The sequence below is a fragment of the Neolamprologus brichardi genome, chromosome 3 (genome assembly GCF_056152115.1).
Source record: "Neolamprologus brichardi isolate AB-2024 chromosome 3, ASM5615211v1, whole genome shotgun sequence".
Classification (NCBI taxonomy): domain Eukaryota; kingdom Metazoa; phylum Chordata; class Actinopteri; order Cichliformes; family Cichlidae; genus Neolamprologus; species Neolamprologus brichardi.
Window position 1 is genome coordinate 53,491,877 of NC_142106.1, and position 60,948 is coordinate 53,552,824.

The 60,948-nt window shown below is 44.7% G+C and overlaps 4 protein-coding genes and 3 pseudogenes across 5 annotated transcripts in view; 1 reads left to right on the forward strand and 6 right to left on the reverse strand.

The window, feature by feature from the left end:
* The window catches only part of LOC148105825 (uncharacterized), a 4,589-nt gene extending 1,873 nt beyond the window's left edge, over positions 1-2,716 (forward strand). The window contains exons 3-5 of the mRNA XM_087838400.1: positions 1-226; positions 317-578; positions 2,588-2,716. The exon at positions 1-226 is cut by the window's left edge and continues 735 nt beyond it. Of these exons, the coding sequence (XP_087694526.1) occupies positions 1-226; positions 317-578; positions 2,588-2,716 (617 nt within the window). The remainder of the gene's footprint in view (positions 227-316; positions 579-2,587) is intronic.
* A 7,542-nt stretch (positions 2,717-10,258) lies between these two features.
* Positions 10,259-14,241, reverse strand: LOC148105826 (NACHT, LRR and PYD domains-containing protein 1b allele 2-like). The gene is made up of 10 exons (XM_087839009.1): positions 14,230-14,241; positions 13,999-14,039; positions 13,749-13,817; positions 13,565-13,644; positions 12,738-12,793; positions 12,391-12,605; positions 11,929-12,188; positions 11,368-11,487; positions 11,129-11,270; positions 10,259-10,982 (listed from the first exon to the last, which is right to left on the reverse strand). Coding segments are annotated over exons 2-10 (1,263 nt in total). The 5' UTR covers positions 14,000-14,039; positions 14,230-14,241; the 3' UTR covers positions 10,259-10,662.
* A 13,206-nt stretch (positions 14,242-27,447) lies between these two features.
* LOC148105827 (phosphoglycerate kinase 1 pseudogene) lies at positions 27,448-28,178 on the reverse strand (annotated as a pseudogene).
* Positions 28,179-39,592: 11,414 nt separating this feature from the next.
* On the reverse strand, positions 39,593-40,334 carry LOC148105828 (phosphoglycerate kinase 1 pseudogene; annotated as a pseudogene).
* A 1,397-nt stretch (positions 40,335-41,731) lies between these two features.
* Positions 41,732-58,027, reverse strand: LOC148105829 (protein NLRC3-like). 2 transcript variants are annotated; one of them, XM_087838972.1, is made up of 6 exons: positions 57,968-58,027; positions 54,279-54,514; positions 52,269-54,162; positions 50,576-50,752; positions 48,773-48,949; positions 41,732-41,927 (listed from the first exon to the last, which is right to left on the reverse strand). In XM_087838972.1, exons 3-6 carry the CDS (start codon positions 53,960-53,962, stop codon positions 41,732-41,734), a joined length of 2,244 nt encoding a protein of 747 aa, XP_087695098.1. In that variant the 5' UTR covers positions 53,963-54,162; positions 54,279-54,514; positions 57,968-58,027. The 2 variants fall into 2 exon arrangements, with proteins under 2 accessions (XP_087695098.1, XP_087695097.1); XM_087838971.1 differs by lacking the exons at positions 41,732-41,927; positions 48,773-48,949; positions 57,968-58,027 and having other exon boundaries at positions 50,572-50,752; positions 54,279-54,546.
* On the reverse strand, positions 43,065-45,940 carry LOC148105830 (uncharacterized). The gene is made up of 6 exons (XM_087830773.1): positions 45,242-45,940; positions 44,612-45,169; positions 44,456-44,554; positions 44,248-44,389; positions 43,193-44,082; positions 43,065-43,115 (listed from the first exon to the last, which is right to left on the reverse strand). Exons 1-6 carry the CDS (start codon positions 45,938-45,940, stop codon positions 43,065-43,067), a joined length of 2,439 nt encoding a protein of 812 aa, XP_087686899.1.
* On the reverse strand, positions 46,626-47,356 carry LOC148105831 (phosphoglycerate kinase 1 pseudogene; annotated as a pseudogene).
* Positions 58,028-60,948: the final 2,921 nt, after the last annotated feature.

The window sequence follows — 60,948 nt, forward strand, 5'->3', positions numbered from 1 at the left end:
CCTCTGCTTCCGCTTCGTCTGGTCCAGCCTCTGCTTCCGCTTCGTCTGGTCCAGCCTCTGCCTCCGCTTCGTCTGGTCCAGCCTCTGCCTCCGCTTCGTCTGGTCCAGCTTCTGCCTCAGCTTCGCCCGCTTCGCCTGGTCCAGCTTCTGCCTCAGCTTCGCCCGCTTCGCCTGGTCCAGCTGCACTATCGCCCGCTTCGCCTGGTCCAGCCTCAGCTCCTGCCTCGTCTGGTCCAGCGAAGGCCACGCAGCCTTCAGGTTCCCAACTGCCGCCTCAACATCGTCGGTCATCTGCCGGGCCGCATGTTGGGCATCTTCGCCACCGCGGCCGGCCTCCGGAACTGTTTTCTCGCCGCCGCCGTCCGCACGGTCGGCCCCCTGAACTGTTTTCTCGCCGCCGCCGCCGTCCGCACGGTCGGCCCCCTGAACTGTTTCCCCGTCGTTGCCACTGCCTTACGCACGGTCGGCCCCCTGAACTGTTTCCCCGTCGTTGCCACTGCCTTACGCACGGTCGGCCCCCGGAACTGCACTGTTTTGGCCTCCGGCGCTGTCGGCCTCCGGGTCGGCCCCCTGACCTTGTCTGTCTGGGCCTTTTTTTTTTGGACTCTGTCCCTCCGTCCTGGACCCCCGCCACCCGCCCTGGTCGGGTCGTTTTCCGTTTTTTGGGTTTTGGGGGGGGGGGTTTTGTGTTTCTGTTGGGCTGTCTGGAGCCAGCCCTTGAGGGGGGGGTACTGTCATGGTCCTGGGTCGGTGACCCAGCGCTTTAAGTTGATGATTATCATTTTTCTAGTTTGTTCTGATCTTGTATTGGTTGTTGGTGTTTGGTTGTGTTTATCTTCCCTACCTGCGTCTCCCTCGGTGCTCTGTTCATGTCCCCATGTTGTTATGTAAAACAGTCTGTGTGTTTCCTGTTTTACTTTGTAGGGTTGTGTCTCATTATGTCCATTGGTTCCAGCTGTGTCCCCGCCTGTCTGCCATTACCAGTTTACCGTGTGTGTGTGTATATATAGTGGGTGTCGGTCTGTGTTCATTGTCGGCTCGTCTGTGTTTCATGGTGTCTGTTCCGCGTCTGTGTCTCTCTGCCTCCCACCCCATTTGTATGATCCGGTTTGTTATTTAGCTCACCCAGTTTAGGTTTATGTTCTGTCCTGCCCTCAGTTCTGTTATTTGTACACTGTAAATAAAACCCTCACTCATATCATCATTTCGGCTGTCTGCATTTTGGGTCCTCCTTTTCCTCCACACCACACGGCTCACGCCGCCAGCCGTGACACTTATAATATATTGAATATATGCTTAGTTCTTGTTTTGCCATTATTATTGTCTTCTGTGGTAATTGTCATGTCTACATCTCTCAGTTTTTTCTTGGTTTATTTTGAAAGCGTCTTGTTTCTTTGTTCATTGTGTTTGGCATCATTATGTTCATTTCAGTCAGCTGTTCCCCTGTGTGTTTCCACTTCCCCTGATCACCTCCTGTCTGTATTTAAGTCCTCTGTCTTTCTTTATTCAGTGTCAGGTCATCTGCGTTGCCTCCCTTCAGGTCTTATCATAGTTGATTCAAAGTTATCACAGTTTTGTCACAGTCAGTTAGTTTTCCTAGTTTAGGTGGCAGTTTAGTTTTCGCCACTGCTCATGCTGCTTTCATTTTGTATTCATGTTTATAGCCTAAATAAATGGCTTGCCTTCTTTTTCAAAATGTAGTTCTGCCTCCTTCCCTGTCTGCACTTGGGTCCATTTCATCATCACACCGGTGTACCCCACCATGACAGTTATGTCCAAGTTTTCCATGTTCCCAGTGTTTAGTTTCTCCACTTTAGTCTTGGTTAGTTTTCCTTTAGTTTACTCCTGCCTTTTGTTTTGTTCTCACCAGCCTTGAATAAACGATTCGCTTTTGGTTAAAGTTAACTTTTGTTTCCACGCATCTGCTTCTGGGTCCACACTTCAACCTCCACGTAGTCCACAGCCCACACTGTGGCTGGGGTCAGGTCACAAAGTTTTGGACTTTAACTGGCATTTTATGCAAGGTGTCATTTTTTTCCTGGAATTTACTTCCCATGTTTTGCTGGCTGTGTGTTATGACTCTGGAAATTATTGTAAAAAATATTAATTTGTGATTGTTTCATGACCAGATCCTACAGACTCTTTACAGTCATTATGGGATGGTTTTACAGGAGGAGGACACTGATATTTTTCCTCCTCATACCAGTGTCACTACTGGAATGAGAAGAGACCAGGACCCTGTACATGTATCTGACAAAACAATCAGAAACAGATTTTATAAGGGTGGCCTGAGGGCCTTATGTCCTCTAGCAGGCCCTGTACTCACTGTCTGGAACCATGCATGATTGACATTTGCCATAGAATACCAGAATTATCAGGCCACCACTGGCAGACTGTGTTTTTCACTCTGAACACATATGACAGATATGAAAGTTGTAACATCGTTTTGCGTTTTTGACCCAAGAGGCATATCAATGGAGGGAGGCACAGACATCTATGGGCTGGCAGCATCACCCTGACTGCAATTAGGCATTAGGATGAAGTTTCTGGACATCTGGACTGATTGTCAAACTCTACGCTGGTGCAGTGGTTGCTCCTCCTGCTGCAGGACAATGACACCAAACACACCTCCAGGCTGTGTGAGGGCTGTTTGACTAGGAAGGAGCGTGATGGAGTGCTGACCAGATGGTCTGGCCTCCACAGTCACCTGACCTAAACCCCGTGGAGATGGTTTGGGATGAGATGGAGCTCAGAGTGAAGGCAAAGGACCAACAAGTGCTCAGCATCTCTGGGAACTCCTTCAAGACTGTTGGAAACCATTTCAGGAGACGACCTCATGAAGCTCATGGAGAGAACGCCAAGAGTGAGCAAAGCAGGAATCAAAGCAAACATATTTAATTTTAGTAAGCTCTTTAGGATCCACTAAGGTTTGCAGAGGTAGACTGCATTCTTAAGAGCTTGATTTTACACACCTATGGCAATCGAGCTGAAAACACCTGAATTCAAAGAGTAAGAATGGTGACAAAATGAAAATGAGTTTCTCTGGTCCAGATGGTGAGTGTTTTTCTTTTTGGGTTGTAATACTTGTTTACTGTGTTAAGACAGGAAGAGACAAGGGATTGTATACAGGGAGAAAATCACTGATGCATCTGTATCTATGCTTAAAAAGAAAAGTTTACTGATGAAGTTGAGCAACCTTTGAACAATTGTACTGTGAACATTGTTACGGATTCAAATATTGGGGATGGATACAAGAGGAAAACCAAAAATAACCACACTGGTCCGGCCGGGTCAAGTCAAACGATGATTTAATGAACACACGCGTGGGAGATGGACACCATACAGCAGACAGCATCAAATCTCGCTTCAGACACCACACAACCATTGTTTTATGAAAATCAGGGTATTAGAACGCCCCCTCATGCGTACAGGTGGTACAATACAGTCAATATTGACATCTTTAGACACAGCAAAGGAACATTCTCTTCGTCTCGAGGACAGACACTGGCTCCCACTCATCTCCTTAGAGCCAACTGTCCCTTACGGAGACACAACATTACAGCTGCAAGGTTTTGCAAATTATCAAGTTGACCTGTATATAATACACTGAATCAGGCATGCAATATTAAATGAATGTTGGTTTAATTAACTACCACTACTTAAAAACTTAATGAAAAGATATAACTAGATAAAAAATCACAAAGAATCACATGATATCAGTGTTATGTAAGCGCGTGCAACCTCCTGGGCCCAAAGTAATCCCACACCATGGATCAGCCGATTGTAGAGGAATTTCTTTTACCTAGGTATTTAATCGCATTATGTTATTGTATTAACATGTCTGACACTCATACTTAAGACAAATGGTAGGGGGTGTAGTCAGGATGTTGGGGGGAAAACAGGAACTCCAGAGGACCAGTCTTTTGTCTCTTGAGGACTCTGGGAAGTAGCAAGGGAGTGTGACCCTTAAGGTGTGAAACAGCTGTGTACTGCCTTTTGTTCCTGGAGAAGGTATTTAACTGAGAGGTTGACTTTGGCTCAGTGAGACTCTGCTGACCGTCGGTCCCGCGGCCATGGGGGCTCCACAAGCTTGTTTGTATGTTGTGTGCATGAATTAAAAGAATGTTAGCTACCGCTCACCGCTCGTCTGCAGGCTTTATTTAAGTGGAAAACTTCCACAACAAAATGGCGCTGTGAGCAGGGTGGTCCGTGTGGTCGCTGAACAACGGTTCTGTGGACGGGCTGATCACCCCTGAGGGAAAAGGTACCTTTGTCCTACCAGCTGTTGAAGCAAAGGAGATGGAGGAGTCACGGAGCCGTGTGTTTCAGTCACCACCGAGATCATCGATTTTGAGGGGACTTCTGCAGATGGGTGAGTTGTAGCTAACTTTGTATACAGTTATGAGGAGTTTTTTGTCTGGCCGAGTGGTGAAGTGCTTGCTGCTCCGGAGTTCGAGTCTCCGGAGGGAAAATCCTGGGGTTAGAGTCCCCAGGCTTGTGTTCGGTTCCGGTGTTGTGCAAAAGAAAAGCAGTCGTCTGCAAGAGTAATTGCAAAAACACCGGTCCATCACAGGGAACGGTGGTTCGAGTCCACCGTTGATAATCACGTCTGCACAATACAGTGTGTGGAGTGACGGTATTTTAGCACTTTTCTGCCGGTAAGGGAAGAAGGCCATTGCAGAGGACGCTCTGAATGTAAATATGGGATCTAGATCCAGTAGCAGCGGACGTTCCACCAGGCGGCCAGAGACAAAACTCAATATGTGACTGTATGGTAAGAATTGAGTAAATGTGTAGTGTGTAAGAATGCAGAGAATGGTTGTGTGGGAAACGTTGATGTGTGTGTAAAAACAGTGAGAAACGGGGTTTCAAAATGTTGAAAATGGGGAACAAAGAAAAAAAAAGAAAAAGAAAAAAAGAGAGGAGTGTAGAAATGTGTGTAAAAGTTGTTTCCAACTAGTGGGAGAAGGTGGTACTGCAGGCCACCAGCTCCCCTAGGGTGGACACACACAAAATTAGCAGAATTGTTGATGAAAATGAGCAATAAAATTAGGGCAAGGGTTTTGTGTTTAATGATCAAAATGTCTCAGTGTGTCACTTGCAGGTGAAGAGCAGACCTGGATCAATTTTCCACGTGCAGCAGTCGGAAGAAAATTATAGGTTAACACGATTAGAAACACTCAAGCCAAGTTTTGGCTAAATTGTTTTACAGCTTAACTTCCATGTGTTTGTCACCCTGAGAACACAAGCTCCAAGAATCTCTCCTTGAAGACAAGAAATGCAGTTTCAGAACAACGAGATGGATCTCGAGAGCTCAAAGCAGCATCCTGAGTAGTGAAGAAAGGTCCAGCAGCAACAGCTGTGCAAGACAGCGACAGCAAGGAGAAAAATGGCATCATCATGACTGGATGGATGGATGTGCATTTCCAACGAGCTGCACCTTCACTGTGTGTGAATGGACTTTTGAAAAGACTGCTTGAGTTGGACATTTGCCACTTTCAGCGCAAAAATGGCAAAATGAGACAGTGGAAAACACAGGACAAAGCTGAAAGACAACTGACTCTCACTGGACTGCTGCAAGGGGGGGGGGGGGGGGGGGGGGGGGTGAGATGAGACCACAGTCGAAGGAGAAGGGGACAACATGGAGGAATGATGTTGTAGTGTGGGAATGAAATTTGGGTTTAGGAAACTGGGAAGGAAAAGACGACTGCCTTGTGTGGAGAATTGAAAAGTGTCTGGAGCACCGCAAAGAGGAGAGGTACACAAAAATTACACAAACAGAAAAATGCATTAATCCTACTAACACAAACACACATGCAATGAAGCTCATGAAGACCAAATAGCATTTTAAGCATTTCTGTTACCATCATCTTGTCCGGTTAGCTTAGTAGGTTAAGAAGTGATACATAGACGAGTGAACTAGTGTTATTTTTGGGGAAGGATGATTGAATCAGGGGTGAACAGAATGCTGCGGGAGGGTCAGATGAGTGGGGACTAATAGATTATTGAGTTTCTGGTTTCTGATGTGTGAGGGAGGTCTTATCATGACACACATCTGGGTACATGGGGAAAACAAAAACTCATTTTCTAATAGAATATTGCTGTTGTGTGAGGTGTGTGACTGGTGGATGAAAGTTTTGGGGATTTACTGATGCATTTTCTTTTGGTACCATTTTGAACCTGCCAATTAGTTTTGTTTTTTCATCATTCTAAGAGAGTATGCTTAGACAACTTCTAAGACTAGGCTTTCATATTTTTTTTGATTTTTAACAGTGCACTGAGATTTTTGTTTGGCAGTTTTTCTCTTTTTCAAGCAGGCTGCAAGATCGGAATCGAAAGCGCTACACAACATGTTGATCAATCGCAAGTGAGCTTCTCCAAAATTAAAATGGGCTCGGGAGAAAGCCACTTATTTGGGACAATCAGAAAACAAGTCCCTGGCAAAAAGGATTCAGCGAGGTAATCCAGTCTAAATTCTTTTTTTTCCTTTTTGAAATGACGTCATTGCTGGCAGTAGAAACTTATTGCGACACAAGAGGTTCTGCTATCAGCAATAAACACGGGGATTGACTGGACTGACAAAAACTTGACTGACTTGACACCAATATGCAAGATTGCACCTCCATCCAGAGAGACAAAAGGGTGGATGTATGTATGTTTCTTTTACAGGAGCAGAAAGGTGACAGCAACGGGTTGCATGGGCTTTTGAGCCGTGCTGACTTAACCTTTTAAATGCCACTTTCTGTGTCTTTGTGAATTTACCAGCGGTGTGTTATTCATGACCTTGTATTGTTTACGGTGCAGAGGTCACTGTGAGAAAGTGTGCATACAGACGCGCTGCGCTAACATCTATATCACTTTTTCCACAGCAGAGGGCATAATCATATGATCTAATCACATGATTTACAGCAGGACACACCACTGGCTAATGTTTTTTCTTACAACAGGGCCTGAAGTGAAGCTACTTCAGGGGAGAAGCCCTGAGAATTTTTAAGAGACAATGCACCACTTCATTGTGCATGTCTAATTGTGCTAAGCTAACATAGGGCAAAAGAGGGTTTTCCGGGGAAGTTTTCATTTTTAAATTGCAGGAACCGTGACATGAGGGATATGGAAGGATTGACTGAGGCGCAGATGCAAACTGTGACTAGGAGAGAACGCTTCAAGAGAACCACTGAGAAGCAGGGACCATCTGCAGGACAACAGACAAACGACAGTGGGCTTCCAAAGGATTGTCACGAGGAGATTTTGAACAGCAAAATCTTAAAATAAAATGAAAGAGTTTCGTCATTGACGCTGAGGAAGACAACTAAGGTGTACGACGTGCTCTGCCTTAAATCTACAGCCGCGTTGGAACAGAAATCGAGGGATGGAGAGAGCGTGCTAAGCTCCAAAAGTGACAGCGCAAGGAAGATCAGCGTTGGAATTATGACTCTGTAAATGGCACAGACACCAGGAGCCATGACTGTGACAGAGAATGACCACCTAATGCTGTTTCACTTTGCCATGCAAAGTACTTTGACACTCTGGAGAAGACCTTTCCTCTGTATCATTGTTGTTTCCATTTGCATGTGAGAGCTTAGATTGTGGGGAAGATTAAAGATGAACAAAGGGTGGTGGGAGAACAGTGAAGTGAGGATACACAGTGTGAAACTCCATTAAGTGTACAATAATGTTGATGTGATATACAGAATGTCAGGAAAGAAATTCTGGTTTTAATGTGATTCTTGATTTTAGAATCAAAGGGTGGGATTGTAGAGGAATTTCTTTTACCTAGGTATTTAATCGCATTATGTTATTGTATTAACATGTCTGACACTCATACTTAAGACAAATGGTAGGGGGTGTAGTCAGGATGTTGGGGGGAAAACAGGAACTCCAGAGGACCAGTCTTTTGTCTCTTGAGGACTCTGGGAAGTAGCAAGGGAGTGTGAACCTTAAGGTGTGAAACAGCTGTGTACTGCCTTTTGTTCCTGGAGAAGGTATTTAACTGAGAGGTTGACTTTGGCTCAGTGAGACTCTGCTGACCGTCGGTCCCGCGGCCATGGGGGCTCCACAAGCTTGTTTGTATGTTGTGTGCATGAAATAAAAGAATGTTAGCTACCGCTCACCGCTCGTCTGCAGGCTTTATTTAAGTGGAAAACTTCCACAACACAGTCATAACGCCGACTGAAGTTTTTAACCTTTATTAACTCGGGCACAACTCTATAATGAGCAACAAACTGCAATGTGTATAAGGTGATCATGTTTACACCTGCAATGAGAGATAACATGATTATTCTGACACCTGTAAGATTAACACCAGCTTATAGCAATCACTGTAATACAAATGTTAAGATAATGTCAATAGCTTCAATCAATGTTTAATGCAATGCTTATTAAATGATTCTGATATAATATTGATGCTGATGCTAAAATAAAAGTAAAACACCCCCTTCTCACCCAACAGCAGCTAACTAGCCAATTAGCTGACCGAGACGACTGCACCACTTCGTCGTCGGATGCCATGATGTGCTTCCTTTTCAGATGCTTGTGCATCGCTGTCATACTGTCATGGAAGGCAAGTTCCATTTTGCAGAGTTTGCATTGGACTTTCTTTTCTTTTGTTTTCTCAAAATGCTCCCAGACTTTTGAGTTCCGTTGCCGAGTAGCCATGATAACGGAGACAGCTTCTGTACACCGTTGTAATCGTGCCACAAAACCAACCAATCACAGACTTGGATGCAAAAATTCTGATTGGCTGTTTTGGTCTCCAATCAGCTTGCTAGCTACTGTAGCTAAGCCCAGGCAAATATCCCAGAATGCATTTCATCCACAACTCAAATTGAGGCAGTGGTAGAGGAACGCAGAGTTTGAAATATACATATTTCTTTCTGGGTCACAAAAAACCCCCAGATATTTTCAGGATAGATTGTTGCTGTCAGGACATCACATATTTGCAAAAGTGCTCTAACATTTTCAAAGATGCCTGTTACCCTGACCTCACAGCTGGACTGACCATTGAGCATACTGGGCATTTGACACAAAGCTGGAGTTATTCTGTCTTTGCTGCACAGCTGCCTCTTCTCTCCTCCTCTCCCCCTCCCTCTCCTGTTGCCACTTCAATCATGAAACTGATCAATGATCAGCTGATCGGCTTTTTTGTCACAAGTCCTGTCGGTCTTGTTTGTTTATCACCCACTTTGCGCCAAAAAGAGGAAACAAGCAGATGTCACGATGAACAACAGCAGCGTTTAAGCTTGATCAGCTGTTGTTAGAATTTATTTAATATATTTCAGTATCCACTGATGTTTGTTGGAGCCACAGCTATAAAAGCTGCTGGTCATGATATCGGGTTGGATATGTGGTGAGAGGGAAACATGAAGATGAAACCAGGAGATGTCCTTAAGTGGTCACCTGGTGTAAACTGTATAGAAATCATACATATATACCAACGAGAAAGTGTACATCACTGTCACAACAGTGTTTGTGAAGCAGTATGTTTAAGATACATTGACAGTCTCATGACGACATGAGATGCAAATCAAGTCAATCAGACGAATGTAACATATGTGTTAAATACTTTTAAATTTCACCCAAAACACCCTTTTTTTTAAAAATTAAATATGTCATTTTGCATCTCACTCTCCTACCTGTGTGATCTGAGTTTGTGTGCGTTCGTGTGTGTGTGCGCGCTGCGTGGTGACGTAGGCGCGTGCATGTGTGCCCCCGGTCACAGCTCCTTTCAGCATTGCCTGTCACTGCCACGTTGCTCTCTGCGAATTAAAGTTTGTTCAGACCCCAAGCTGCAATGTGAATACAGCCGAACCGCCGCGTTTTTGTTTGTCGTTAAGAGACTCGTTCGGGATAAGTTTTGTGGAGGACAGAGTTTGCTAATATACGTTTTTAATGAGTTTTAGCCGAGAACGCAGCTAAAATGCTAGCATGCTAAGTTAGCCTGATCGCTAGAGGCTCGTGAGCGTATTCGCTGCAGTTTTTTTAACAGTGTGCACTCTTTTTTTCCTTTGTCAGGAGAGGTGTACTGGCAGGCGCGTGACACACACAGATCAGACCCTTATTTCTGTGTTGCAGATGTGCAGTAAAGAGCCAAAGACCCAAGTGCTGTCTCCTGCCTCTTGCTTTCATGCCAGAACACAACGCAATGACGGGCGTAACACATGAATGGGTTACACGAACAGGAAGCTCAAACTGTTTAAAAACATGAATTCAAACTCCAGCATAAGAAAGGAAACAGCAAAACTTTATTTATACAGGCAGAAACACAAAATGCTCCTCAAAGCAGAAGCTAGCACAGACGAGAACCTCAGTAATCAGATTGTAAACACTGATCATGTGATTCAATATGTTATTCCAGCATTAAAGGTAAAAACAGCTTCAGTTATATTGTTGGAAACAGATGCCTCACAGATAACTTGAGGTGTTGCTCTTCAACCTGTAGATGTGGTTCAGCAGCTACAGGTTGGAGCTTCACATATTTCCTGGTTTGTGCACTAATAATGAGCAGCCCAGAGACTCTGCTTCAGTCCATCCAATGTCCTGCTCAGCTTCTAGTCAGAGTCCAGGTTTTAATAAGAACTAAAGTCCAGTTTCCAACACACACATGAAGATCACAATAATGACACTGTCAGTGGTCTTTGAGATTTATTAGAAATCTGAGTTCATTCACATTAAGTTCAGCTCTGTTAAAAGGCATGGATCCTCCTCACAGAGAGCATCGATCAGAAGTGAGCTGGCGCCACTTCCTTTTCGTCGCACTGTGTCAATAACGTCTCGTGCTTTATCTGCTCTGCTCTGCTGTGATCTGACTGATTCCATCTCCTGATCATTGATAACATGCTGCTCCAGGAGTTTATCCAGAAGTTTGTCTAAAACAGGTTCAGACACTCTGTCAATAAACTGTGAGCGAACTGTGAGCAGCCTCTCGTCTGCCGGGACTCCGGACTCAGCTGGGACATTTCTCATTAAGGTTTCTGTTCTTGGTGCTGAAGGAACAAAGAAAGATAGACATTTAACAGCACTCTGAACTGAGGATGAAAAGAGAAGTATGATTTCAGTTGAATTTTTATAAAATAACTTTGTTGCAGAAGTTTGTAGGGTAATTTCTGCTGGTATTTGGCAGGAATCTTACCTGGCAGGCAAACAGATGATTTCCAGATTTCATTCCCCTCTTGGTCTTTGACTATCAGAGTCACAAACCCTGAATTTGTACTCAGGAAAACTTGAAATGTTGGATGGTAATTTGGGCCAAACTTTGAGCGAAACTGTGTTTGCTAAACAACAACAGAAAGGTGACATTTTCATGACGAGTGGGTTATCCAGGACTTTCATTTCATTTCAGTAGCATATAGTTTCTAACTGCTGACTCACCTTCGGCTGTATTATCCTGCTCTCAGGGTCACAGTGGACACTGTACCTTTGACTGAAGCTGAAAAGACAGTCAGCAGGGGTCTGGATGTATTTAGCATCATCGTGTTGTTGGGCAGCCACCTGCAGTGACAGGACAGTTTATTATGCTGGTAACGTTAATAAGTCTATTCACCTGTAGAGCTCATTTAAACATATCAGGTGTAGAATATCACGTGTCAGTATGAATCAAAAACAATCATTGTTGAGATAGAATAGCTTTGCACAGAGAAAAAAAAAGCTCCATGATTTTATTTTTGTCAGTGAAGTGTCAGATCTGACATTATGGGTCACAAACATCAAATGTTCACAGCTTAGGGTCATTACTGGGAGTGAATAAAGAAGAGCAGTGATTGGTCAACAATGTGGGTAAGAAAAGTTAAATGGAGCCTGACTCTTTGTCTCAGGTAATCAGAGAGGAGTGACCAGTAAACCTGTACATAACTTTAGTTTATTATCAGAAAGCTGCTGAGAATCATTTGGATTCTGAGAGGACCACAGAGTGAAGATGATGAAACTATTTACCTCTGACAATGGGATATTTTCCTGGAGTAGAAACATGTTGATTTGTGCAGGTTCTGTCTCTGAAGGTCGGAAGAACAGCAGAACTTGGCCATTTACTGTTATGTTCAGGAGCCGCTTAACATCATCCCAGATGACGCCCCACCCAGAGAGGTGAGGAACCTTCACAACCACATGGGTGGCAGTGATCTCCAGCGGCTCCAAGATGCTCATCCCATCATCAGAGATGTGGGCAACAGACAGCAGGCCATCAACACACAGCGCTGTGAAAGGAAAGAGCTTTTCATTGTGAGAGTTCAGATTTACTTCTCACCTTATCTGAGGATTACATCTCCTGCAAACAAGTTCACCTCCATCCTTTTTTGTTATAAATAAACTGCATTGTGGTTATTTGTATGATAAAGAACAGTTCATATTAGCTGAGCACCACACAGTAACACAGATGTTTCACAGCACAGTGCTCACCCTCCTTTGTTTCACAGTGTGGCAGGTGGAGCTCCCAGACTGCATCCTCAGAGCATGTGATGTTAAACAGCGGCCCTGCAGCTGTTTTTCCAGCTGATTGAAGGAGGCTCTCATCCCATTGGACAGTCCTGTACAACAGCTCCGCCTCCTGAGCCATAACAAACACTAGTCTGGTCAGAGTACACTGGAACACACCTGGACCAGGACACCTGAACCTGTAGGACACAGAAGGGCTGAAGCACTCCAACCAGCCTGTATGAGCTGATGTCTGATCACCTCCAGCTGTATCACGCGTCTTGTCACATCATTACATACATGTTATCAACCTAATGTGAAATTAGAAGCACCTGTAGGAGATGTGTGTGGATTCAGTTTGTACTTGAGGGGTGAAGCTTGATGGAGGCTGGAATTCAGAGAGGAAATACATCAGCTGTTTAAAGCAGCAATAAACAAGTAAACAGTGAACAAACTATACAGAGTACACCCATCCATCCATCATCCATCCATCTTCTTCCGCTTTCTCCGGGGCCGCAGGGGCAGCAGCCTAAGCAGAGAAGCCCAGACCTCCCTCTCCCCAGCCACCTCCTCTAGCTTGTCCGGGGGAACACCAAGGTGTTCCCAGGCCAGCCGAGAGATATAATCTCTCCAGCGTGTCCTGGGTCTGTCCCAGGGCCTCCTCCCGGTGGGACATGCCCAAACACCTCACCCAGGATGCGCCCAGGAGGCATCCTTGTCAGACACCCAAACCACCTCTGCTGGCTCCATTCGATGTGGAGGAACAGGGACTCTACTCTGAGCCCCTCCCGGATGGCCGAACCTCTCACCCTATCTCTAAGGGAGAGGCCAGCCACCCTTCGGAGGAAGCTCATTTCCGCCGCTTGTATTCGCAACCTCGTTCTTTCAGTCACTACCCACAGTTTGTGGCCATAGGTGAGGGTAGAAACATAGATGGACCACACAGCTTGTGGCGTGTGCCCCTAGGCACACAGAGTACACATCAGGTGTTATCTGTACACACTTTAAAAACTGCGAGTAACATACTGACAATGACACAGAATCTTAAACCTGACTGGCTGTCTGCCCTGTGCTTTAACACACCTGACACAATTTCTGTGCTGAAGGCCTCTTTTTTGTGTCACAAGACAATAATCAGATCCACATGCTTTTCTCTCACCTTAATGAGCTTTATGTCATCCTTAGACAAATCAAGCTGTGTGTCTAATGAGTCTGGATTCAGTCTGACCTCAGAGTCACCTGATGAGAGACAAACATCGAATAATTCAGGATTCCCTGGAACTGTAACTGGTGCTGTTTACAATCATATTAGTTTTTTAGTGGTTTTCTGATCAAATACAAACTGTCTGTGAGGGATTTCTCTTTATTCCTTAAAGACCCACCATCTTCTTCAGCTGCAGCCTTCTCACTCACTAAAAAGATTTTAAAAAGTATTAAAATATTTTGACCAAAACCAGTACCTAAAAACATATCCTTAAACACGCATCCCATAATTTATAGATTTTTGCAGAATGAAATAAGCACAAACGAGCTTTCATGTGATATGCTGTTGATGAAATAGTGATGAATGTGACACAGAGTCTCAGTACTCACTGGTTTTGTCTATGGAAGATTTAAAAGTCTTGTCATAAACCCTGCAGAGAGCAACGTTAAAACACAACTGATTAATGGTGTACTAAGCCTAGCCAGAGAAGAAGAAGACAGACTTTACCATGAAAATCCTCAGTGTGGATCAGTATAATATCAGCCTGATGTCTGCAGTTTAGTGTCAGCACAACTTTCACATCATATTCATCTCAGCACAACTAAAACATGCTGACTGACCCCAGAGTTTCAAGTCCACATCCTGGACTCTCCAGAAAACCACACAGATGCTTCACTCCTGAATCCTGCAGCTTGTTGTTTCCTCTCAGGTCCAGCTCTCTCAGATGGAAGGGGTTGGACTTCAGCACTGCTGCCAGATAATCACAGCTGATCTTTGACAAACCACACTTCACCAATCTGTATAAAGAATGAAAGATGTATGTTTATTAGACAAAGTGTGAGCTTGAAATCATTCAGTGTTTCATCATCTGTTCAGAGCTGAAGAAGGTTCAGAATGTAGAAGTTTAGAAAATGGAAACTCCAAACAGCTGAAGCCAACAGGAAGCAGCTTCAAACAGGAAACTATGCAGAGTTTCAGACTATATGTCCTGATGCAGCCAGTTGGATTTTGGAGATTTGAATCTTTGTTCTGTGACTAAGTCCTTGAATCATTTCTTCCAGTTTGTCCAATAAATATTTTTAACAGGAAGTTCCCAGCATATGGAAACAAAGGTTAAGTGTCCTATGGCACTCAGTGATGATGGTGCTGTGGCCCCACCACCTCCACCTCTTTGTAAAGGAACCAACTGTAATCTGAAGCTTCAAATGGAACTAAGACTTTCTCCACTAGGTGGCAGTGTCTGATGAGAAAGTGTTAGTGGAGCTGGCCTGGAGTCAGAAACAGGAAGATGCAGGATTTGGGCTGAAATGGTGAAAAGTGGTTAGCACTAGTGCCTTAAAGCAAGAAGGTTGTAGGCTGAAGCTTGTTGACCTTTCTGTGGAGGTTGGATGTTCTCCCACAGTCCAATGAAATGCTGCTTAGGTTAGAGAGATAGATAGTAGGGGTGCAACGATACACAAAATTCACGGTTCGGTTCGATACTTTGGTGTCACGGTTCGATATTTTTTCGATACAAAAAATTTTTTCATGCCTTTTTATTAATTTGTCATTTATTAAATTTTCACGGCACATTCTGCACCACATCTCTGTGCGTTCATCATTTGTTTGAAGCCAGCTCACCTCCTGCAACCACTTTTCCGAGAATACGCGCTTCTTTTGTGGTTCAGACTCCATTTCTTTGGAGGTGGAGGAACACCACAGTAATTGCTTAAAGGAGCTTCTTTGACATCTTTAAGAGTTCTAAACAAATGTCTGTCCTCCTTCAGAAAATCTTATGTATGCAAACACGCGTTGCAACCTCTTATCTTGTGCGCGTTTTTTATTTTGACAGCGAATGCGCACCTGCGGACCACTTATGTGCAGCCCTGGTTATTTAGCTTCTCATATTGCAGCCACAGAAATTCTTTTGTCCATGAAACCATAAAGCTGCACTTTCTTTTTGCCTTATAGTCTTATTTGTCATAACGTTTCCGTTTTGTGCTAAGCTTTTCTTTGGCTGTCACTTCTTCACCCTGACCTGTCTTATTTGGCTCAGCAGAACTAAAACATATATCCTGCTGCTTTTACACACGCACTCACATAACGCTCAGCGATTCTCTGCGCGATCAACCTCTCACATGTTTAAGCTTGCTGCGGGAGATTTCACTTGACATGTTTGCATAGTAAGCTAACGATTGATAAGACGATGTCAGAGGAATTGGTGTGTAAATTATCATCACTCACCAATCAGTGCTGTCGCTCTCTATACACAGTTCGCGCAATTGCAAAGTGAAAGCAAAAAACAAGCGCAAATTCAAACGCGATTTCAATATGTCACATATTGACAGTGGCTCACCGATGCCAATGACATAATTACCCAGCTACATTTCCGAATGCAAAAGCATTGACATATATTTTTCCTTCCTACGATAGGCCGACAAGCAGAGCAGGGCAGCCCGACTTGAAAAATCGCTAGCCCCAGGACGTCGGGCTAGCGATTTTGCGAGCCCTGTATCTGATTGAGGAATCACTCATCTTTGGAAAAGAGAGTTTATTACAGAGAAATGTCTCTTTCCAAAATAAAAGCTATACTATACGCTTCTTCTGGGCTATATTCTCAGCAGCTTATTAAACATATCAGGTCCCCATAAGGAGAATCATGTGCTAACGGCTGTCTAAATTACTCGGGTAAAGTTTGTAGCATGCATGCTTGTTGTTTTTGTCTGCTTCCACTTGTCTTTGCACTAGGATGATGTCGGCATAAATGTGCAGTCATATTCGTTGTGTTCCCACTAGTGCTGTCAGCGTTAATCTGAAATGACGTTAACGCCACAACACGGCAAATCTCTGTTAACGAGCTACCGAACACGTTTATGAGCTAACTGTGCCAACACACTAGTTCCCACCCATGTAATTGAGCATTGCTGGCACATCCAACATACTGTTTTACTTTAGTCCATGACGCGCTTACCTTCAGGGTCATACGTCACATGAAAACCAAAATAGTTCCAAACGCCAGATCTGAATAAGGGTGGGGGAGGTTCAATTTGCCATGTTGCAAGGAGAGCTTAACTTCTGTCTCGCTAGCTTGCCCTGCGCTCAGTGAATCTGTGTTCGACTACTCCGCCTAGGCTGCACTGTCGAGCGCAGATCCACTGAGCGTTCAACACAGACAGCACCGTCAGAAGGAAAGTTGATAAAATAAATTAAAAATGTTGTATTGTTTGATACATATGCGCACCGAACCGAAAGCACTGTATCGAACGGTTCAATATCGATACGAGTATCATTGCACCCCTAATAGATAGATATAATTTTATTTCGAACATGCAAATATAATTGAAATAACAATAGAAAAAATAAATAAATAAAACTTAAAAATCATCAAGTTTTCATGTATATATCTATGTCTACAGAATGCGTGTGCTCGAAAAGGAGTAGGAAACTTTTCTTGTTCCTACCCCCTTACTTCAAATTTCATTGCTTACAAATCCATATCCAGGATTCAACATTATTTGATTCATATATGTTTAACTATGTACACGTCGAACACATTGAACATACACAAATAAAACCATTTTCAGCATGTAAACCAGAACAACAACAAACTACATTTTTACATAAGCTAATCACCCTGTTTATAACAGCTGCTTAATCTCTGAGCTTATTTTATATCTATGTGACAAACACCTTAAAGAAACTTAAGGTTGGGTTACTCAGGGCTTGATCTATAAAAAAAATTGTGTGAATTTTTGTATTGATGCACTTGTCTTGATTTCATCTGTACAGGTGTTCCACACACTAACTCCTCTGACTGTGATGCTCTGATATTTTACATTTGTTCTTACTACTGGCTTGCTGAACATTTCTCTCAGGTCAGGAGTATTTGGTCTTATTCTGAACAAGTTCTGAATGTTGTGGGGCAAAGATTTATTCGCTGCTTTGTACATTGTTTGCGCAGTTCTGAGGTCAACCAAATCTTTAAATTTGAGAATATTTAATTTGATAAAAAGTGGATTTGATGGTTCTCTTGAAGTAGCTTTATTTATTATCCTTATTGCTCTTTTTTGCAGAATGTATATTGGATGAGTGTGTGTCTTATACGTGTTTCCCCACACTTCCACACAGTATGTCATATACGGTAGTATAATAGAACAATAGATAGTATATAATGATGTTTGATTTATGAGATCCTTAACCTTGTAGAGAATTACCAGAGACTTCGATATTTTCAGTTTACTGTTAGTAGAATATGTGCAATTCCCAAATATTATGAATTTTGTTTTGCTCAGGTTCGATGTTAATTTATTATGGTCAAACCAGGTCTTCAGATTATTTAATTCATTTTCTAGCTCATTCAGAAGTTGTTCCAAGTTATTTCCACAGCACAGTAAGTTTGTATCATCCCCAAATAATATTATTTTCAAAGACTTTGAAATAGCACATATCTCATTAATATACAATATGAAAAGCAGCGGCCCCAAAACTGATCCTTGGAGAACCCCACACACAACAGGTTTCGGTTCTGACATCATGGCATTTATTTGGGTAAATTGTTAACGGTTTTTAAGGTAACTGTTAACCCATGATAAGGCCACCCCTCTGACCCCATATGTACATAGTTTGTTAAGTAAAAGGTTGGGATCAACTGTATCGAATGCTTTCTTTAAATCTAAAAAAAACTCAGACAGCATATTCTTTGTTTTCAACAGCAGTTGTTACTGCATCTATAAACTCCATTATGGCATGTGTTGTGGTCCTTTTGGGTCTAAATCCATACTGCTGTTCATATAGTACATTGTTTTTTATGATAAAGTCATATAATCTATTGTAAAGTAGAGAGATGGGCCGATAGTTTGTGAGAAGATGTTTATCTCCAGCTTTATATATTGGAACTACCTTTGCAATTTTCATCTTATCAGGAAATAAACCACTTTGTAATGACAGATTACAAATGTAGGTAAATGGTTTCACAATACATCCAAAAATACCTTTAATTAAGTGCATATCAATGCCATCACAGTCAGTTGATTTCTTGGAGTTAAAGGATGTGACTACATCCATAATTTCCTTTTCATCTACTCCCCTCATACACATTGAGTTTGCTACATTAATAGTTTTAGTTTTAGGAGGGTGCCCAGTTTTTACAATTTCTTTAGCCAAGCCAGGACCAACATCAAGAAAAAAAGTCATTAAAACCATTTGCAATTTGTTTTTATGTCACTAGTTGTTGTATTTTGTATTTGAAAGTTATTTGGATATTCCAATCCTTTAGTTCCTTTATTTACAATATTATTTAGCACTGTCCACATGTTTTTCATATTTTTTTTATTTTCATCTAAAAGTTTACTGTTGTAATTTCTTTTGCTGCTTCTCATGATCCCTATCAATTTATTCTTATACCTCTTATAAGTTTGTTCAGCTTCTATTGTTCTTTTCTTTAAAAATGTCTTGTACAACAGATTCTTTTTCTTGCATGCGTTCAGTATCCCCATTGTTAGCCATGGTTTTTTTCCTGAGTTTTTAGGTTTTTTTGTTTTATTCACTAGGGGACAGTGTTTATTGTAAAGAGTTAATATTACTGATAAGTTTTCATATGCCACGTCAACGTCTTGAACATAGATGTTACTCCAGTCTTGGTTGTTGAGCTCTTTCTTAAGGCGGCAAATTGCTTCTTGTGTTTTATGTCTAATTAATTTCTTATTAGGTTCACATCTGTTAATCCTGGCGTAGCTCTGTACTGTTGCAAAAACTGGTAGATGGTCACTTAAGTCATTTATTATTAATCCACTTTCAACATTCCTGTCAACAACATTAGTGAAAATATTATCAATAAGTGTAGCACTATGTGAGGTTATTCTAGTTGGACGGCAGATTAAGGGATAAAGACTAATGCTGTACATTGTATGGACGAAATCAGTGATGGCACTGTTCACAGTTGGATTCAACAAATCTATATTGAAATCACCACATATAAATGTCATTTTCTTGTTAATGGGATTGTACATCTTCAACATTTCCTCTGTGAACATTTTTATACATGATCCAGGGGTCCTGTAGATACAGCTGATTTGCAGATTCTTTGACTTTTCAGCTTCTATTTCAATAGTTATGCACTCAATTATGTTATCCAGTGCTAGTGACAGTTCACTGATGATTCTACATTTTAAACTACAATGACAGTGAATTTCTTAGAAAACTGTGCCAGACAGTCCAGGATTTTTGAATGGTTTGAATTGAGGCTTCTACTATTAAAATGTATGATTGATATTACATTATCCATTATTATATTTTGATTGAACTGCTCATTTGTATAATACTCACATTTTTGATCATACTTATGGGTATAGACATTGTTTTCAGGGTCTATATCATTTTTCAAGTCCCATGGCCTGTGATCAGTATACTCAAAGGGTTTTAGTCCCAAGTCCTTATATACAATGTTCATATATGGGTAAGGTTCATTTTCACCTTACTAAGAAAAGTGATTATTTATCACAGTTTTGTCATGTTATATGATTTATTTCTATAGTTAGTGTCTCGAGTTTTTTTTTTTTTTTTTTAGCATTTCCGGCTGTACCACGTGACTGGTTCATGAAGTGGTTCAAACTTTGCCGGGAGCTATGGCAGCGATATAAACCCCTCAGACTTCATTCAAAATGTGGGTGTTTGATGGAGAGTTGCGGTTAGTGAGAGTTTGGAGGTTTATGAGAGTGAGGAGAGAAAGTCAGGAGAGAATGGAGCCAGCTAAGAAGAGGAGGATGTCCTCCCCTGTGTGGGAACATTTTGATTTTATTCCTCCCAACAAGGTATGTAAATTTCTACAGAAGATGTATTTTCATAATAATGATGGTGCAATACAATTTATGTTAAGCTGTCTTTACTTTTGTACAAGGTGAAGTGTTTGCTATGTGCCAGGGAGCTGGGATATAACAACAACACCTCATCCATGCTTAGGCACTACAAAGCTTTGCATGAGAATAGGGGGGACACCAATTGTGGAACAAGACCAGGTGAGCCATCAAATGCCATCAAATATAGCATGCAGTAATGTTACTAAATGATGTAACAATATTATACAGCTGTAATAAGTGACGTGTGTGATATTTATATTTGTGCTTTGTTTTTATTGTCTTTCGTCAGGAGAACAATCTCAAATAGATGAAGACCTGGTTAGCATGGTGATTGAGGACTCCCAGCAATTTAGCATTGTGGAGGACAAAGGATTTAAAAGATTTGTTAAATCATTAAATCCTAGCTATGTTCTCCCCACTAAAAAGGCCATAAAAGCAGTGAAAATGTAGTTTTTACAGAATAAAATGTGAACAAGCAGGACTGAGGCCTCAGTGTGTAGCTGTTCATACCTCAACGTTACAAAAGCACAACCACTGTCCACATCCCAACCACACCTCACCTCACAGTAAATGATCATTTCCATTTTAAGCGTTTCCAAATGATCATTTTCCATACTGCCATCACTACAATATACATGTTTTACACACTCCTTTTGTTGTTGACATTTACAGGCTGTGTGAAAAAGGCCACACTCTTCAAATTCATGCCAACTAATTTTTTTTACGTCCAGTAGGTGTCCTACTAGAGCAAATGAAGCTTCAAGAAGCTTTGCGCTGGGGTGAACCAATTGGATGGAAAGCTTCAGTGCTTCATGAAGCTTCATTTGCCCATCACTAAGCTCACCCTGTCACTAGCAGTAGCTAGCTTTACTGCTGCCGAGGCCCACAAGCCCACACTACTCACGTGAAGCAGCTACACTGCTTCCACACTATAGGATCTCTCCTGACAACGTCGACACCCAATGTGGGAACACCAGAGAAAAAAACTGCTCACAGTTCATCCCCAGCTTAAATAGCCTCAAAGGTGATTGCTGACTGGATTCAGGTGGCAAACGAGGCTAACCAAGAGCAGCTGTGTCCTGGGGAGAGAGGAGAGTGAGAGAAACATAGGGGGTAGGAGTGGCAAGAGAGGAGGAGGCGGAGAAAAACACCACGCCCACACAAGGGCAGTTTCAGGAGGCCCAGCTAGGGCCGTAACACCCCCTCCCATAAATACAAACCAGTGGATTGTCACAGAATGTCCTACCCAACTTTTAAACATATCACTTACCATGCACCATAATAACGGTTAGGCATAGCCTGCCAAATCTGCCAAGACCTTTTCGATGGGTCCAAAACACTGAATGGGGTTGGCTCAATTCCCTCAAAATAGTGTCTCGAGTGACAGCCAGATGTTTTTTGAGTCATTACATAAGGAGAACCCAGCGGAAGAAGGCCTAGAAGAAGGCCTTACTGAAACACTTTTCAGGCGCTTCTTTGCTAGGTCATGGCGACAGGCATGCTGGTTAGCCAGAGGTGCAGGTTGGAATGGTTGCGTCACACACAATCTATCACACGGCAGGTCATCTAGACCTGAAAGACGGTCAACAGGTGGCGGATCACAATTAGTCGATTTCGATTTTAGTCGTCTAAACACTTAAGCTCCAACTCCTTCTTTAGCTGGAACTCCCTCTCACGATCCTCCCTTTCCAACTGAAGACGAGCCAGGCGGACACGTAGCCTAGCATCGTGCTTTGAACCTACGGATGACTCTATGGAGAGTGGTTCAAAGTGAGGCAGTGTCATTGGCTTGTCCTCAGGCAGCCACTGAGCAACAGGCGTGGACACTGATGGAGCTCAAAATTACAACCTTTAATAGAAACCTATTGGTCAGCATCTTATTAGCCTGCTGTTAGCTTCATTCCACAGAAAACTGAGAGAAACTAACAGAGTTGATAAAGAATAAAGAGAAATGTGCTGATTTAAAGCCTTTGAAGTGCTTCAGATGATCTCTGTCCACTTCTGTCCACTCATTCATTCATGTAAGCTTTCTAATGCAGCTTTAATCTTCACAGTCTGCTTTATGAAACTCATTCTAACCCTGAATGTCAGAGTGTTCCTCCTTCTCTTTCCCATCATTCATGCTGGCAGTGGAGGAGATTTGGATGTTGGACTGTGTTTTGGATGATGTGTGTATGTTTGTGTTGGACTGCTGTCTGTAAAACAAACACACATTTTGCTTTGGATTTCAGTGTCAGAAAGACTTTAAGGTGGAATGAAGAGTTGGAGAGTTTCACAGTGAATTATCCAGTGGAGGATTTTTCTTCTTCTTTGAAGGTTTGAAATGTGAACATTGTTCTGCTGCAGTCAATGGACTAAACCAGAGAAGAAGAAAACAGACTTTACCATGAAGATCCTCAGTGTGGATCAGTATAATATCAGCCTGATGTCTGCAGTTTAGTGTCAGCACAACTTTCACATCATATTCATCTCAGCACAACTAAAACATGCTGACTGACCTCAGAGTTTCAAGTCCACATCCTGGACTCTCCAGGAAACCACACAGATGCTTCACTCCTGAATCCTGCAGGTTGAAGTTGTACCTCAGGTCCAGCTCTCTCAGATGGGAGGGGTTGGACTTCAGTGCTGCTGCCAGATAATCACAGCTGATCTCTGACAAACCACACCACCTCAATCTGTATAAAGAATGAAAGATGTATGTTTATTAGACAAAGTGTGAGCTTGAACTCATTCAGTGTTTCATCATCTGTTCAGAGCTGAAGAAGGTTCAGAATGTAGAAGTTTAGAAAATGGAAACTCCAAACAGCTGAAGCCAACAGGAAGCAGCTTCAAACAAGCACAACAAGAGAAAAAACTCTGAATGTTTCACATTAAAGTCGTACATTTATCATAAAAACAGGACAAAGACTTGAAAAAGTCGTGTTTTTCCTTCCAGGAACCACAAGGCTTCACTTTTAAAGGTGAAGTGTGAAAGAAATGGACATATTTGAAGTCCAACACCTTTTTCCAGTCACATTATTAGGGCAGACAAACTACGAGCTCATTTTCATTCCAACAAGTCATCTTCTGACCTGGACTAACAACACTGGTCTCTATGTGCAGCTGGCTGTGAGACCAGTGCTCAGGGAGCGTCTACATAGTGCAATACTGAAAGAACATCACACACTAATTTGCTTCCAGCACTTTCACACAAACATCTACTGTCATTATTGTCACCAAACTCTGTGGATCCTTTATTGCAAATTCAAATGGGATTCAAATGGTCAGACAAAAGAGGGTTATGAGGAAATATGATGAAATGTTGTGTATTAGCAGCAAGTTATTGAATCATTTTCCTCAGGAACCAAACAAAATGATTGACAAACATGTTTTTACAAACTCAGTGTTGGACTTGGATCAGCAGGATAAGCTGATGTTTAAAGGCATTTTTTTTATTTCTTTTTTGTCCCACAAAGGGAAATTAGTTTAGGAGCAGGATAAAAATAAACAGAACAATACTATAAAATAATAATGACAATAATAATGATAAAAAGTTCAAGGAAAATTATTTGCCATTAAGGAGACAAGACGCAGTAGGGATAAAAGAGGCCTGGAGTCTTTTAGTCCTCCTCACAGGTACTCTAAAACGGCGGCTGGAAGGCAACAACTCAAACTCACTGTGAAGTGGATGGTTCACACAATTAATAATAGAATGAGCCTTTAAAGCACATTTCTATTGTAAATGCCCAAAAGTCCATCTTGCCAGCGCCCTGAAATTTAAATAGCAGTTTTTACCAGAAGTCCCAACAGATTCTTATTCTTCACCATCAGGTGACCAAACCAGGCAGCGATACAAAAAGACATCACAGATTCCATAAAACTTCTATAAAACAAAGACAACATCTCAGATGAGACATTAAAAGATCTCATTTTCCTTAAAAAGAACAGTCTTTGTTGAACTTTTTTAGTAGTGGCATCAGCATGAGATTCAAAACACAGTTTATGGTCAAGCACAACACCTAGATATTTATAACTCTCAACTATCCCAATATCAGCAGTTTTAATGATGGTAGGTAATGAGCTATAATAGGACTTCCTAAAATCTATAATCATGTCTTTAGTTTTAGACACATTAAGTGAAAGGAAGGACTCATCACACCAATTCACAAAATCATCTACAACCTGTCCATGGCCTGACTCATCCCCCACTAGAAGACTGACGATCACTGTGTCGTCAGCAAACTTCAGGATGTGTCTGTTCGTGAAATTGCTGCGACACTCATTTGTGTACAGAATGAACAGAAGGGGAGAGAGGCAACAACCCTGGGGTGATCCAGTAGAGGAGGATAGCACACCAGAAAATTCATGATTCACCCTCACACATTGTGACCTATTGATCAGAAAGTCTGTCACCCAGCCGACCAGACTAGTGTCAAGCTTGAAATGATTGTAAAGCCTGTCAGCAAGTAAGAGGGGTTGAATTGTATTAAATGCAGATGAAAAGTCAGCAAATAATAAGCTTGCGTGGGTGTGGGGGGCCTCAAGATGCTTATACAAGAGATGCAGGAGTGTGACAACAGCGTCCTCCACACCTCTCCCTGCTCTATAGGCAAACTGGAAGGGGTCAAGATGGTGTTCAACCTGCATTAAAATCTCCTTCTTAATGATCTTCTCAAATGTCTTCATCACTAAAGAAGTCAGAGCCACAGGCCTAAAACCATTCAGTGCCTTAGGAGAACTGCCCTTAGCAACAGGAACAATAATAGCATGTTTCCAAATCTTAGGTACTGTCTGTAGCTCTAAAGAAAGTGAGAAGATATAGTGAGAAATCCCACTCAGCTGATCAGCATAAGTTCTCAGTACTTGTCCACAGATGTTGTCAGGTCCAGGACTCTTGCTTTTGGTGTGTCTAAAAAGATTAGCTACCCCCCTCTCCTCAATACAAATTGATGGGGGAGTGATAGTCTTTTCCCTCAGTGTTCTGGTCTGCCTAGAACAGTCATAGTTCTCAAAACAAAGGTAAAAACTGTTAAGACTATCTGCCAGATGTTTGTCAGAGGTAAACCCCTCTAATGTAATGCTACTTTTACCTTTCGTGTGTAGCCCTGCCATTGTTTTCATACCAAGCCAAGCTCTTTTGAGGTTGTTACTGCTGAGTTCTGCCTCAATCTTATTTCTGTACCTCATCTTGGCGATCTTTATTGCAGCCCTCACCTCCTTTCTCAATATTCTCATAGTGGGAACGTCTCCCTCGTTAAAAGCAATTTTCCTTTTAAGAATCAGATCTTTAATATCTTTAGAGAGCCACGGTTTGTTATTAGGGAAGGTCTTAAATTCTCTGACTGGAACCACAGAGTGTTTGCAAAAAGAGATGTAGCTACACACATCAGAAGTGCTCTCTTGAAACAAGGACCAGTCAGTGCAATCAAAACACCCCTGAAGGGCAACACAACTGTCTTTTGTCCAGACATTAGTCCGCTTCACACAGGCCTTCTCCCTCCTAATCACAGATCTGTAAGCAGGGAGGAGGTGAATAACATTGTGATCCAAAGAATCTAGCGCAGGTCTGGCCACAGACTCATATGCCCCCTTAATTTGTCCATAACACAAATCCAGCGTTTTGTTATTCCTTGTAGGACAAGTGACATATTGAAAGAAATTGTTCAGTGATTTCTTAAGATTGCAATTGTTAAATTCACCAAGAATAAAATTAGGAGCATCCGGTGAGAGAGTCTGCAGATTGTGTACCACTTTTACAAAGGCGTCAGCAGCAACTTTAACGTCAGCCTTAGGATGAATGTAAACAACAGTGACAAAAATTTGAGGGAACTCCCTCGGTAAGTAAAAAGGCCTGACAGATACTGAAAGGAGCTCGATGTCAGGAAGACACAACTGCTCCCGCACAGTAAAGTTATTACACCAGCCCTGGTTGATATACAAACAAACCCCTTCTCCGTGAGATTTGCGTGTTACTCCACAGTTCTGATCTGACAAGGGTCCCAAAGCCGCTGATTCGCAGTGAAGTGTCACTGTCCACATTGGTCAGCCATGTAAGCGCCATCAGACAAGCCTCCCTGTATTCCCGTAAATGAAGCACATTTCCTTCTAATTCATCCGTCTTGTTCCTAAGAGATTGGATATTGGCCAGAATCATAGAAGGCAGAGGAACATGATTCTTCCTCCGAAGTTTTCTTACACGCTGACGCACGCCGCCTTTCTTTCGGCGTTTTCTCAAGCCGCGGGGCTTTCCAAAATTAGTCTTTGACTGGGCAAATAAATCCTCACCAAGAATCACATCTGTCCGAGCATTAGAAGAGTCGTACATAGACAAACAGGACCACCGTAATCCAAGTAGTTCCTCGTGTGTATAAGTGATTGTCAGTGAGAGTGAATGACTCCAGGTGAATATCACCAACAACAATAAAACTAAGGAGTAGAAGATCTCCATCTCGGCAGAAAGTTGAAACCACGGTTAAGAAAAGAGTTAAAACAAAGTTAAAAACAAAAAGAAAAAAAGAGAAAGAAAACGCCAATAAACACCTGCTGCAGGTCGCCACAAGAGCAGCGCCCTCTGAGCCTCCTATTTTCTCTCTCTTCTGTTTAACACAGAGACAGTTTTATTAGCCTGAACAGATCAGCCGAGACATCTCAGTCTGAGGCCGCTCGAAACCAACAACCACCACAGAGGACAGACGACCAGAGCAGACGTTAGTGCCAACAGACAAAATGTAACACACCAAGTTACCATTTCTCTCATATATTTTAATATATATACTCTGCATGTATACACACTCAGGGTGGTGTAGTGACATTCCCAGGGAGGCAAAAGTGACGCAGCAAAACATTTACACACATGAGCCACTGCGGAAGTTTACAGTGAAGCAGACGTTGCTGTTTGAACCCAGATTCAGTCAGTGCAGAGGCCGTTTGTGTTTCAGCAGAAAGAAACGACTTCCACCTTGATGAGGTTGATCTTTTTTGTCCTAACCGTTAAGGTTAGGACAAAAAAGAAGTAAGGCAGGGCGCTCTACTCATTAATGACAGCAGGTGTGAGGTGACGTTTTCCTCCTCCGAGTCACAACTTCAAAAACAAAGACTGAACATGAAACGGCTGAAGGGTAAAGATGGGATTTGTCTTATTTCACTTCTGGGGATGTTCTGGGAGTAAAGAGGAGTCTGGCTGCGTAGCTAACCACCTCTCGTACACACACTCGCTCTCCAGTTGATGAAGGTTTAAGCGTTACTAAGGGCGTCCACACCTGGCAGGACTTTACCCTCCAGCAGCTCCAGGCTGGCTCCGCCTCCCGTGCTGACATGGCTGACTTTGTCTTCTGTGTTCCACTTGGCGCAGCAAGTAGCGGTGTCACCCCCACCAATGATTGTGATGCAGCCAGATTTGGTCACCTCGACCACTTTGTCCATCATGTTCTTCGTCCCTTTGGCGAAGTTGTCCCACTCGAACACACCGACCGGACCGTTCCACATGATCTGCTTGGCCCTGCCGACCGCCTCTGCGTAGGCCTTAGAGCTCTCGGGTCCACAGTCCAGACCCATCCAGCCAGCGGGGATGCCAGCAGCAACTGTTGCAGTACCAGTGGCGGCATGTTCGTCGAACTTGTCAGCAGTGACGAAGTCGACGGACAGCGTGATCTTGACTTTGTTCTTCTCAGGTTTGGCCATCAGGTCTTTGACGATGCCGGCGCCCTCCTCGTCATACAGGGAGGTACCGATCTCCATGTTGTTGAGGACTTTGAGGAAGGTGAGTCATTTGAGTCTCGCTGTATGAGAGTCCAGTTATTACTCAATAGTTATGGATGATGTTCTTTCAGTGTTGCACTTTGTAGACGCTCCCTGAGTGACACAGCCAGCTGCACATGGACCAGCTGACATTAGCCAGCATTAGAGGCGGGTGTAAAAATATTGATTTTCCTATTTAAATGGTTTTAATTTGAATAAAGCGATGTTGATTCATTCAATCCTGAATAGATTTTTAATATAAATGTATTTTGCCAGAATCTCAGGTTAAAGCTCCCAAAAGTATTTCAACAACAACCAAACAGATAAAACAGTAAATGAGAGCAGCTAAACACACAAAGATGGAAACACAGAGTGTGGATCGTTCACTCGACGGCACGTACACGGACACGCCATCGGGGTGAAAGTGGACAGCTCACAGATCCTGAAGCTGCAGGTTTCATCTGTCTCCAACCAAAACTGACTGAACCAGCAGCAAAAGAAGATCCAAACTACGCTTTACGTTTGATGAACATCGTCATGAATTCTCTCTGACTTTGACGTTTACTTCCTGCACAGCTCTCTCTCTCTCAGTGTACTTCAAGAACAGTTTACCTTCAAAATTCTGTTTTCTGCATTATTCACTGCTTATTACGCACCAGTCTGCTGTTGTGTTCACTGCTGTCGGCCTCCAGAAACAAAGCCTCATTTCTGCTGTTCAATACGGAAGAAATTTAAACCTTTTAAAATGATGACAGATTACAAACTCTCAGCTGTGTCTGTAATCAAACCTCTGTAACTTTGCTTCACTTCAGCAGCATCAGGTCATGTTCACATGTTGATTCATGGTTTGCTTCAGTTTTTGATCGACTGCAGAATATTTTGAAGGTTATCTGCTATAAAAAGCCAGAACAGGAAAATCTGCTTCATGTGTTTCTGTTTGATCCTCAGTGACTTTGACACAAAGGCCTCTGCTGTGATGATCACACCTCTGATCAAGTCTCACAGTGTAAGCTTTTTTTTTATACATATGGATATGTGCTGATAAATGATCAGAATTATAATATTTCCCACTGTCTGCTGTGTGCCGTGACCTTTGACCTGCTAAAGACAGTCAGCTGTGGATTATTCATTGTTGTGTCTGATACTTAGAACTGTGAGGAAGAACACTACACAGTTAATCAGGGTCCCCTCTCTCTGAATCAGGAAATGTGGGCAGGCCGCGTGTGGGCCGCGGGCCATACGTTGAGTATCACTGTTTGAAATGTGAACATTGTTCTGCTGCAGTCAATGGACTAAACCAGAGAAGAAGAAAACAGACTTTACCATGAAGATCCTCAGTGTGGATCAGTATAATATCAGCCTGATGTCTGCAGTTTAGTGTCAGCACAACTTTCACATCATATTCATCTCAGCACAACTAAAACATGCTGACTGACCTCAGAGTTTCAAGTCCACATCCTGGACTCTCCAAGAAAACACACAGATGCTTCACTCCTGAATCCTGCAGGTTGTTCCAGCTCAGGTCCAGCTCTCTCAGATGTGAGGGATTGGACTTCAGTGCTGCTGCCAGATAATCACAGCTGATCCCTGACAAATCACAGCGCTCCAATCTGTATAAAGAATGAAATATGTAAGTTTATTAGACAAAGTGTGAGCTTGAAATCATTCAGTGTTTCATCATCTGTTCAGAGCTGAAGAAGGTTCAGAATGTAGAAGTTTAGAAAATGGAAACTCCAAACAGCTGAAGCCAACAGGAAGCAGCTTCAAACAAACACAACAAGAGAAAAAACTCTGAATGTTTCACATTAAAGTCGTACATTTATCATAAAAACAGAACAAAGACTTGAAAAAGTCGTGTTTTTCCTTCCAGGAACCACAAGGCTTCACTTTTAAAGGAGAAGTGTGAAATAAATGGACATATTTGAAGTCCAACACCTTTTTCCAGTCACATTATTAAAGCAGACAAACTACAAGCTCATTTTCATTCCAACAAGTCATCTTCTGACCTGGACTAACAACACTGGTCTCTATGTCCAGCTGGCTGTGAGACCAGTGCTCAGGGACCGTCTACAAAGTGCAACACTGAAAGAACATCACACACTAATTTGCTTCCAGCACTTTCACACAAACATCTACTGTCATTATTGTCACCAAACTCTGTGGATCCTTTATAGCAAATTCAAATGGGATCAAATGGTCAGACAAAAGAGGGTTATGAGGAAATATGATGAAATGTTGTGTATTAGCAGCAAGTTATTGAATCATTTTCCTCAGAAACAAAACAAAATGATTGACAAACATGTTTTTACAAACTCAGTGTTGGACTTGGATCAGCAGGATAAGCTGATGTTTAAAGGCATTTGAGTTTCGCTGTATGAGAGTCCAGTTATTACTCAATATTTATGGATGATGTTCTTTCAGTGTTGCACTTTGTAGACGAACCCTGAGCCTCGCAGCCAGCTGCACATGGACCAGCTGACATTACGCAGCATTAGAGGCGGGTGTAAAAAAAATGGCTTTTCCTATTTAAATGGTTTTAATTTGAATAAAGCGATGTTGATTCATTCAATCCTGAATCGATTTTTAATATAAATGTATTTTGCCAGAATCTCAGGTTAAAGCTCCCAAAAGTATTTCAACAACAACCAAACAGATAAAACAGTAAATGAGAGCAGCTAAACACACAAAGATGGAAACACAGAGCGTGGATTGTTCACTCGACGGCACGTACACGGACACGCCGTCGGGGCTGAAAGTGGACAGCTCACAGATCCTGAAGCTGCAGGTTTCATCTGTCTCCAACCAAAACTGACTGAACCAGCAGCAAAAGAAGATCCAAACTAAGCTTTACGTTTGATGAACATCGTCATGAATTCTCTCTGACTTTGACGTTTACTTCCTGCACAGCTCTCTCTCTCTCAGTGTACTTCAAGAACAGTTTACCTTCAAAATTCTGTTTTCTGCATTATTCACTGCTTATTACGCACCAGTCTGCTGTTGTGTTCACTGCTGTCGGCCTCCGAAAACAAAGCCTCATTTCTGCTGTTCAATGCTGAAGAAATTTAAACCTTTTAAAATGATGACAGATTACAAACTCTCAGCTGTGTCTGTAATCAAACCTCTGTAACTTTGCTTTACTTCAGCAGCATCAGGTCATGTTCACATGTTGATTCATGGTTTGCTTCAGTTTTTGATCGACTGCAGAATATTTTGAAGGTTATCTGCTATAAAAAGCCAGAACAGGAAAATCTGCTTCATGTGTTTCTGTTTGATCCTCAGTGACTTTGACACAAAGGCCTCTGCTGTGATGATCACACCTCTGATCAAGTCTCACAGTGTCAGCTTTGTTTTTATACATATGGATATGTGCTGATAAATGATCAGAATTATAATATTTCCCACTGCCTGCTGTGTGCCGTGACCTTTGACCTGCTAAAGACAGTCAGCTGTGGATTATTCATTGTTGTGTCTGATATTTAGAACTGTGAGGAAGAACAGTACGAAATTAATCAGGGTCCCCTCTCTCTGAATCAGGAAAGGTGGGCAGGCCGCGTGTGGGCCGCGGGCCATACGTTGAGTATCACTGTTTGAAATGTGAACATTGTTCTGCTGCAGTCAATGGATTAAACCAGAGAAGAAGAAAACAGACTTTACCATGAAGATCCTCAGTGTGGATCAGTATAATATCAGCCTGATGTCTGCAGTTTAGTGTCAGCACAACTTTCACATCATATTCATCTCAGCACAACTAAAACATGCTGACTGACCTCAGAGTTTCAAGTCCACATCCTGGACTCTCCAGGAAACCACACAGATGCTTCACTCCTGGATCCTGCAGGTTGTTGTTGGAGCTCAGGTCCAGCTGTCTCAGATGGGAGGGGTTGGACTTCAGTGCTGCTGCCAGATAATCACAGCTGATCCCTGACAAACCACAGTTCTCCAATCTGTATAAAGAATGAAAGATGTATGTTTATTAGACAAAGTGTGAGCTTGAAATCATTCAGTGTTTCATCATCTGTTCAGAGCTGAAGAAGGTTCAGAATGTAGAAGTTTAGAAAATGGAAACTCCAAACAGCTGAAGCCAACAGGAAGCAGCTTCAAACAAACACAACAAGAGAAAAAACTCTGAATGTTTCACATTAAAGTCGTACATTTATCATAAAAACAGGACAAAGACTTGAAAAAGTCGTGTTTTTCCTTCCAGGAACCACAAGGCTTCACTTTTAAAGGTGAAGTGTGAAAGAAATGGACATATTTGAAGTCCAACACCTTTTTCCAGTCACATTATTAAAGCAGACAAACTACAAGCTCATTTTCATTCCAACAAGTCATCTTCTGACCTGGACTAACAACACTGGTCTCTATGTGCAGCTGGCTGTGAGACCAGTGCTCAGGGACCGTCTACAAAGTGCAACACTGAAAGAACATCACACACTAATTTGCTTCCAGCACTTTCACACAAACATCTACTGTCATTATTGACACCAAACTCTGTGGATCCTTTATTGCAAATTAAAATGGGATCAAATGGTCAGACAAAAGAGGGTTATGAGGAAATATGATGAAATGTTGTGTATTAGCAGCAAGTTATTGAATCATTTTCCTCAGGAACCAAACAAAATGATTGACAAACATGTTTTTACAAACTCAGTGTTAGTCTTGGATCAGCAGGATAAGCTGATGTTTAAAGGCATTTTTTTTAAATTTCTTTTTTGTCCCACAAGGGGAAATTAGTTTAGCAGCAGGATAAAAATAAACAGAACAATACTATCAAATAACAATAACAATAATAATGATAGAAAGTTCAAGGACAATTATTTGCCATTAAGGAGACAAGACGCAGTAGGGATAAAAGAGACCTGGAGTCTTTTAGTCCTCCTCACAGGTACTCTAAAAGGCGGCTGGAAGGCAACAACTCAAACTCACTGTGAAGTGGATGGTATACACAATTAATAATAGAATGAGCCTTTAAAGCACATTTCTATTGTAAATGGCCAAAAGTCCATCTTGCCAGTGCCCTGAAATTTTGCTAGCAGTTTTTACCAGAAGTCCCAACCGATTCTTATTCTTCACCGTCAGGTTACCAAACCAGGCAGCGATACAAAAAGACATCACAGATTCCATAAAACGTCTATAAAACAAAGACAACATCTCAGATGAGACATTAAAAGATCTCATTTTCCTTAAAAAGAACAGTCTTTGTTGAACTTTTTTAGTAGTGGCATCAGCACGAGATTCAAAACACAGTTTATGGTCAAGCACAACACCTAGATATTTATAACTCTCAACTATCCCAATATCAGCAGTTTTAATGATGGTAGGTAATGAGCTATAAGAGGACTTCCTAAAATCTATAATCATGTCTTTAGTTTTAGACACATTAAGTGAAAGGAAGGACTCATCACACCAATTCACAAAATCATCTACAACCTGTCCATGGCCTGACTCATCCCCCACTAGAAGACTGACGATCACTGTGTCGTCAGCAAACTTCAGGATGTGTCTGTTCGTGAAATTGCTGCGACACTCATTTGTGTACAGAATGAACAGAAGGGGAGAGAGGCAACAACCCTGGGGTGATCCAGTAGAGGAGGAGAGCACATCAGAAAATTCATGATTCACCCTCACACATTGTGACCTATTGATCAGAAAGTCTGTCACCCAGCCGACCAGACTAGTGTCAAGCTTGAAATGATTGTAAAGCCTGTCAGCAAGTAAGAGGGGTTGAATTGTATTGAATGCAGATGAAAAGTCAGCAAATAATAAGCTTGTGTGGGGGGCCTCAAGATGCTTATACAAGAGATGCAGGAGTGTGACAACAGCGTCCTCCACACCTCTCCCTGCTCTATAGGCGAACTGGAAGGGGTCAAGATGGTGTTCAACCTGCATTAAAATCTCCTTCTTAATGATCTTCTCAAATGTCTTCATCACTAAAGAAGTCAGAGCCACAGGCCTAAAACCATTCAGTGCCTTAGGAGAACTGCCCTTAGCAACAGGAACAATAATAGCATGTTTCCAAATCTTAGGTACTGTCTGTAACTCTAAAGAAAGTGAGAAGATATAGTGAGAAATCCCACTCAGCTGATCAGCACAAGTTCTCAGTACTTGTCCACAGATGTTGTCAGGTCCAGGACTCTTGCTTTTGGTGTGTCTAAAAAGATTAGCTACCCCCCTCTCCTCAATACAAATTGATGGGGGAGTGATAGTCTTTTCCCTCAGTGTGCTGGTCTGCCTAGAACAGTCATAGTTCTCAAAACAAAGGTAAAAACTGTTAAGACTATCTGCCAGATGTTTGTCAGAGGTAAACCCCTCTAATGTAATGCTACTTTTACCTTTCGTGTGTAGCCCTGCCATTGTTTTCATACCAAGCCAAGCTCTTTTGAGGTTGTTACTGCTGAGTTCTGCCTCAATCTTATTTCTGTACCTCATCTTGGCGATCTTTATTGCAGCCCTCACCTCCTTTCTCAATATTCTCATAGTGGGAACGTCTCCCTCGTTAAAAGCAATTTTCCTTTTAAGAATCAGATCTTTAATATCTTTAGAGAGCCACAGTTTGTTATTAGGGAAAGTCTTAAATTCTCTGACTGGAACCACAGAGTGTTTGCAAAAAGAGATGTAGCTACACACATCAGAAGTGCTCTCTTGAAACAAGGACCAGTCAGTGCAATCAAAACACCCCTGAAGGGCAACACAACTGTCTTTTGTCCAGACATTAGTCCACTTCACACAGGCCTTCTCCCTCCTAATCACAGATCTGTAAGCAGGGAGGAGGTGAATAACATTGTGATCCCAAGAACATAAAGCAGGTCTGGCCACAGACTTATATGCCCCCTTAATTGGTCCATAACACAAATCCAGCGTTTTGTTATTCCTTGTAGGACAAGTAACATATTGAAAGAAATTGTTCAGTGATTTCTTAAGATTACAATTGTTAAAATCACCAAGAATAAAATTAGGAGCATCCGGTGAGAGAGTCTGCAGATTGTGTACCACTTTAAAAAAGGCGTCAGCAGCAACTTTAACGTCAGCCTTAGGATGAATGTAAACAACAGTGACAAAAATTTGAGGGAACTCCCTCGGTAAGTAAAAAGGCCTGACAGATACTGAAAGGAGCTCGATGTCAGGAAGACACAACCGCTCCCACACAGTAAAGTTATTACACCAGCCCTGGTTGATATACAAACAAACCCCTTCTCCGTGAGATTTGCGTGTTACTCCACAGTTCCGATCTGACAGGTGTCCCAAAGCCGCTGATTCGCAGTGAAGTGTCACTGTCCACATCGGTCAGCCATGTAAGCGCCATCAGACAAGCCTCCCTGTATTCCCGTAGATGATGTCAGGGTTCCTGGGTCATCGACCCAGTGCTTTCAGTTTTGTTCATGTTCAGTTTATTTTACCACTGCCTGTTTCACTTCCTGTTTGTTCCTGTGTCAGCTCGTCTCGTGCCATTAGCCAGATTATGTTCAGCTGTGTACTCACCGGTCTCTCATTATCATCCTCATCAGTCTGTGTATTTAAGTCTTCTGTTTCTACTCGTTCTTTGTCGTGTCATTGAGGTTATGTTGTTGTTTCCGCCTGTGTTCGGTCAGCCAGTCAGTCAGTCCGTCCTTCATTCATTCAGTCAGTCGTCCAGCCAGCCAGCCATGTCCTTCCTCTGTTCTGTGTGTTCACTCCATCGACAATAAATCACCCAGCTTCACCTACCTGCGAGTCCTGCGTTTGGGTTCCTTCTTCCTCGCCTCCACTCCGCGACCCCTGACAGAATGACACGACCCGTGCCACGAAGACACGATTGGAACCCAGCGGACTCGGACCTCTACGAGCGGCAGGTGGCAGCGCTTTCCCGTTGGGCAGAGGTGCTCAGGGGAAAACAGCGGCTCTTTGCGGAGAGAGAGCACGTCTTCGAGGGGACTCGCATGGCTCTGGGCGGACCTCGGAGACGCTGCGTTCCCCCACCTGCTGCCTCACCTGCCCCGGAGCATTTGCCGCGGAGAGCGGACGTTTCATGCCGCGGAGAGCGGACGTTTCATGCCGCGGAGAGCGGACGTTTCATGCCGCGTTTCGGCCTCTCCCTCTCTCGCCGCTCCGCTCCTCGTTCACACACCCGCCGCATCATTCGCCGGACCTCCACCTTCGCCACGGCACCGCGGCTACGCCTCCCACCTCGGCTCAATGGAGGCTACCGCGCCAGAGGCTCAGTGGTTTACCCCGCCCGCTTCCTCTTCCCGGAGAAAGCGGCGCACACGCCGTCAGGAATTGGACTATTTTCAACAACTCCCGGTGGTGAGTTCCACTAACTGTCTTCCACATCCGTCATCTGATTATTCACATAAAACACATAACAGATCCACCACCGATTCATGGGAAGTTTCCCTCCTGGATGATGTAGACTGGGAAGATTTTTTCTACTCTGCTCCCGCAAAGACTGTAAATCGTGGTGGCAGAAAAAACAGACCTATCCCAGATAAACCTGCCTGTATCACACACCCGGTCACTATTTCCACACCCATCACTCAGCCATTTCCCACCAGCACGGCAGCCCAGATTCGGCCTTCCTCCTCAGCCATTTCACCACCTCAGATGACTAGGGCCCGGCCTACACCCACACCAGTGCCAGCTCCCAGGAGGAGGGCAGCTGCGACGCAGTCTACCTCCACATCCGCTCTTGCTTCCCGGGTGGGGGTGACTGGTGTCCAGCCACCTCCCGTGCCTGTCCCAGCACCCAGGCTGAGGGCAGCCTCAATTCAGCCTGGCCTCCCTAGAGGCTTGGAAGAGCTAACCGGTTCACCTACTACTTCACCTCTTCATCCACCTCCTGATCCAGCCTTTCACGCCCTCGCACTGTCCCTGGTTAGGCTAGCTGAGGTGTCCCCTGCTCAGGCACCAGTCTTATTAGCCCAGTCATTAGCTCAGCCATTAGCTTCCCCACTCCAGTCGGCTCACACACCCGCTGTTCAGCTTTCACTCCAGTCAGTTCACTCACCTGCTCTTCAGCCTTCAGTCCAGTCCCCTGTCGTCCAGTCTCCTCCCGTCGTCCAGTCTCCTCCCGTCGTCCAGTCTGTCCCGTCGCCTCCCGTCGTCCAGTCTGTCCAGTCGCCTCCCGTCCAGTCAGTCCAGTCGCCTCCCATCCAGTCAGTCCAGTCGCCTCCCGTCCAGTCAGTCCAGTCGCCTCCCGTCCAGTCAGTTCAGTTCCCGGACCTGCAGCCACAGCACCCAGAGCCAGCTGTGAGCCCTCCTGCTTGCCAGCCAGGGGCCTCCGCGCCCGCTGGCCCGGCCGCTCTCCAGCCAGGGGTTTCCGCGCCCGCTGGCCCTGCCGCTCTCCAGCCAGGGGCTTCCGCGCCCACTGGCCCGGCCGCTCTCCAGCCAGGGGCCTCCGCGCCCGCTGGCCCGGCCGCTCTCCAGCCAGGGGCCTCCGCGCCCGCTGGCCCTGCCTGTCTCCAACCAGGGGCCTCCGCGCCCGCTGGCCCTGCCTGTCTCCAGCCAGGGGCCTCAGCGCCCGCTGGCCCTGCCTGTCTCCAGCCAGGGGCCTCCGCGCCCGCTGGCCCTGCCTGTCTCCAACCAGGGGCTTCCACGCCCGCTGGCCCTAAAGCTGTGGCTCCGTCACCCCCGGCTCCCGTGCCGTCGCCTGGTCCAGCCTCAGCCTCAGCTTCTGCTTCGCCTGGGTCAGACTAAGCCTCAGACTCAGCTTCTGCTTCGCCTGGGCCAGCCTCAGACTCAGCTTCAGCTTCTGCTTCGCCTGGTCCAGACCCAGCCTCTGCTTCAGCCTCTGCTTCGCCTGGTCCTGTGGCTGCCGCGCCGTCGCCCCAGCCACGTGCTGGACGTCTTTGCTGGCGCGGCTGCCCACCGGACCACCTCAGTGGCCGCCGCCGCCTTCCTCGCAGCCGCCCACCGGACCACCTCAGCGGCCGCCGCCGCCTTCCTCGCAGCCGCCCACCGGACCAGCTCAGCGGCCGCCGCCGCCTTCCTCGCGGCCGCCCACCGGACCAGCACAGCGGCCGCCGCCTTCCTCGCGGCCGCCCACCGGACCAGCTCAGCGGCCGCCGCCTTCCTCGCGGCCGCCCACGCGGCCGCCCGCCTGAACTGTCTCGTCTTGGCCGCCTTCCTCGCGGCCGCCCACCGGACCAGCACAGCGGCCGCCGCCTTCCTCGCGGCCGCCCACCTGAACTGTCTCGTCTCGGCCGCCGGCCACGCGGCCGCCCGCCTGAACTGTCTCGTCTTGGCCGCCGGCCACGCGGCCGCCCGCCAGACCTGTCTCGCCTCGGCCGCCGGCCACGCGGCCGCCCACCTGAACGGTTTCTGTTTTGGACTGTGTTCAGTCAGCCATTCAGTCCGTCCTTCATTCATTCAGTCAGTCGTCCAGCCAGCCAGCCATTTCCTACCTCTGTTCTGTGTGTTCACTCCATCGACAATAAATTACCCAGCGTCACCTACCTGCGAGTCCTGCGTTTGGGTTCCTTCTTCCTCGCCTCCACTCCGCGACCCCTGACAGATGAAGCACATTTCCTTGTAATTCATCCGTTTTGTTCCTAAGAGATTGGACATTGGCCAGAATCATAGAAGGCAGAGGAACACAATTCTTCCTCCAAAGTTTTCTTACACGCTGATGCAAGCCACCTTTCTTTCAGCGTTTTCTCAAGCCGCGGGGCTTTCCAAACTTAGTCTTTGACTGGGCGAATAAATCCTCACCAAGAATCACATCTGTCTGAGCATTAGAAGAGTCGTACATAGACGAACAAGACCACCGTAATCCAAGTAGCTCCTCGCGTGTATAAGTGATTGTCAGTGAGAGTGAATGACTCCAGGTGAATATCGCCAACAACAATAAAACTAAGGTGTAGAAGATCTCCATCTCGGCAAAAAGTTAAAACCACGGTTAAGAACAGAGTTAAAACAAAGTTAAAAACAAAAAGAAAAAGAGAAAGAAAAAGAAAAAAAGAGAAAGAAAACGCCAATAAACACCTGCTGCAGGTCGCCACAAGAGCAGCGCCCTCTGAGCCTCCTATTTTCTCTCTCTTCTGTTTAACACAGAGACAGTTTTATTAGCCTGAACAGATCAGCCGAGACATCTCAGTCTGAAGCCGCTCGAAACCAACAACCACCACAGAGGACAGACGACCAGAGCAGACGTTAGTGCCAACAGACAAAATGTAACACACCAAGTTACCATTTCTCTCATATATTTTAATATATATACTCTGCATGTATACACACTCAGGGTGGTGTAGTTACGTTCCCAGGGAGGTAAAAGTGACGCAGCAAAACATTTACACAAACGAGCCACTGCGGAAGTTTACAGTGAAGCAGACGTTGCTGTTTGAACCCAGATTCAGTCAGTGCAGAGGCCGTTTGTGTTTCAGCAGAAAGAATCGACTTCCACCTTGATGAGGTTGATCTTTTTTGTCCTAACCGTTAAGGTTAGGACAAAAAAGAAGTAAGGCAGGGCGCTCTACTCATTAATGACAGCAGGTGTGAGGTGACGTTTTCCTCCTCCGAGTCACAACTTCAAAAACAAAGACTGAACATGAAACGGCTGCAGGGTAAAGATGGGATTTGTCTTATTTCACTTCTGGGGATGTTCTGGGAGTAAACAGGAGTCTGGCTGCGTAGCTAACCACCTCTCGTACACACACTCGCTCTCCAGTTGATGAAGGTTTAAGCGTTACTCAGGGCGTCCACACCTGGCAGGACTTTACCCTCCAGCAGCTCCAGGCTGGCTCCGCCTCCCGTGCTGACATGGCTGACTTTGTCTTCTGTGTTCCACTTGGCGCAGCAAGTAGCGGTGTCACCCCCACCGATGATTGTGATGCAGCCAGATTTGGTCACCTCGACCACTTTGTCCATCATGTTCTTCGTCCCTTTGGCGAAGTTGTCCCACTCGAACACACCGACAGGACCGTTCCACATGAACTGCTTGGCCCTGCCGCCCGCCTCTGCGTAGGCCTTAGAGCTCTCGGGTCCACAGTCCAGACCCATCCAGCCGGCGGGAATGCCAGCAGCAACTGTTTCAGTACCAGTGGCAGCATGTTCGTCGAACTTGTCAGCAGTGACGAAGTCGACGGGCAGCGTGATCTTGACTTTGTTCTTCTCAGGTTTGGCCATCAGGTCTTTGACGATGCCGGCGCCCTCCTCGTCATACAGGGAGGTACCGATCTCCATGTTGTTGAGGACTTTGAGGAAGGTGAGTCATTTGAGTCTCGCTGTATGAGAGTCCAGTTATTACTCAATATTTATGGATGATGTTCTTTCAGTGTTGCACTTTGTAGACGCTCCCTGAGCCAAACAGCCAGCTGCACATGGACCAGCTGACATTGCCCAGCATTAGAGGCGGGTGTAAAAAAATGGATTTTCCTATTTAAATGGTTTTAATTTGAATAAAGAGAAGTTGGTTCATTCAATCCTGAATCGATGTTTAATATAAATGTATTTTGCCAGAATCTCAGGTTCAAGCTCCCAAAAGTATTTCAACAACAATCAAACAGATAAAACAGTAAATGAGAGCAGCTAAACACACAAAGATGGAAACACAGAGCGTGCATCGTTCACTCGACAGCACGTACACGGACACGCAATTGGGGCTGAAAGTGGACAGCTCACAGATCCTGAAGCTGCAGGTTTCATCTGTCTCCAACCAAAACTGACTGAACCAGCAGCAAAAGAAGATCCAAACTACGCTTTACGTTTGATGAACATCGTCATGAATTCTCTCTGACTTTGACGTTTACTTCCTGCACAGCTCTCTCTCTCTCAGTGTACTTCAAGAACAGTTTACCTTCAAAAATCTGTTTTCTGCATTATTCACTGCTTATTACGCACCAGTCTGCTGTTGTGTTCACTGCTGTCGGCCTCCGAAAACAAAGCCTCATTTCTGCTGTTCAATACTGAAGAAATTTAAACCTTTTAAATGATGACAGATTACAAACTCTCAGCTGTGTCTGTAATCAAACCTCTGTAACTTTGCTTCACTTCAGCAGCATCAGGTCATGTTCACATGTTGATTCATGGTTTGCTTCAGTTTTTGATTGACTGCAGAATATTTTGAAGGTTATCTGCTATAAAAAGCCAAAACAGGAAAATCTGCTTCATGTGTTTCTGTTTGATCCTCAGTGACTTTGACACAAAGGCCTCTGCTGTGATGATCACACCTCTGATCAAGTCTCACAGTGTCAGCTTTGTTTCTATACATATGGATATGTGCTGATAAATGATCAGAGTTATAATATTTCCCACTGTCTGCTGTGTGCCGTGACCTTTGACCTGCTAAAGACAGTCAGCTGTGGATTATTCATTGTTGTGTCTGATACTTCGAACTGTGAGGAAGAACACTACACAGTTAATCAGGGTCCCCTCTCTCTGAATCAGGAAAGGTGGGCAGGCCGCGTGTGGGCCGCGGGCCACACATTGAGTATCACTGTTTGAAATGTGAACATTGTTCTGCTGCAGTCAATGGACTAAACCAGAGAAGAAGAAAACAGACTTTACCATGAAGATCCTCAGTGTGGATCAGTATAATATCAGCCTGATGTCTGCAGTTTAGTGTCAGCACAACTTTCACATCATATTCATCTCAGCACAACTAAAACATGCTGACTGACCTCAGAGTTTCAAGTCCACATCCTGGACTCTCCAGGAAACCACACAGATGCTTCACTCCTGAATCATGCAGGTTGTTGTTGGAGCTCAGGTCCAGCTGTCTCAGATGGGAGGGGTTGGACTTCAGTGCTGCTGCCAGATAATCACAGCTGATCTCTGACAAACCACAGTTCCTCAATCTGTATAAAGAATGAAAGATGTAAGTTTATTAGACAAAGTGTGAGCTTAAAATCATTCAGTGTTTCATCATCTGTTCAGAGCTGAAGAAGGTTCAGAATGTAGAAGTTTAGAAAATGGAAACTCCAAACAGCTGAAGCCAACAGGAAGCAGCTTCAAACAAACACAACAAGAGAAAAAACTCTGAAAGTTTCACATTAAAGTCGTACATTTATCATAAAAACAGGACAAAGACTTGAAAAAGTCGTGTTTTTCCTTCCAGGAACCACAAGGCTTCACTTTTAAAGGTGAAGTGTGAAAGAAATGGACATATTTGAAGTCCAACACCTTTTTCCAGTCACATTATTAAAGCAGACAAACTACAAGCTCATTTTCATTCCAACAAGTCATCTTCTGACATGGAATAACAACACTGGTCTCTATGTGCAGCTGGCTGTGAGACCAGTGCTCAGGGAGCATCTACAAAGTGCAACACTGAAAGAACATCACACACTAATTTGCTTCCAGCACTTTCACACAAACATCTACTGTCATTATTGTCACCAAACTCTGTGGATCCTTTATTGCAAATTAAAATGGGATCAAATGGTCAGACAAAAGAGGGTTATGAGGAAATATGATGAAATGTTGTGTATTAGCAGCAAGTTATTGAATCATTTTCTTCAGGAACCAAACAAAATGATTGGCAAACATGTTTTTACAAACTCAGTGTTGGACTTGGATCAGCAGGATAAGCTGATGTTTAAAGGTATTTTTTTTTAATTTCTTTTTTGTCCCACAAGGGGAAATTAGTTTAGCAGCAGGATAAAAATAAACAGAACAATACTATAAAATAATAATAACAATAATAATGATAGAAAGTTCAAGGACAATTATTTGCCATTAAGGAGACAAGACGCAGTAGGGATAAAAGAGACCTGGAGTCTTTTAGTCCTCCTCACAGGTACTCTAAAACGGCAGCTGGAAGGCAACAACTCAAACTCACTGTGAAGTGGATGGTTCACACAATTAATAATAGAATGAGCCTTTAAAGCACTTTTCTATTGTAAATGGCCAAAAGTCCATCTTGCCAGTGCCCTGAAATTTTGCTAGCAGTTTTTACCAGAAGTCCCAACCGATTCTTATTCTTCACCGTCAGGTTACCAAACCAGGCAGCGATACAAAAAGACATCACAGATTCCATAAAACTTCTATAAAACAAAGACAACATCTCAGATGAGACATTAAAAGATCTCATTTTCCTTAAAAAGAGCAGTCTTTGTTGAACTTTTTTAGTAGTGGCATCAGCATGAGATTCAAAACACAGTTTATGGTCTGAGGCTGGCCCAGGCGAAGCAGCAGCCGAAGCTGAGGCAGAGGCTGGCCCAGGCGAAGCAGCAGCCGAAGCTGAGTCTGAGGCTGGCCCAGGCGAAGCAGAAGCCGAAGCTGAGTCTGAGGCTGGCCCAGGCGAAGCAGAAGCCGAAGCTGAGTCTGAGGCTGGCCCAGGCGAAGCAGAAGCCGAAGCTGAGGCTGAGGCTGGCCCAGGCGAGGCAGAAGCCGAAGCAGAGTCTGAGGCTGGCCCAGGCGAAGCAGAAGCCGAAGCAGAGTCTGAGGCTGGCCCAGGCGAAGCAGAAGCCGAAGCAGAGGCTGAGGCTGGCCCAGGCGAAGCAGCAGCCGAAGCTGAGTCTGAGGCTGGCCCAGGCGAAGCAGAAGCCGAAGCCGAAGCTGAGTCTGAGGCTGGCCCAGGCGAAGCAGCAGCCGAAGCTGAGTCTGAGGCTGGCCCAGGCGAAGCAGAAGCCGAAGCTGAGTCTGAGGCTGGCCCAGGCGAAGCAGAAGCCGAAGCTGAGTCTGAGGCTGGCCCAGGCGAAGCAGAAGCCGAAGCTGAGGCTGAGGCTGGCCCAGGCGAGGCAGAAGCCGAAGCAGAGTCTGAGGCTGGCCCAGGCGAAGCAGAAGCCGAAGCAGAGTCTGAGGCTGGCCCAGGCGAAGCAGAAGCCGAAGCAGAGGCTGAGGCTGGCCCAGGCGAAGCAGCAGCCGAAGCTGAGTCTGAGGCTGGCCCAGGCGAAGCAGAAGCCGAAGCCGAAGCTGAGTCTGAGGCTGGCCCAGGCGAAGCAGAAGCCGAAGCTGAGTCTGAGGCTGGACCAGGCGACGGCACGGGAGCCGGGGGTGACGGAGCCACAGCTTTCGGGCCAGCGGGCGCGGAAGCCCTTGGCTGGAGACAGGCAGGGCCAGCGGGCGCGGAAGCCCCTGGCTGGAGACAGGCAGGGCCAGCGGGCGCGGAGGCCCCTGGCTGGAGACAGGCCGGGCCAGCGGGCGCGGAGGCCCCTGGCTGGAGAGCGGCCGGGCCAGCGGGCGCGGAGGCCCCTGGCTGGAGAGCGGCCGGGCCAGCGGGCGCGGAGGCCCCTGGCTGGAGAGCGGCCGGGCCAGCGGGCGCGGAGGCCCCTGGCTGGCAAGCAGGAGGGCTCACAGCTGGCTCTGGGTTCTGTGGCTGCAGGTCCGGGGACTGAATCGACTGGACGGGAGGCGACTAGACTGACTGGACTACAGACTGGACAGACTGGAGGACGGGAGGAGACTGGACTACAGGGGACTGGAGGACAGGAGGAGACTGGACTACAGGGGACTGGAGGACAGGAGGAGACTGGAGTGAAGGCTGAAGAGCAGGTGAGTGAATTGACTGGAGTGAACGCTGAACAGTAGGTGAGGGAACTGACTGGAGTGGAAGCTGAACAGCAGGTGAGGGAACTGACTGGAGTGGAAGCTGAACAGCAGGTGAGGGAACTGACTGGAGTGGAAGCTGAACAGCAGGTGAGGGAACTGACTGGAGTGGAAGCTGAACAGCAGGTGAGGGAACTGACTGGAGTGGGGAAGCTAAGGGATGAACAGAGGTTGGCGATGCTGATGGCTGAGCTAATGACAGAGTTACCGAGGGGGATAAGATTGCAGCCTGGGCTAATAAGGCTGGTGCCTGAGCAGGGGACACCTCAGCTAGCCTAACCGGGGACAGTGCGAGGGCGTGAAAGGTTGGATCAGGAGGTGGATGAAGAGGTGAAGTAGTAGGTGAACCGGTTAGCTCTTCCAAGCCTCCAGGGAGGTCAGGCTGGGTTGAGGCTGCCCTCAGCCTGGGCGCTGGGACAGGCACGGGAGGTGGCTGGACACCAGTCACCCCCACCCGGGAAACAAGAGCGGATGCGGAGGTAGACTGCGTCACAGCTGCCTTCCTCCTGGGAGCTGGCACCGGTGTGGGTGTAGGCCGGGCCCTAGACATCTGAGGAGGTGAAATGGCTGAAGAGGAAGGCCAGATCTGGGCTGCCGTGCTGGTGGGGAATGGCTGAGTGACGGGTGTGGAAATGGTGACCGGGTGTGTGCTACTAGCAGGTTTATCCGGGATTAGTCTGTTCCTTCTGCCACCACGATTTACAGTCTTTGCGGGAGCACAGCAGAAATAATCCTCCCAGTCTACATCATCCAGGAGGGAAACTCCCCATGAATCGGTGATGAGTCCCTTAGTTAATCTGGGTGAAGTGTCAAATGAGGAGGGTGGAAAACAGTTACCGGAACCCACCACCGGGAGTTGTTGAAAATAGTCCGTGTTATGGCGGCGTGTGCGCCGCTTTCTCCGGGAAGAGGAAGCGGCCGGGGTGAACAGCTGAGCCTCTGGCGCGGTAGCCTCCATGGAGCCGAGGTGGGAGGCGTAGCCGCGGTGCCTTGGCAAAGGTGGAGGTCCGGCGAACGAGGCGGCGGGTGTGTGAACGAGGAGCGGAGCGGCGGGAGAGGGAGCGGCCGAAACGCGGCATGAAACGTCCGCTCTCCGCGGCAAATGCTCCGGGGCAGGTGAGGCAGCAGGTGGGGGAATGCGGCGTCTTCGAGGCCCGCCCAGAGCCAGGCGAGTCCCCTCGAAGACGTGCTCTCTCTCCGAGAAGAGCCGCTGTTTTCCCCTGACCACCTCTGCCCAACGGGAAAGCGCTGCCTCCTGCCGCTCGTAGAGGTCCGTGTCCGCTGGGTTCCAATCGTGTCTTCGTGGCACGGGTCGTGTCATTCTGTCAGGGGTTGCTGAGGCGAGGAAGAAGGAACCCAAACGCAGGACTCGCAGGTAGGTGAAGCTGGGTGATTTATTGTCGATGGAGTGAACACACAGAACAGAGGAAGGACATGGCTGGCTGGCTGGACGACTGACTGAATGAATGAAGGACGGACTGACTGACTGGCTGACCGAACACAGGCGGAAACAACAACATAACCTCAATGACACGACAAAGAATGAGTAGAAACAGAAGACTTAAATACACAGACTGATGAGGATGATAATGAGAGACCGGTGAGTACACAGCTGAACATAATCTGGCTAATGGCACGAGACGAGCTGACACAGGAACAAACAGGAAGTGAAACAGGCAGTGGTAAAATAAACTGAACACGAACAAAACTGAAAGCACTGGGTCGATGACCCAGGAACCCTGAAAAATATATTTTAATATATATACTCTGCATGTATACACACTCAGGGTGGTGTAGTTACGTTCCCAGGGAGGTAAAAGTGACGCAGCAAAACATTTACACAAACGAGCCACTGCGGAAGTTTACAGTGAAGCAGACGTTGCTGTTTGAACCCAGATTCAGTCAGTGCAGAGGCCGTTTGTGTTTCAGCAGAAAGAAACGACTTCCACCTTGATGAGGTTGATCTTTTTTGTCCTAACCGTTAAGGTTAGGACAAAAGAGAAGTAAGGCAGGGCGCTCTACTCATTAATGACAGCAGGTGTGAGGTGACGTTTTCCTCCTCTGAGTCACAACTTCAAAAACAAAGACTGAACATGAAACGGCTGCAGGGTAAAGATGGGATTTGTCTTATTTCACTTCTGGGGATGTTCTGGGAGTAAACAGGAGTCTGGCTGCGTAGCTAACCATCTCTCGTACACACACTCGCTCTCCAGTTGATGAAGGTTTAAGCGTTACTCAGGGCGTCCACACCTGGCAGGACTTTACCCTCCAGCAGCTACGCCTCCCGTGCTGACATGGCTGACTTTGTCTTCTGTGTTCCACTTGGCGCAGCAAGTAGCGGTGTCACCCCCACCGATGATTGTGATGCAGCCAGATTTGGTCACCTCGACCACTTTGTCCATCATGTTCTTCGTCCCTTTGGCGAAGTTGTCCCACTCGAACACACCGACCGGACAATTCCACATGATCTGCTTGGCCCTGCCGACCGCCTCTGCGTAGGCCTTAGAGCTCTCGGGTCCACAGTCCAGACCCATCCAGCCGGCGGGGATGCCAGCAGCAACTGTTTCAGTACCAGTGGCGGCATGTTTGTCGAACTTGTCAGCAGTGACGAAGTCGACGGGCAGCGTGATCTTGACTTTGTTCTTCTCAGGTTTGGCCATCAGGTCTTTGACGATGCCGGCGCCCTCCTCGTCATACAGGGAGGTACCGATCTCCATGTTGTTGAGGACTTTGAGGAAGGTGAGTCATTTGAGTCTCGCTGTATGAGAGTCCAGTTATTACTCAATATTTATGGATGATGTTCTTTCAGTGTTGCACTTTGTAGACGCTCCCTGAGCCTCACAGCCAGCTGCACATGGACCAGCTGACATTACCCAGCATTAGAGGCGGGTGTGAAAAAATGGATTTTCCTATTTAAATGGTTTTAATTTGAATAAAGCGATGTTGATTCATTCAATCCTGAATCGATGTTTAATATAAATGTATTTTGCCAGAATCTCAGGTTAAAGCTCCCAAAAGTACTTCAACAACAACCAAACAAATAAAACAGTAAATGAGAGCAGCTAAACACACAAAGATGGAAACACAGAGTGTGGATCGTTCACTCGACGGCACGTACACGTACACGCCGTCGGAGTGAAAGTGGACAGCTCACAGATCCTGAAGCTGCAGGTTTCATCTGTCTCCAACCAAAACTGACTGAACCAGCAGCAAAAGAAGATCCAAACTACGCTTTACGTTTGATGAACATCGTCATGAATTCTCTCTGACTTTGACGTTTACTTCCTGCACAGCTCTCTCTCTCTCAGTGTACTTCAAGAACAGTTTACCTTCAAAAATCTGTTTTCTGCATTATTCACTGCTTATTACGCACCAGTCTGCTGTTGTGTTCACTGCTGTCGGCCTCCAGAAACAAAGCCTCATTTCTGCTGTTAAATACGGAAGAAATTTAAACCTTTTAAAATGATGACAGATTACAAACTCTCAGCTGTGTCTGTAATCAAACCTCTGTAACTTTGCTTCACTTCAGCAACATCAGGTCATGTTCGCATGTTGATTTATGGTTTGCTTCAGTTTTTGATCGACTGCAGAATATTTTGAAGGTTATCTGCTATAAAAAGCCAGAACAGGAAAATCTGCTTCATGTGTTTCTGTTTGATCCTCAGTGACTTTGACACAAAGGCCTCTGCTGTTAGGATCACACCTCTGATCAAGTCTCACAGTGTCAGCTTTGTTTTTATACATATGGATATGTGCTGATAAATGATCAGAGTTATAATATTTCCCACTGTCTGCTGTGTGCCGTGACCTTTGACCTGCTAAAGACAGTCAGCTGTGGATTATTCATTGTTGTGTCTGATACTTCGAACTGTGAGGAAGAGCACTAAACAGTTAATCAGGGTCCCCTGTCTCTGAATCAGGAAAGGTGGGCAGGCCGCGTGTGGGCCGCGGGCCATACGTTGAGTATCACTGTTTGAAATGTGAACATTGTTCTGCTGCAGTCAATGGATTAAACCAGAGAAGAAGAAAACAGACTTTACCATGAAGATCCTCAGTGTGGATCAGTATAATATCAGCCTGATGTCTGCAGTTTAGTGTCAGCACAACTTTCACATCATATTCATCTCAGCACAACTAAAACATGCTGACTGACCTCAGAGTTTCAAGTCCACATCCTGGACTCTCCAGGAAACCACACAGATGCTTCACTCCTGAATCATGCAGGTTGTTGTTGTAGCTCAGGTCCAGCTCTCTCAGATGGGAGGGGTTGGACTTCAGTGCTGCTGCCAGATAATCACAGCTGATTTCTGACAAATCACAGCTCCTCAATCTGTATAAAGAATGAAAGATGTAAGTTTGTTAGACAAAGTGTGAGCTTGAAATCATTCAGTGTTTCATCATCTGTTCAGAGCTGAAGAAGGTTCAGAATGTAGAAGTTTAGAAAATGGAAACTCCAAACAGCTGAAGCCAACAGGAAGCAGCTTCAAACAAACACAACAAGAGAAAAAACTCTGAATGTTTCACATTAAAGTCGTACATTTATCATAAAACAGGAAAAAGACTTGAAAAAGTCGTGTTTTTCCTTCCAGGAACCACAAGGCTTCATTTTTAAAGGTGAAGTGTGAAAGAAATGGACATATTTGAAATCCAACACCTTTTTCCAGTCACATTATTAAAGCAGACAAACTACAAGCTCATTTTCATTCCAACAAGTCATTTTCTGACCTGGACTAACAACACTGGTCTCTATGTGCAGCTGGCTGTGAGACCAGTGCTCAGGGACCGTCTACAAAGTGCAACACTGAAAGAACATCACACATAGAAAAGACAGAACAAAGTTTTAGTTGTTTTTAAATTGTGCAGAAACGAAACTACACTAAGCTCAATTATGTGACAGACATTTCATCCCATGTCAGTTTGGCCTCATCCTGGGCCGGATTATCCAGCACACACTCTGACCACAGGCCCAGGGGCCACGCACAGCTGGGCTCCATCCAAGAGACAGGAAACAAACCAACACAATAATAAAAAGCACCATGTCATCTTCTTACATCTTCAAGACAAACATAGTAAAACATTTGTTTCCTGATAAAATGATGTGACAGGTAGAACAGAGTAAAGTGGTGGTGTTACAGCCTTTCTCCCCTCTGCTGCCGAGGCTGTTAGTCTCTCCCAAACTCAGCTACAGGACTTCCAAATGAATGAAAGCAGCAGAAGTGGCTTTACAAATGAAAGAGGAAGAGGAGAAGAAGAGGAGAGGGAGGCCACCCTGACCATCCCTCCAGCTGAAAACATCACACTTCCATTAAAGTTGGAGAGAAAATGTTGAGCAGGATGAGCTGCTGGCTAATCTGGAGGCTGTAGCAGCAGCTCACAGTCACAGTGGATTTCCGCTCATGAAAAAGCTCTGGCTGCTTCATTTCTCATCTCATACCAGAGACTTTAATGCTTCACTGAAGCTGTACTGTGATGCTTCCATATTCCAGTGAGGCCTCCATAATGATTTTAGCTGTTCCGTACACACACTGTGTGCCCTGTATGGCTCAAAGTCTCTGCAGCCTGTTTTTATCTGCTATCATCAGATCTTCATCATCCTCATTCACATCCCTCACACACTCTACAGCCTCATCAGCACTGACTTCATCTTCACTGACTGATGGAGCACAACATGAACCTGTGGAGGCTGAAACACTGTCCTGTCAAACATCTCCCCGTCACCACTCCACTTCTGTCAGCCTTTAAATGAACCCTGCTCAAGTCTGTCACTTCTGTTTGGAGCCAAAAGAAAAAACTGTTGTTCAGTCGTTTGGAAAGACAACATTTCTGAAAGCATTCAAACTTCTTCACATTTGTCTTCAGACACATCCTGAACATTTAGGAACTAAAGAAAGTTTCAAACATCAATCAAAGACCTGAAATATAGAAAAACTACAACAGCCGCAGTCAGTGAACTCACCTCAGAGTCTCCAGTCGACAGTTTGGACTCTCCAGTCCAGCACACAGAAGCTTCATCCCTGAATCCTGCAGGTTGAGGTTGTAACTCATGTCCAGCTCTGTCAGATGGGAGGGGTTGGACTTCAGAGCTGAGGCCACAACTTCACAGTGAAACTCTGAGAGTCCACACCGAGTCAGTCTGTGATGATAGCAAATATAAAATGTGTTATTATAAAAGCAGAAAATCTGCATTATAAACACAGACTGAATGTATATGAAGACAAAACAGAGTGAGGTCATAATCTGATGAATCTGCTCTTCACATCTGTGCTTCAGCTCCTCTTACTGTGTTTGACATGACACAACGATTGAGTCTCTCTCAGACCTGCAGACTTTTCATGAGAATCTTTGTTTGGCTTTAATCTGCAGATGAAGGAGGAAGATGGTGTCACATTTAGGCTTCCATAATGTCCACAGTCTGTCACTGAGATCTGATCCAGAGTCAGAGTGAAGACACACATTTGGACTGTTTCCTGTTTTGAATCTGACCTCAGAACATTTTGAATGAGTTCAGCTCAGTGAAGAGTTCCAGCTGGAAAGATGATCTCTGTTTGCTACCTGCTGTCAGGTACGACTGTTCACGTCCACACGCAGGAAAAACCTGCTGACTGTTACCAAACGGAGCAAAAATCTCATCACTGGACAATAATGATGAATGAACTCAGAGCTGCTGATATCAGATCTGATTTCAGGGGAATTAAACACAGAAATGATTGGCTCATTTTAGCTTTCTGAGCCTTTATCTGCTGGTGTGTCGCTAGTTGGCAGAAAATGATTTGTATTCCTGTTCAGGGCTTCAGTGTTTATGAGTCCAGATCCAGGTGACAGCAAGTCAAAATTATGTTACCTGTCTGTGTCCAGCAGCAGCCTGTATTCACTTTGAATATTGTTATCACCTGACATGGATCAGTTTGTCTTTGATTGGTTTGTAAATGTCACTGTTTCCATTGGACCTGAGTGACAGTACAAAGACAGAGAGGGAGAGAAAGGAGAGAGAGGATGGAGACAGCAAAGAGAGAGCAAACACAAACAGGTGAGAGTGGACAGGTGACCAAGGTCAGCAACCAATCAGAGAGCTTCTGTTTGACCCACAGTCACTGATGATGACTGCACATAACCAAGCAGTGTGTTACTCTGATATCAAATATGGATCCTGTTCTTATAATAATGATCATCAGATGATATTATTGTGTTATTTTGTAGCTGAATACGATGTTTGTGTGATTATCAGTGAAAGAAGCAGTGAGGAGGATGGAGAGAGAGAGAGGACAGAGGGTGAAGTTAAAAACACTAAAAGGATTTTTCATGGATTTCATGGATGATTTGAGTGATTTCCAGCAGGACACTTAAACATGTCAGTGGACATCCTAAAGAACATATTCACTGATATGAAACGTGTCATTGAACAGGATTAATATCAGTGGAAACATGGTGGAAACAGCTGTGACTGCATGGATGTGACACACTTCAAATCTGTTCTCCACTCTTGGATTTGGGATCCATGGAGCTGCTGCTGAGTCTGTACAATAAAGGATGGTGTGGAAGGTTGCAGCGTATGGACACAAACACTTTGTGGTTACAATCTGATTTTATTTTCAAAATTAAACTACTAACCTACACTGATCAATGATGTTAATGACCGCATCTGGACTCACCCAGCCTTTCTGCAGTTCCTCACAGCTGGAATCAGTCTGTGTCGTCCCCGCTCTGATGTTTTGTACTTCTGCAGGTCCAACTCATCCAGAACCTCCTCTGACATCTGCAGCATGAAGGCCAGAGCTGAGCACTGGATCTCAGAGAGTTCCTTCTCTGATCTGTTCTCTGACTTCAGGAACTCTTGGATCTCCTGATGTACTGAGAGGTCGTTCATCTCCATCAGGCAGTGGAAGATGTTGATGCTTCTGTCAGGAGAGAATTTATAACTGTTCATCTCCTTCAGGTTGTTGATGACTCTCTGGATGGTTCCTGGACTGATCTCTGTCTGACCCAGCAGACCTACTAAGAGTCTCTGGTTGGACTCCAGACAGAGGCCATGAAGGAAGCGAACAAACAGGTCCAGGTGGCCATTTTTATTCTGGAGGGATTTTCTCATGACTCTCTTCAGGAAAACATCAAGAAAAGAGTTGCCTGCATCATCATCATCACTGTGATCGTCATCACTGTGATCGTCATCACTGTGATCGTCATCACTGTGATCGTCATCACTATCATCGTCATCACTGTCATCGTTCCAGTCTCTCCCCAGGAACTTCTTCAGCACCTCTGTCTTCCTGTTGGTGAAACAGTGGAACATGTAGACAGCAGCCAGAAACTCCTGAATGCTAAGATGAACAAAGCAGTAGACTGGTTTCTGGAAGATCACACACTCTCTTTTGAAGATCTCTGTACAAACTCCTGAGTACACCGAGGCCTCTGTCACATCCAGACCACACTGCTCCAGGTCTTCTTGGTAGAACATGATGTTTCCTTTCTCCAGATGTTCAAACGCCAGCCTCCCCAGCTTCAGAAGAACTTCCCTGTCAGCCTCCGTCAGCTCCTGTGGACTCGTCTCATGTCCCTCATGGTACTTGTTCTTCTTCCTCTTTGTCTGAACCAGCAGGAAGTGTGAGTACATGTCAGTCAGGGTCTTGGGCAGCTCTCCTCTCTGCTCTGTAGTCAACATGTGCTCCAGAACTGTAGCAGTGATCCAGCAGAAGACTGGGATACTACACATGATGTGGAGGCTCCTGGATGTCTTCATGTGGGAGATGATTCTGCTGGACAGCTCTTCATCACTGAATCTCCTCCTGAAGTACTCCTCCTTCTGTGCGTCAGTGAAGCCTCGTACTTCTGTTAGCCTGTCAACACATGTAGGAGGGATCTGATTGGCTGCTGCAGGTCGGGAAGTTATCCAGACGAGAGCCGAGGGAAGCAGATTCCCCTGGATGAGGTTTGTCAGCAGCTGGCTGACTGATGACTTCTGTGTGACATCAGACAGCAGCTTCCTGTTGGTGAAATCCAATGAAAGTCTGCTTTCATCCAGGCCGTCAAAGATGAACAAAAGCTGAGAGACAGCCAGCTTCTCTGCTGTGACCTTCTGTAATGTTGGATGGAAAACATGGAGCAGCTCCAGAAGACTGTACTGCTCATCTCTAATCAGGTTCAGCTCCCTGAATGAAAGCAGAACCACCACACTGACATATTGGTTCTCCAAGCCCTCTGCCCAGTCCAGAGTGAACTTCTGCACTGAGAAGGTTTTTCCAACACCAGCCACGCCGTTGGTCAGAACCACTCTGATGGGTCTCTGTTGGTCAGGTAAGGCTTTAAAGATGTCCTGGCACCTGATTGGAGCGCCATGGAGGGCGTCCATCTTGGAAGCTGTCTCCAGCTGCCTCACCTCATGTTGGGTATGAACCTCTTCACTCTTTCCCTCTGTGATGTAGAGCTCAGTGTAGATGGTGTTGAGGAGGGTTCTACTTCCTGTTTCATCACTTCCTTCAGTCACACGTTCACATCTCCTCCTCAGACTGATCTTATGTTCATCTAAAACCTCCTGCAGACCAACATCTGCTGAAAGAAAGAAAAACAATGAGACTAAAGAGAAAGAAAACTCTTCAATGTCTGAACAACACAAGAAGTCCAGTTTTCAGAAATGAGTCCATCAGCAGACAGATGTTCAGTCTTACTTTGTACACAGCTGCTCTGACTGGCTGTCTGCAGTCCAGCTGTGGATCTTTCTCCACACTGGGGACAGCAGGAGTCTCCTGATGAAGCAGACTGGTCCCAGTATGAGGAGATGCACTGTCTGCAGAACCAGTGTCCACAGCTGGTAGAGACTGGATCCTTCAGGATGTCCTGACACAAAGCACAGCAGGATGGCTGCTCCTCCTCACAAACACCACTCCTCTTCCTCTTCCTCCCTCTGTGAACACATTTCTTTATCACTAAAATCATTGACTGTTAGTGACAAACATCCAGATTTGATGACACTGTGCAGAAGCTCTGATGGTGACACAGAAAAGTCAAAGTGGAGATAATTCTGTCCACCTTTGATTAGACTCATTATAAAAAGGAAAAAAAGTTTTAACACAGTCATGTTTCCAGTTCACTGACTTACATTTATTCCATGGACACTCACTCTAACCTGAACCACAGCTACAACCCAACATTGTTGAGGCCTCATCTCCTCCTTTCCTGACTGTAGAGGTTAAATATGCAACAACCAACAAATAAAAGAATTTGGTTCATTTCAAAGAAATTCACATGGTGACCAAGTAAAGTAATCGTAGTAAAGGAGACAACATCCCATTGATGGTGGGATTATTTGAAAGATTTGCTTTAGTCACGTCACCAAATGCAGTTGAACCACCCGTGGAGCCATGTTTGACCATTCTACCACTCTGAGCTCTGCTTTTTAATCATTTTATTATTATCAGCATTCATTTATTCATTCTTTGGAGGGGGGCTATTTCCTAATGCCGCCCTAATAAGGTGATGTTCAAGGGGAAATATAACAGAAACTCTTTCAGTGTTATTCATGGATAAATTAACAGATAAACTGTGAAGAAGAAAAAAACTGAGATTTAAAGGAGAGCGTGAGAAACTTGATCATCCATCCTCATAATACATGTTTATCAGTATCTGCTGTGACCATACTGCAGTAATAACTACAAGTCTACATTTCTGTGACTGTTGATCAATCACAGCAGGAATCTGAGCTCATCTCTGCACACAGAGCAGCTTCAGCTCTGGGATAAACTGCTCGCTTCACGTCCTTCTCAACTCACAGACACTCATCCTGATATTTTCCTTTAACATTTGATGGTATGATTCATCTGAGTTTACACTTTATCTGCATAAATACAGAAAAACAGACCCAAACACCATAAACCATCAGTTTCACCATGTAGAATATATTGTTGTTTCCTTGCTTTTAATTCAGAGAAAAACTCTGATTTTGATTTTCTCTGTTCTCTTTGCCACAGCCCATCCCAGCAGCAGCTGAAGCAGCTGACTGTCACAACACCGAATAACACTTTAGGACGAACGTCTTGATGCATTCTCAATCATCCAGGAAACTAAATCTCCAAAAGTTGATTCTGTTCATCTTGACGTAGCGTAAATGTGGTTATCCCAGCTGGACTTTTGTCAAAGCTGGAAAGGCACCTAAAGAAAGCTCCAGCTGATCCAGGAGAGAAGGACAACCGCTGCCTAAGAGAAAACCTGTAGTGATCCCGTATGTGTCAGGAGTAACGGAGCAGTTGAGATGCATTTTTTCTAAACACCGGGTCTCTGTGGCTTTTAAACCCCAAAACACGCTGCACCAAAAACTGGTCCACCCCAAGGATCGGGTCCCCCGACACAAACAGAGTAACATAGTGTTCGCTGTTAAGTGCAGGAGGGTTGCCAGGATTTATACATCGGGGAAACCAAACAACCTCTGGCTACAACACAGAAGAGCTACCTCGTCAGGCCAGGACTCTGCAGTCTATTTACACCTACAGGCCAGTGGACACTCTTTCAAGGATGAGGATGTAACATCCTGGACAGGGAGGAACACTGGTTGGAGGGCGGAGTCAAGGAGGCCATTTACGTGAAAAGGGAAAGACCATCTCTGAATGGAGGAGGGGCCTAAGGGTACATCTGTCACCATCTTAAAATGCTGTGATTGCAGCAATTCCCCAACTCTCTGTGAATGGGACTCATGACCATTAATCAGTGGTTGTTGATCAATGGTCATGAGAATTTGCATAATTAAGATTAAGGAACTGACCTCCCAGCCCATTGTTCCTTCAGTGGGCTGGTTTCAGACATTATGCAAATGTCCTGTTTATAAGATTGAAACCTGCAGTCAGCTGAGACTGAAGACGTCACCTGGATGATGACGAAACGTTTCTCCCACAAAACGCTACGTCCAGATGAACAGAATCAACTTTTGGAGAAAGTTGAATCAGTATTTCAGCTTTAAGAGGGTATTTTAACACAAACATCAGTCCTTCTACTTAAGTATGTTTGACACTTTGTTTACGCCTAAATTAACTTTACTGTTAACGAGTTTTTATGTTTCTGTAATCCACTAGTGTGTTCATTCTTTTTCAATTGAAAACATATTTTTAATGATCAAATATAATTATTTTTGTTATTTGTGGATTTTAAATGTCCTTGACAGAGACAGATGATAATCATTATCCTGCACTGTGGTCTCAGGTTTGGTCGAGCTAGCACAAAGAATGGCTGGTTATGTTGAACTTCCTCCTGGAATCTACAACTGATCTGACATTGTGGCACAAACACAGTAAACAAACACTACGAGCACCTTGTTTCATGTGCAGTGGCTTTCTTCTCATTCTGTTACTGAACACTGCATGAAAAGCCTCTCACTGCCAGCATCCTTCCAGCCCCACGACAACAAGACCAACTCACATCTTCACAACACCAAGAATTTTTCCCCTTTTCTTTGGAGAAACTGAGAAGCCAATAGGATTGTAGCTCAAACTTGCCCACAGTCCTGCTTCATCACTGCTCACTCCTACCTGTGTTGGTGCTGAGTGGACGGTCATAGCCTGCTGCTAGCATGAATGCTAAATGTACTGCTGTGGATGATCAGCAGAAAAAGATGTTGTCAGTTTGACTGTTTGCTGTATTTAAAGTGTTTTTCTCAGTTCATCTGTATTCAAAGTGCATTCGGGGCTTTAGCTGACAGCTCTTTGTGCTAACAAACTAAACTCTCTTAGTTTAAGCCAACAGACTTTACCAAACACAAAGCCTGCTGCTGCCTCCATGGGTTAGCTTGTGTGACTGGTGTTTACACCAATGGAATCTAAATCACACTAATGTGTCCTCCAAGGTGTTTGGTGGGAGCACTGAGTGAAACATAAGAGCTCTGGTAAAATAACAAACAGGGCTGTGAGAGCAACTGAAGTGATAAAAATACTGTTTAAAGATAAAATAACAATTTGATGTTCTCTCGTCACCTAACAAAGTCCAAACCCTGTGAACTATTTTAGCTTTAATAATTGTGGATTCAGGTATCCTGAACCCATCTTTGGACATTTGTAATTAAATATTTTAAAACTCCATCAAAGACTCCTGATGTGGCTGTTTGGAGAAGGAAAAGAGGGACAAAGTGGAGCGTCGAGCTGAGGCTTCATTCACTGCAAAACCTACAGTTATATTTTCTTATTTCTGCTGTTTGCATGTTCACAGCTGAAATAAAGCTGCCTCTTTGACTTCATCCTGTTGTGTTTGGGTCCAATCCTGCCTTCCACACAGCGCTACAGGACAAAGTCTAATATTTTTATCTTTTTAATGAATCTTTGGTCTAATTTATCCAGGAAAACACAAACATGTAAAGGAGTCATCACAGTTCTCTGACCTCGTTGGTCCAGGTTCACCACTGAACTCTGGAGGGTGATGTATGGACCAGTCACTCCTCACAGACGGACAGCTGGATCCTGCAGACTGTGACCTCTGACCTCTGCAGACACAAACATGTTTTATTCAATGATCAATTCTCTGATAAAGTGATTGAAGCAGCTGTGATCACACAGACTGCAGATAATGCAGCTGTTTCCTGTCAGTAACAGTCCTCTTAGATTAGAGTTCAGCTTTTTACAGGAAAACAAATGTCCCTGAATGCAACAGTGAGACACAGTCTGCCTGCGTGGCTGTGATAGCTGCCGTTAGGAGCGCTCATGTGTTTGCAGTTAGACGAGGAGATGTTACCATCATGGACATGTTAACAAATCCTGCAGCATCACGTGGCACAAACACTTTGTGTTCCTGTCATCTGCAAGCAACAGGAAGTTCATTAATAAAGGCGGGATGGAGACGTGACTGTGATGGTTCTCCTTCATCCAGCTGTTACACACATCTGGGCTCACACGACGAGCCTTTGTCTAATACAGCAGCTGCTCTCTGAACACTTTTCTGAAGAGGAGCTGCACAAACCTTTGTTTGCTTTCTAGAGCAGCGTATCAAAGTCAAACTACCCACTGCTAGCAGCTGTTTCTATCATAGTTTAGGATCCAGATGTGTGAGGTCTAAATTTACACCTCTGATTAAAATAAATAGTTAAAACCAGCCAATTGAGTCCAAATGTGTCTTAAAACCAGATAAACTGACAGTTACAGCTGAGCCTGTGTGTCCTTGGAGACACTGCTCTGCTACAGAGATGCATTTTAGAAACCAGGAAACATCAAAATCATTTAAATCAGAGAGTTCTTGTTACTAACAGCTCACCTCTCTGCAGCAGAGTCTTTAAACGTAATGATGACATCTTTAGACCAGTCACTCTTACAGGACACAGAGCTGGGTGGAGGTCCAGGCTGGTTCCTGTGAATAATGATGGAGCAGTGATGTGAGTGCTGAGCTGTGACATGGAGAAGAGTCATGGACAGTTAGAGATGGTCATCTCACCTCTGAGCTTTGGTCTGGCTCTCATGTTCCCCACACAGAGTGCTTTTAGAGGGAGGGACTCCCTCCTCTCTGTCCTCACACTGATCCATGCTGCTCAATTCACATCAGCTCACACACACTTTCTACCTTCACCTGCAGAGGAAACACAAATCAGCCCAGCAGACACACTGACTGACCCACTCAGCACCCACTGATTAATTCAGACACGTTTTAATCCCCAATAGTTGATTCTGTTCATCTGGATGTTTTCAGTGGGAGAAACGTTTCATGACTCATCCAGGTGACTCCTTCAGTCTCAGCTGACTGCAGATTTCCAACCTTATAAACAGGACATTTGCACAAAGGCTGGGAGGTCATGACCATTGATCAACAACCACTGATCAATGGCCATGAGTCCTATTCACAGAGAGTTGGGGAATGTCTGCAATCACAGCATTACCTAACTCTTACCTGGATGATTGAGCATCAAGACACTTTTTAATATTTTACTAATTTCTGAAGCTTTTTACCAACTTTGTTCAAATTGGTCTGCTGTCATTTTATTGTTGACAAAAAGAGATTTTGAGTTTGACTGTTGACGTTTCCATGTGGGACTGTTGCTGCAACACCAGGATGTTACTACAGAACACACTTTATATTGTGAGCACTTGGATGTTAGTCCAGTGGTCCTAAACTGACACACCTGCACCTGGATTCATTCTGACCAGATTTTAGCCCAACAGTGTTTCATACTTAATACATCAGACACAAACTCTGCAGCTGTCATTGTGTGCAGTGTGTGTGCAGCAGGACACCGTGTCCTATGAGTGTTATACTACAATAAACAGAGCCTGACCGCGGGCATAAAGAGGGCAAAAACCCACTTATGCTCTAAAGATGAAGTTTTATTTCTCTTCAAATGACCCTCAGAGCATGTGGAGGGTCATTAAACGCATCACAGATTACCTCAAGAACAACAGGCTGAAGAACATAAAAAAAAACGCAGAGTTTCTGTCTGATGGTTTGAACATGAAACAGGAATTATTGAGCAAAAATGGCCAGTTTACTAACTCTGCAGAATTTATGAACTAACATCAGCGCATTCACCTACAATACACGAATGAATATCACCAGTTAAACTGAAAAAAGAAAATAACCTGCATACAAATACGACAGCAGACTATAGAGAACCAGCAGAGAAATGCATTTTATAGATCAAGTGTTGGCAGCGACTTCCGAAAAGCAACAAGGACACCCCTGTCTCACTGTCAGCAGTTAATGAACATGCACAGACTGGAAGCCCGTTTCCGTCACTAAAAAAAAAGAAGGATCCATAACTTTAAATTTCGAGTTATTAACTTGGAATTTTGAAAAAACTAACTCGAAATTTGGAGAATGGATCCTTTTTTGTGGCGGAAACGGGCTTCCGTAACAGACTGATGGAGGCGGGAGAAGCTGCCTACAGTCATCAGTCAGTGGATCCACAGTAACATCGACTCTGAGTTCAGCTGCTGATCATCAACTAACTGTTTCTGTCTCATTCCCAGACTCTGATCTCACATAAAACGAAGCAGATTTATGCTGAAACTAAGCTGCACACAGCTGATGTTAGCCAGGAAAACAGTACAGACTGTTAACGTTACCTTAACATGGAGACGATCAACTGTGCCACAACATTCACGAAAGCGAAAGTAAAAGCGACGGAAGGAAACGATCAGAGAGGCGTTTGAGGGACGTTCAGATTCAGGAACCTCAGAAACGGATCAGGCTGGAGTTTAATTCTGTTTTCATCTTTAGAAACATCTGGAAATAGTTATAAAAATGCTGCGTAATAAAGAAAAATAGTGTAGATTAGTTTGGGTTGTGTTTAGCTGAGCTGTGTCTTTAATCAAATCTAAACAGAAGAGTTCATTTTGTGGAGGAGCAGCAAGACTTTCAGTGTTACTCTCAGGAGAAAGC

Coding starts and splice junctions, on each gene's coding strand:
- LOC148105826 (XM_087839009.1), bottom strand. Junction 12,189..12,390: donor ACACTGTGAAACAAAGGAGG/GTGAGCACTGTG, acceptor TTCCTTTCACAG/CGCTGTGTGTTGATGGCCTG. Junction 11,271..11,367: donor GCAGGATAATACAGCCGAAG/GTGAGTCAGCAG, acceptor GTTGTTGTTTAG/CAAACACAGTTTCGCTCAAA.
- LOC148105830 (XM_087830773.1), bottom strand. CDS start 45,940: ATGACACGACCCGTGCCACGAAGACACGATTGGAACCCAGCGGACACG. Junction 44,390..44,455: donor CTCCTCCCGTCCTCCAGTCT/GTCCAGTCTGTA, acceptor CCGGACCTGCAG/CCACAGAACCCAGAGCCAGC. Junction 44,083..44,247: donor AGGGGCCTCCGCGCCCGCTG/GCCCGGCCGCTC, acceptor CTGGCCCGAAAG/CTGTGGCTCCGTCACCCCCG.
- LOC148105829 (XM_087838971.1), bottom strand. CDS start 54,546: ATGATTTTAGTGATAAAGAAATGTGTTCACAGAGGGAGGAAGAGGAAG. Junction 54,163..54,278: donor TCAGAGCAGCTGTGTACAAA/GTAAGACTGAAC, acceptor TCTTTCTTTCAG/CAGATGTTGGTCTGCAGGAG. Junction 50,753..52,268: donor AGGAACTGCAGAAAGGCTGG/GTGAGTCCAGAT, acceptor CTATCATCACAG/ACTGACTCGGTGTGGACTCT.